Below are 72,089 nucleotides of genomic sequence, written 5' to 3'. Positions count from 1 at the left end.
GAGTTCCATGATGATACGTTCCATGGCCTTGCAGACCAGGCTTGTCAGGCTAATAGGGGGATAGTTCCCGGGATCAGTGATGGCTCCCCCTTTGTGGAGTGGGATAACTGATGTTGTGCGCCATTCAGTGGGCATAAAGCCTGATGTGAGGCTATTATTGAACATGAGGCTTAAGTGGGGGGCCAGTTCATTCTGAAGTTCATATAAAACGCAGCCTGGGATGTTGTCCAGTCCTATGGATGCTGTGTTTTTGGCTTTAGAGAGTGCAGCTTTTACCTGCATAGTTGTGAGCACAGGGACTCTGCATTCTTCCTGTATAGATATAGGCCCTTTAGGGGGTGAGAGGAGGGTAAAGTTAACTTTGAACCTATCTGCCAGGATGTTGGCAATATCAGTTGGTTCTGTAATTTTCGTGCCTTTGTGCTGTAACTCAGAGCAGATCTGGGTGTTGCCATCTAGATTCTTGACATAGCTATAGAATGCTTTGTGGTTGTCCTTGGATTTAGTGGCAATTTTGTTTTTGTAGCTAGCTTTGGAGGATCTTATAAGGGATCTGAGCTTCTTACTGAGGCTGACCAGTGAGCTGCTCCACTCATGGGATTTTACTCTCTTTTGCAACAGTTTCTTCCTTCTGTTGTACAGTTTGTTAATGGTAGGGGACCACCAGATTGGCTTCCTTTTTTTGGAGGACAGCGTCTTGGTTCTGTTTGAGATAGCACGATCCATGCACTCGTGTAAGTGCTTACAGAGTGCATTTGTGTAGGATTCAGCAATTGTAACTGTATTGTCCATCTGCATGGGTGTCATGAAGTTCACCACTTCTGTCTTAAAAAGCATAAAGTTGGCTTTGGAGAATTTTTTTACTGTGGTTTCCTTAATGAGGGGTACAGAGAAAGATTCTCAGTATGCGAGGCAGAGGTCACCCTTCAGTGGCCTCTAAAACACCTAGAATAGAGGCATGGTTTTGAGATGTTCTACATAGTTTTTATGATTTAGGCCCTTGACTTTCTTAGTAAGAAAGCACTGATAGCATTTTATTGTGTGAATTGTTTGGACAGGTACATACCAAGGAGGGTATTATACTCAATCAGCTTCCTGATTAGTGCAGAATACAAGGGAATGATCACATCCTTGGACCCGGGTACCATACCCTTATTAATAAGCTGTGCAATGAAAAATGACTCTCTTACAGTAGTGGATATACAGTGATGAAAGGGCACTTAGTTGTTTACACAAGTTCCTAGGTCTCTAACTGCTGAATCACTTTTCAGGGGTATGTTGTCAGCATGATAGCCACAAGGGACTTCTTACTTGCTGAAGGATATTATTATACACTTCTTGCCATTTAGTTTAAGTCCATGGTTTTGACACCAGATATTGCTTTGGGAAAGACCCTATTGAGGGTCTTGGTTTCTCCTGTATAGTTTATTATGGCACCAAGTTTACAGTCATATGCAAACTTGTTCAGCCATAAATATTTAACACTAGATTTGACAGGTATATATTATATGTTTGAAGTTTGAAAACTTTGAACGTTAAATAATCGAATTTTAATGTTCGAAATTTCAAACATCGAACATATAATAAAAAAACAAAAAAAAACAAATGGAACTTACCTGACAACCCCCGCTCTTTAAATATACCAACTCCGAGACCGCACTATAGTGCGGTAAAGGGAAGATTTCCATTACTGCACTTTGGTGCGGTCTCGGAGTTGGTTTTGGGTTTTTTTTTTTTTTTTACATATGTTCGAAGTTTTATAACTTTGAACATTTAAATTCGATATTTTAATGTTCGAAGTTATAAAACTTTGAACATATGATATAGACCTGATTTGATCTCTGACAAGTAAATGAGAGAGAGGAGGGTCCCAAGGACTGAACACTGAGGTACACCACTAATGACAGGTCTTTTTGAGGCGGTAGAGTAGTGCACCCTAATTCTCTGGGTTTTATTTGTGAGTCAGTTTGCTATTCAAAGAGTTTCACAGGGATTAACATCTAGCTGGAATAGCTTATTTATGATACCTGAGAGCAGGATGGTGTTGAATGCTTTTGTGAGGTCTAAATATGTGTTGCATACTGATTTCCTTATCCATTATTTCAATAAGCTTCTCAAAGATGTCAGCCAGGTTAAGTAGGCAATATCTTGCCCTTGACAAATCCAAACTGGCTTGGTTAAGAGTCTCTAGGTCACCTATGTCTTTATTGATTAATTCCATAATGATCTTTTCCATAGTCTTACCAATGGGAGTGATCAGACATACGGGTCTATAATTACCCAGGTCTGTTGATGCCCCACCCTTGTGCAAAAAATATCAGTTGCTGTCCTCTATTCATCCTATTCAAAGCCTTTTTAAAGGCTTACACTGAATGGCCTTAGGGGAGGGGGGGTTTGACAGGACTTGTTACAAGCTGGCCAGCAGCAAGGTATATATTATAGCTTTTTAAGCTTACACTGAATATAGGGGGGGGGAGGGGTGACACAGGACTAAACAAGCCAAGCTGGCAAGCAGGTATATATTCAGCCCATAGAAGCAGTGTTCTTGGTCTTGGATAGTGACTTGATGACTTGTTCATGGGAGATTTGATTGAGAGGGGTAGCTGTAGGTATGAGATCTAGGACTATAGGAGGGGAGAGGGAATGAAGTCAGAGCTAAATTTATCTACTACTAATTGGCTATGTCCTCTGGGTATGAGTATGTGATATAGTTTACTATTAGCTCTGTGTAGTGCTGGGAATTGTTTCTAAGATTTTAACATAGTTAAACAAGGTTTTGTGGTTGTTCTTTCCCTAGCTGGTTAATTTTACATCATATATGTATTTCAGTGATTTGATCAGGGTCTGGAGTTCCATGGTAAGTTTAGCAGAGCTTTTCCAGCATCTTGAGAGTTATATTTATTTTTTTGCGCAATGAGTTTTTTTTTATTTTATTTTACATTTGGTTCCACCACAAAGGTCTATTACTAATTCTAGTGGATTTTTTTGTTTTTTACTTCAGAGAGGGACAGATGCATCTATGCAGCCATTGTGGCCAGCACATAGTTCAGCAACAGAGAGTCACAAGATTGCATACATGAGTGGCCAATATGAAACTCAGGAGGACTTCCTCCTTGTAAGGAAACGGTATCAAGGTAGAATCAGAAACTGCAAAATCACCCCTAATGAAACAGCTGGCCCACAGCATAAATTACTGGTGGCCATAATCAGCTGCAAGCAATGGTCAGAGAAAGCACTAAAATCAAAACAGACTAGGCTGAAGACCTGGAAGTTTACTGGATTGAAAATATAAGAGTTCAAGGAAATACTCAGGGCCCTAACACCTCACAAAGAGGAGGAAATAGGTGGTGTTGAAGACGAATTGCATAATCTCAAAACAGTATGTGTGAAGACTATGCTCACAAGTCCACAGGACATCAAAGGCAGACAGCAGGAGTACTTCCAGCAGCTTCTGAATGAAGAAAACCCCACAGAAGCTTTACTGACTCAGAGACATTATATAATAAAAGAGAAGGATGAGCCAATCCTCAAGAAGTAAGAATAACACAAATGAAAATGACGTCAGGGAAAGCAGAAGGCTCAGCTTCAATTGCTGAGAAGGTCAAACAGAGCAAATTATGGTGGTATGGGCATATGTGCAGAAGGCAGGAGACAATCTGCTGAAGATGATTTGGGATGGACAGGAAGAAGGCAAGAAGAAATGATGGCATCCAACAAAGAGATGAATGGATTGCATCAGAGAAGATCTGTGAAAGTCAGGCATGACTATCAAAGAAGATAAGAGAGTAGCACTGAACAGAATGAGAGATGGCAACAGTTGATGAGACACCCCAACCACATGTAGAAAATGGGGAAAGAGGGGGTTGATGAAGATGATAATGACTATAGAACAGATATGCGGTTGAGTGAGGATAAAGAAAGATGGTGGTGGAATGTAGAAATCTAGGAAGTTATCAAAAGAAAGGCATGCAGAAAAAAGTATGATACAGAAAAGATGGATTAAACTAGCAAACGATGCTGGTAGGCTAACAAAGAGACTAAGACAGCAGTTACAGTCACAAAGAGCATGTCATCAGAGGCACTATACCAACTTTTGGAAAGTGAGTCAAGAGATGGCACAAAGGAACTCAGTTGGGTTGCAAGGCAAAAATAGAAAGATAAAGACAATACTCATTAGGCACCCTTCATAAGGAATGCCAGCAACAACCTGCTTACCAGTCCACAAGACATCAAAGGCAGATAGGAGGAATACTTTCAACAACTTCTGAATGAAGAAAATCCCACAGAATCCATATTGCCGCTGACACGTCCTGCAATGAAGAATGAAGAAGAGCCCACCATTAAAGAAGAACTGTACTAAGGAAAACGGCATCAGGGAAAGCAGCAGGCTCAGATGAGGTCACAGCAGACATGACAAACATGCTGGGTGAGACAGGAGAGAAATGGCTCCTGATGGTATACATAGCATTATGGAGACAAAGGCATATCCCAGATGACTGGAGAATAAGCATACTAGTGCCAGTGTACAAAAACAAAGGGGGCATCCACAACTGTGGGCAGTACAGAGGCATCAAATTCCTGTCATGTTGTATGAAAGTGCTGGATAGGGTGAGTCATAAGTGACTATGCAGAGTAGTAGAAAGTAAAATAGGAGATGAGCAGTTTATATATTCAGATCACAATGCAGCACAACCAACCCACTGTTTTCAGTGAAACAGATAGTTGAGAAGGTGGTAGCGATAGGAAAGAATCCAACAGGTTATTTCTACAGTTGGCAAAAGCATATGAGAAGGTCTTATGAAAGCTTATTTTGGCAGTCCTGTGATGGTTTGAAGTCCCAGGACCAGTGACAGAGTTAATGCAGGCTATGAAAAAGGAACCAATCACAGAAGTGCAAATAGTATTCAGAGTAACAGAGGAGTTCTGAGTGGGAGTGGGTGTGCATCAAGTTTCAGTCCTGAGCCACTGCTATTCATACTGGTGATGTTCTGAAGGATTTGGTACCTAAACCATTGGTTTTCTTCATCTCTACTTGAGCATTCAATGGTCTGGGCATATGGAATGTGCCCTTAAGCTCTGGAAGCTGGCTGGCTATTATAGCTATGCACGATATAACCCATATAGCTAAGGCTACTGCAGCAGTGATCAAATGATGAACATCAGTGGTACAAAACATCAGCATTAAACTAATAACACATGTTAGAAAATGTGATCAGCATTAAAATAATAACACATATACATCAGAAAGCATGGAAAAGTCAGTATTTAGATGTAAGTGTCTTATGAAAGTCATGAAACATCATGTACTCAGCTATTAACAAGGAAGTGTAATGCTCTCCCTTTCCTATGTACCTACCAAAGTTTTTCCCTTAGCCAGGCCTTTTACTTCTAATAGTCAGACCAGACAGTCCACTGCAGCTCAAGACTAGGGTTACAAGCTTTTCTAATTTCAAGGATGATGACAGTGGGCTGGGTTTTACTTATACAGACTTGAATTACAAATATGTCTTCTTTTTAAGTTTGTGGCTAAAAAAATGCATTCTGGTTGTGCACTACCTTGCAACAGTTGTAAACTGTAATAGTTCTGCACATTGTTATCACTATCATCATCATCATCATCTCATAACTAGTTTGTGTTTGAAAACAGATCTTCATGGGGCAGTCCACCTACCTACTCAAAATAAATAAATGTTTTGACCTGTTTGAATACTTCTTGAGAAAACTGTCTATGGATTCTTTAAATGGCATCATTTGATTTTTATTAGCTGCAGACTGACAGGTATACAGATATAATCCCTTTCTTGCTACAAGGAACATTGGCTAATCTTCTCACTTTTGTGTAAATTACTTCCTCTCTCCTATTCATTCATTTTCTCAGCTACAGGTGTGAAGCTCTTAAAAAAAGAATGGCAGTTAAACACCATTCTTTGACAAGCCAACAATAGTATCACAAAGCTTTGTCTAGAAGCTTACAAGTAACAAAAATCAAAGGGTATCATTGAAAGCAGACACAAATAATTGTCTCAAAAGTATATTTATTTACCTGATTGATTACAATGTGAACCAGGAAACTTAGGAAGAGTCATTTTCAGTGGAGTCCCTGGAAGAAGAAAAACACTCACCAAATATGAAAATTCAGAATAAAAAATGCATGTTGTAGAAACACTGAATATGCTGAGAAAAGACAACAAATAAAGTCTGTATGATCAGAAAATCAAAAGTAAATACAATAAAGAAAATAAGTAGCTTAGCAGTCAAGAGGATGCTTTAGCTGTACAGACAACAAATACAATCTTCAACACAGAAAGGCTTAAACAGTAACACTACATGATGTGAGTAAAATTTTTCAAGTCCACCTGCACAATGCCCACATTACTATTAGTGAAGTATTTTACAAAGCAGCATAACAATTACAAGAAGAAACACAATATAATGACAAAAAATGGAAAAATCGATGTATAATGGTATAATACAAGCTAAACAGTTCTTGTGATGATAAAGGAAAAAGTATCCGTGCGACTGATAAGATTCAGGAATTAGAACATTAAGACAAGAAACACCAGGTAGCACTGAAAAACACTGGGTCTATAGCTATAGGTGAAGACATACAATGTACACTTAAACAAAGTAGCACTGCAGTAGAGATACATAAGTGAAGGAACACAGCAGACTGACTATAAGTACATACAACACCTTCTAGTAAGTGAAACTCTACAAAGTGGAACCTAAGAGGCCATAAAAAAAGTATATATAAAACTAGAGGAGAAGGGTGGTGGATAAGTCAGCCAGTGGTATAACTAGAGAAAAAGTGATGTCACAATAGCATTTTCAACGCATCTGTAAATGTTTTGATGGTATTCTTCAATGTTTTCATTTCAGGAATGTCCATGATGTTAACAGAAAGATTGTTCCAATGCTTTCCAACAAAATCAGTTTGGTATGTATTACAAAATGTAGTTTTTTATAAAGGAAGAGTAACTATCTACTGACAGATGACTTGAGCTCCTTGGGATTGGTTCATCAACTAAGGATGTTAGCATAGCCGGCCTTAGGCATAGGCCAGCTAGACGTCCGCCTAGGGTGCTGCTCTAGTAGGGGCAATTTTCCAGTATTTATTTGGTGTAGGCAGACTAGGATGGGGGCACCGGGTGGTGTGGTAGGGGATACCATGGAGTCCTTTTGTCTAGGGCACCAGTTGACCTAAGGTCGCTCCTGGATGTTAGATAAACAGAGGCAGTCTGAAATGTAAAACAATTTTGTACTAATTTAATGGAATCACTGTCAAATGGTGTTAAAACTGAAGCCAGTAAAGCTCTGTTTATGGTAAGTCTGGCCATTGTGCCAAGCAGTGAATGTCCCTTTACCAGCTCTCTAAATTTTGGGTTGGCTAAAGTTGAAAGACTATGTAAAAAGAAGGTATGCTGGGTAGCTGACTGACAATTAAACAAAGCAGACAGTTAAATGTCATCTTCAAGGGGTGAATGATGAGTGGAAGGAAATAACGCTGAGGTATGATGGAGCCACATTGTAAGCTGGAACAGAGTTATGACTGCAGCCCAAAACACTTTGACAATGCTGATTGATATTATCATTATGGTGCAGGTCCATAGCAATTAGGTATAACTGGATGGACGGAAAGCTGTCAAAGTAATGTCCTGACAATGAGGAGAATGGTGTCATCCAGGACAGTCTTAGACTTGTCTATAGATGTTAAGAGCAATACGCCACCATAATAGGTAGCCATGTCATTTACAAATATTGCTAATAAAAGCAGGTACTCTTAGATCAACATTTGATTCATTTATACATTTGTTAAGAGTAATTGCATTGGTCATTGGTACTGACCCATAAGTCTCACTAGCATCATATACAAGGCTAAGGAAAGGATAATCATGGGCCTGATTAACAATGACATAGGAAATATTCAGACTTTAGACTTAGCTAAGTTCAAGCTTCATCAAGGGCATGTCCTGCTTGCTCAATCTAGTAGATTCCTTTGAGAAGGACAACAAGGCCATGGATGAGGGTAAGGCATTGCATACTACCTACCTTGACCTGGCCAAGATATTTGACACAATATCCACTTGAGTATTATAGATAAACTTATAAAACGTGGCATAAACCTCTAGGTTTTAAGGCCTAGGATCCTCACAAAAAGGGATCTTTAGCCTTAAACACGTGTCCTACATGGACAGACTCAAGAAACTTCAGCTGTTCTCAGTCTCTTATCGTCTACTTAGAGGTGATCTCTGCTTGACTTACAAAGCCATGTCTGACCCAGCCCTACTAGAAATGCTCCACCTAAAGAAATCCCAATCCCCCCATGCCACATGCTCCAGAGATCCCAACCTCATTACCACAATTAACAGAACATGCTGAAGGGACAGGTTAATCTCCCAAAGACCGCCCATACTCTGGAATAAGCTTCCCATTCATGTCAAGCGGAGCACCTCACTGACCCTCTTCAATAGAAATCTTGATGATTGGATGGGTAACAGAAAGCTCACCCCAGGGACCATTCCAGTTGCCCTTCTGGATAGGGACACTGTGAACTAACATCGGATGACACAGTGCCTGGGCAGTTTTTTGGGGGCTAGACTTTTAAAGGCTCCAGGGCCATTAGCCTAGTACACACCTATGAATCTATGAATATCACCAAATGGATAGTCAAATGGGTCACAGATATGACACATTGTTGGAATGGGGGAATCCACACCCAGCAAGAGGCCAGTCACTAGTGGAGTACCACAGGGCTTAGTGTTGGGCCCCCTCCTGTTTAGGATATACTTCTCAGATGTCAAGGCAAATGCAGACGTCCTTTGGTTGACCAAGTTTACTGATGACTGCAATTTGGGACATACATTCAGACCCCAAACTGTGGGTAGTAAAGCCAAAGGAGGTGGAGTTGCACTATACATTAAAAACATACAAGCCTCCAGGCTGGTCAAACAGTATGATGCACAGGAGACACTCCAGGTGCAGTTAACCATTAACAAGTCCCCTATTCAAATCATAGCTAGCTACCGACCCCCAAATCTGACTCAAGATGACCAATCCACCTATTTGGACCTGTTCAAATGTATCAGGATTCAACCATTTGCCCTGATCCTGGGGGACTTTAACTTCCCAAACACAGACTGGAAGAACTACTCATGCAAGAACACAAATGCCCAGAAATTCCTTGCTTTTGTCAATGCAAATGCCTTGGAACAGCTACTCAATATCCCCACAAGGGGTGATAATATCTTGGACTTGGTATTAACCAACATGAGTAACCACTGCAGCATCCCTATAGTATCATCCTCCCTGCTAAGATCCGACCACAAAGCGGTCACTTTTGAAGTCACCATCTCCCGCAACTCCCCTCCAGCTAGGATCAGACATAATAACTTCTCCAAAGCTGATTACAGCCTCCTGAGGGATGGTATAAACAGCTTCACACCCCCCTCCCCCTCTGTAGGAACTGGCACCAATATCCAAAACTACACCAAAGCACTATACGAGGATTTATATAGATCCATGGAATTAGGAATACCCGAAAGGGCTAAGTCATCCTCTGCAAGGAAGAGTAAACCTGTCTGGTGGACATCTGCAATAAATAAACTCTGTAACAAAAGGAAAAAAATTGCTGTCCAAGACCAAGAAGGAGCAGGTGACCAATTGGAAGCAATGTCTCCTTAGCCTGAACAAACAAATAAGAGCACTAGTGAAATCCTCCAAAGCAAACTTCCAGTCCAAATTGGTCACATCTACTAGAGACCATCATAAGCCATTCTTCACATATGTCCGCAACCTCAAATGAAGCACCCAGATCTGTTCAGAACTGGTGGTCATGGACACCGCAAATACAAATGCTGTAGATATAGCAAACTTGCTGGCTGACAGATTCAGCAAAAACTTTACCCCTCTGCCCCCCCCCCCATCAGTAAATCAGGAAATCCCCAGTACCTGCCCCCTTCCCCTTATATCTAGGGAACAGGTCATCACTGCTCTCTCAAAGGCAAAAAATACAGCCTCCATGGGACCCGATAACATCCCAGGCTGCATCCTCGTTAACTCAGGCAGGAACTTGCAGCACCATTAGGCATCCTATTCAACCAAAGCCTGAGTACTGGCTTCATCCCAGCTGAGTGGAGGACAGCCACTGTCATCCCTTTACACAAAGGTGGAGCATCCACCGATCCAGGAAATTATAGACCCATCAGCCTAACTAGCCAGATCTGCAAGGCCATGGAATGGATTATCATGGACCTCATTAACAAGGACTTTGGCAACCTCTAAACACTTGATCCCATGCAGTTTGGCTTTGTCAAGAGGAGGTCTATGTTTGCTAAATTTGGTCGACTTCTTTGAGACAGTCACCAAAGCAATGGATGAGGGGAAGACGGTGCATATCGCCAACCTTGACTTGGCCAAAGCCTTTGACACTATTCCCCACTCAGACATAATAGATAAACTATCTCAACTAGGCATTAATCCATATGTTACCAGATGGGTAGCAAAGTGGCTCACTGATAGAATCCACATAGTCAAAATAGGGGAAGCCACCTCAAGCAGTAATCCCATAACAAGCAGCGCACCCCAGGGTTCGGTCTTGGGGCCTCTGTTATTTGGGATATACTTTTCTGAGGTGCAGGCCAAAACCAGTGGGCTATGGCTGATCAAGTTTGCAGATGACTGCAAACTGGGCACTATCATCAATTCCCCTAGTGATGTGGACATCCTCCAAGAGGGTCTCACTCAGACAAATGACTGGTGCCAGAAACATTGCCTCAAGCTGAATACCAAAAAATGCATCATCATCCCCTTTGGGAAGAGTGACGTCCCCAAAAATTATTACATTAATAACAATGCCCTAAGCACTCAATTAGTCGTGAGGGATTTGGCCACCCAGGTTGATAGCAACCTGACTTTTGACCACCATGTTGCTGCCGTGGTACGGAAAGCCTTCTACATGGTCCACTTCATAAGTAAGGGTATCTCATCCAGGGACAAGGAGGTCATAACATTCCTGTATTCTTCACTTATAAGGCCCATTATTGAGTATAACGCACCTTTCGGCATGTACCTCGCAAAGCACATGCAGCAGCTGGAGAGAACACAGAGGTTCCCCACCAGGAGAATCCAGGGCCTCAAACATCTACCATACACAGATAGGCTAAAAGCCCTATCCGTCTACTCAGTTTCATACAGACTCCCCAGAGGTGACCTCTGTCTGGCATACAAGGCGATCATGGACCCCATCTTGATGGGACAGCTGCATATCTGCAAGTCAAGCTCCACTTGAGTAACCCACATGTGCGGCCTCAACCTGGTCTGTGACATCAACAAGACTTGTTGGAGGGACAGATTTGTGTCCCAGAGACTCCCTCACCTGTGGAATAGACTCCCTCTCCACATCAAGCACAGTACCTCTTTACCCCTTTTAAGCGCAACCTGGATAACTGGATGGGAAACAGAAAATACACCCCCTGTGATTCCACCCATGTCCCTGCTAGACAGGGGCATTGGGTGCTGATTTGTCTAAACATGGACTAAACTCTTGGCTAGGCTTATAAGGGCCTCAGGTGCAATCGCCTAGTAACCTCCTATGATAATAATACCTTTTGGGAAATAAACCTCTGCAAATTGCAACATTTGTAGCACCCTCCTCTTTGTTCACTAATAAGTGAATAAAGAATTTAATGAGAATGGAGGAGTGCATCTAGGTTGACAGCTGCACAGAAATTGGAATATCATGGTGTAAGGTGAGTAAAGATTGTAGTTTGGGGGTTGGACTGTAAGACAAAAGTGCCATAAAACAAGAAGAAGGGAGGGTGATGCACTTGAAATGGTAGTGAGGGGTAGCAGTAGAGGAAATCTTCCTGTTTGTTTGTTGATCAGGGGGATCCAACTGATCAGAACCTTTTCACAGTGGAGGCCCAAGTAGAAATGCTCCATACATACATGATTTTCTAACAAACAAGTCTACAATATAAATAACAATTATGAAGAGAAAGGAGCCATCATATAAGAATATGCATGACGAAGTGTGACAATGAAGAAAGTAGTAAAGTGTGTCATCATTAAAAAAGACAGTTGAAGAAATATGTGTCAATACTACAGATACAATCCCTTTGTTTATACACTGTGCAATATAGAAAGACTTTCTTACAACAACTGGCACATGTCAGTCAAAAGTATTATTATTATGTAACAACCAGGTTCTTTGAAAGACAAAATAATGACATATCTCCTGATGACAGTTAAAGGCATAGCTCCTTCCCACAAATACAGACAGCTTTCTTTGTGTCCCCTTTAAGTTTATCAAGTTTGTTGCTAACAGAACTATGGCACTATGATCAAAAGTGACCATATCCAGGTAAAACCGAGGCCAGATGACCAGCAGATAACGGTGTTATGTGGTGAGAGAGAGAGACAGTGAAATGTGATAACCTGTGCTAAATGAAAATAAGCTGGGTAAACCAAGCAGGTCATCTATGGGATATGTGGCTGGGAGGAGGGTGCAACTTCACTTTAAGTGAACAAACAAAATACACATACACTAAAATTAGGGGACTCAAGACAGTTCTACTTAAGGCACTGTAAGGTAAATATTGATCAAGAGGCCTTCCATAAACAACAAAAAAGAATACAGTTAGTTTGAAAGAATCAAATAGGAGGGGCCAGAGAATAGCTCTTCGTTTTGAAAAGGAGTATTTTATTGACAGGTAAGTACATACCTGGCAACCTTGGGAATTAAAAAAAAATACAGCCTTGCCTTTAAAATGTCATAATACTCAGCCCCAGGCAGATTTTGTTTAAATCAAGGGTCTTTTGATAATATATTCTCTTAATGATAATGAATCGTTGTATTAGTCTATTTCAGTTATTTAATAAATACCTATACCCTAAGCATGTCTGCCTTTACGATAAAAATCAGGAAATCTAGGAGGAGCAAAGTTAAATCAGAGGGCATAAATCACTGTTCTTTACCGAAATCGCAGAAGCATGAGTAGAACTTGTAGTCGCCCTTAGCTGCAGATGTTGCTAAAATGATGGCACTGGAACAAGTATGGGTTTTGGTAATCAGTGTCACATGAGTAACCTTCGCTAATTATTTCTTAGGGTTTCGTTAGCAGTGGGGGCATGGAACAGTTCCCCCAATGCTGGGGAAGGTGAAGGAGAATGCTTGATGGACTGAAGCAATTATTGACCCGAGGAGGTGGTTAGAATCATCGTAACCTTTTAACTAAAAGAACATTAATCCTAGAAAATATTTGGGACGAAGCCTAGTAATGTCCGATATATTCTGGCAGTCATCGAGTATTTATTTTACAAGTACTTAAGAATGTTTCTAAGCTTTACTATTGAACGGGTGATGCATACATCATAGGTTTGGAGCCGAGTTCTGTTTTTGTACCAGAAGATTGGGCAGTATCACTTTTCCAAACACTGTGTATTTAAAAAGATTTAACACCCAAATCCTAGACAATGGGTTCTAGCGAACTGCTTCCATGATCCAGCTATTATTGCTATGACTTGACTATGGTTCCCTCGGCAAAAGTCAAGAGGTTTGACCCCTGGTAGTACCAGATATAATTCGGCAAAACAGCAATATTTCAAACCGAGACACGTCAGTGCAGACTGTATGTTTCTCGGAGAACAGGCAGTGCAGCTGTTTTATAGCTCAGTGGAGACTGCCGGGTAGTGGTCTGGAGGGCAAAGGTTAACATACCGCGAGCTAAGGTCAGGAGTTTGCAAGACAAGAGCTAGAGACTGAGCCAGCACTGACTGGCAATCCTATCTCTCAATCGTCATGTTTTTTTCTCAGTGTCCAAGTTACTGTCTCATATATTTCGTCTGTTCCTCAAACAATGTGTGGTTTTCTGGTAAATCTTTGAGAACCGCAGTCATTATAGGGTTACCACCTGTCCCTCTTTGCGAGGGACAGTCCCACTTTGGACAGTTATGTCCTACGAAAAAAACTAAAAAATGGCAAATGTCCTGAGATTTTATGACAAAATATATTTCTTAAATGTTTTTAATAGCTGCATAAAACAATTATTTTGTATATGAAACACATAAATATTATGTGAAATAGCATAAGCACTCAACTGCTACAAAAATAAGCTTTTATTTTGGCAAAAAAGTAAAGTTCTGTCCTTTGCACTAGCTGGGAGTATGTTTTGTCCTGCAGAAATTCACATTTTTAAATAAAATGTCCCACTTTGGGCATTTGAACCCTAGCAGTCAATAAACAAAACAACGATAGATATTTGAAGTTCAGATTCCATATCATTCATTAAATGCAAAACCTGTTATTGTTGCAACTTCATAAGGATAGTGTCCCTGTTTTTAGGCCTTTGTCTTCGCATTATATAAGGTTTTCTCCAGAATTGTTGTTCCGAGGCTTGAGAGGCATGCTGACAAGCCCCATGATGCAGATGCTACTTGGTGCAGTGCTGTCATGGTGGCGCTGATACACTGCCCATGCCTTGGGTCACCTCCTATGACCTGGCGGTATTATACCTACACCCTGTCACGCAAGGCAGGGGTTGGTGAAGATATCAGCCAGGATCCGGGAGGTGTACTCGAAAGACGGCATTAAAAATGCTGAATAGACAGTGGTGATAGGCAATCTGGGGTCACGGAGAAGGCTACAGTGAGCCTACATGACGTTCAGCTAACACCTCCTCCAACTTCCCGCAAAAGTGAAAAGTAAGAGGCATGCAGACACAAGTTTGGACTGCAAAGGGTTCAGTATACATCCCTTATCATTATGCATCAGGCATGTAACTCTGCCTATTCAGAGGTTGCTTGCCAACTCATTCCCATCAAATCCAGTTTTGCATGTTATACTAATACTGTTCACTTTCATGCCAGTAAAAATGTACTTTCCTGATTACTTAGTAGTAAAAACATTTTCTAAGAACCACAGCGCCGTCAGAAAACGATTAGCTTGTAATTGTGGTAGGATTACATAATAACTCGCTTCTTCGTTAACAAAATGTTTTGCAAATATAATGCAAAACTTCAGAAATAAAACACGATTAGTTACAAATATTTCAATATATATAAACGATGTCGTGTGTGTATACGCATACATTTATATAGAGAAAGTAGTCACAGATGTAGAAAAACTGCAGCATCTAGGACACTAAGGGAAAATGCAGCAAAAGCTGCAGTGATAGGTATTTGTATCGGTTTAAGAAAAAGTCCACCCATTCTTACTAACCCCCGCCCACTGCTATGGAAAAGATCGGCTTCTAAAAATTAGCATTCATAAGGGGGCGGGGTGACAGTGACAATTTTAGCATAAGTACCGTTGCGGCGGTTCTTGCGGTTTGTCATCATCCATCAAGTCCTTCTCTCACCTATCCTAGGCAGGCAGCACATCTGCAGTAGCAGGGGGGCAGAGGAAGAACGCGCTGTGCAGAGAGACTTCACCTGGGGAGACAGCCGCTTGGTTACTGCATCCCTTAAGTGAAAAGGAAACCCACAGCAGGATCTGGGGAAGCAGAACAAGATCACATCAAGCACGATTCATATTCATCTCGAAATTTAGGAAAGCTTCTGTACTGCAAAACAGAATCACCGATAAGGATGGCAGCCATGAAGGAGAAGAAAAGCTGCGGGCAGCTGATGGAGGACTGGAAAGAATTCATGTGGAACCCAAGAACCCGGGAGTTCATGGGAAGGACTGGCACCAGCTGGGGTAAGTACAGAGCCTTGAGTCATTTTTTTTTTTTGCGGGGGGGGGGGGGGGTATTCATACCGTGGCACCATAGCACCTAAGGACTTTTTTGTTTTAAAGGCAGGCTAATTTGAACCCGTAAGATCCAATTTGAATGTTCTTTGACAAACGAACCACATCATTTTCTTAAATTTTTGGTTTCCCTGAATAAGCATGTCTTGTGATTCCAGAAGTTCACTCTAGATGGTAAATTGGTTAAGAAATTGTGGTAGAAATTACATGCATTGCAGCCTATCCCTGCATTATTTTGTATATTGTCTGATCTTCAACAATTTACCCACCTCCCCCATTTTTTTGCAGTATGCAGTTAACAACTATGCTTAGTGCAAAATGTTTTCAAATAAAACTACTGAGGAAAAGAAACACTTGGAAAGGAAAGCATTGACTTAAATCTTGGCTTGCACCTGGCCTGGGATCCTTATATAACTACCCACTTAATACTTGTTATATAATCCTGTTTCTTGTCAAATCTTCCTTTTGACTTATTTTGCAAAACCAGGGCTTAATGCCTTATTACATAATCCTTCTTCTCAATCTTCAGTTTTATTTCTTTTGCATACTTTTCCTTCACAAAAGTCATTGTGGGCATATAGGCCAGACATGAAGTAAATGTAATGTGCATGCACATACAGTTGGTGGGGTCTGGATTATTGCCTGTCAAGGTGATGTAACTATGGCAGTGTAGCTTTTAGCTCATTAGTTTAAGAGATACATTCATTGATTTCCCCCACCCCTCATCCTGCAGAGGAGATGAAGAGTCTGTGTCAGTGACATAGCCAAAAACAATATGTAGACTGCATAGTTAGCAAATCAAGGTTATGTCCCAAAGCAGTTATGAGTCTATAGTAAAATAGCAATTATATCACGGGGGGGGGGGGGGGTTGCTTCAAGAAATGCAGATAATGGCATTTAGCATTGTGCTGACCTTTAGTAAGAAACCTTGTCACTGAGGCAAATGAGGGCTGCACATAGAACGGTTATGCCTAGCGCGTTTTTGTTTTTCCCTTTCATTTGACTGAGACCCCATGCAGATTAGACTGATAGACTGAGGCATTGCTGTAAAACATCATCTGTGATTTTTGTCCTTCCCTTTTTAGTGAGGCTCTTCAACATTAACTATAAGAATGTAATGTGTGGGATACAAAAAATCGAATGAAAATGACTACAAAATGTCAATTTGTTTCTCCTTGCAGTTTGTAAAATATAGCTGTGAATATTGTGCTTATGTAATGCAACATATTCTCTCTTCCTCAGTCATGCTTTCTTACATCCTCCCACCTTACTGCTTTTCCTGGTTTGTGCCATAGCAGACTGAGAAGAGACATTTTTTTCTGTTCCTCTCCAGATGTAGGCTGGCTCAGGGCAAAGGGTCTGGGTTGATTTAATATGTGCAGCCCTTGTCCTTAGTTGTTTATGGACCTCTCTCATTCTCCTTCAGCCTCCCTGCATAACAAGTGCAGGTTCTGGAAGATAGCAAGATGTTAGAAGTGCTTCATTATGTGATCTGCAGTGCAGATTAAACTCTCACGAGCAGTAATGGAAACCTGACTCCATACTGCAGAATCAAAAGTAATTTTGCCATTGTCAGTCTTAAACGTGGCATAGCTAATAATAATAATAATAAAAGTAATAATACAAAGAAAATAAAGTTTTCATCATTATTTGGCCATTCCCCCATTCACTGCAGTAGGTTCTATCCCTGGCACTGTCCTGGGCCTGTTCTAAATTATACCCTCAGCAAGTAGCCCTGTGGTTTATGTAGAAATCTAAATGTATTTCTTACACAAACAATGCAGCATTCCATCCCCCCATACACATTTCTTGCTATCCTCACAGCCTAATTTAAAATTTCAGCTTGTCATAAAAGAGTGCAGTTTATTTGGTTGCTTCTTACTCTGGAAATTTACCAACAGCACCCCATACACAGACACATACGTATGTTTTTATGGTAATCATTTGAGTCATTGTAATGTATGTATAATAAAACATTTCTCACTTTAGTATATGATGTCATTTGTAACAAACTGTGAATTTTTAAGGGAAGGGACTTGGGTGATTAAAGAATTAAGAAAATATCTATTCATTAATCCTGGATTGACTTTGCTGCAGAATGACCCCTCCTCCATTCTTGCAGCAGCTTAAAGGCTCTGCTTTTGCTGCTTGCTGTGTATGTGTGTTGGGGGGGTGATAAGAGATGGACTGACTAATCTTCCTGCAAGGCGGGGGAGGCGGCAAAGATAATTTTTCATACAAATATAAAACTGTGGTAGTTTTGGAAGCTATGAGGTTTCTTATGAATGCTGTCATTTACTTCAGACAACTAAGAATGCAGTAATGCATGTTGAATAAGAGAAGGTGAGCAACTGAAGGTGAATAATCTAATGTGTGAAAGTAAAATGAGAACTCTCAACAAATTAAAACATATACAAAGGTGTTTGAGCAGATAAGTCACTGTTAGCAGACAGATACAGGAAGACTGATGTAAGGTGTAAATGAACAGATGGATGCATCAGAAACATTTCGGCAGATTACTAGGTACATCAGTAGATTAGTGGATTCATTTATCAATAGAATGAAATTACAGAATAGCATTGCAACATGTATATATTGGTAATTAAACTACTTAAAGTAGTTTTTGGATATGTGTAGTTAATGAAAAGCAAGCAGTCAAAGAGAAAGCATGTTGCCGGTCACTTCTTGAGAGAGGTATGTCATTATTTTGTTGCCGGTCACTTCTTGAGAGAGGTATGTCATTGTTTTGTTGCCGGTCACTTCTTGAGAGAGGTATGTCATTATTTTCATGCAAACACACATTATATACCTTGAATCACTGGTGGAGTTGGCCTGGATTTCAGGGGACGTGTTTTTTTGCATTTTATTGTATTTTTAAAAACAACAGTAGTTTGTAACACCGAAAGGTAAAGTGATTTGTTTTATTGATTTGACCACAGTTGTGGTCCTGTCTTATGCTGTTATTTTCTTGCATGTTTGTAAGTAGGACATCTATATGTAGTGTACCTCAAGCAAAAATGAATACACATTTTGTCCCATTCTCTGCTCACCATGCCTTTCTGACCCCTGTTCCTCTGCACAGAATAGTGGAATTTTGCAATAAGTTTATTTTGGTAATCTGTCAGACCCTCTCCCTTATTGTAAATGCACCCTAGTCTGAGAAAGTCTTTCTAACACCGTAATGGGTGATCGGTAAACAAAGGTTCCTGGCCAACCATTTATTTTAGCAGAGTTGTAAATGTTTGTTTCTCATATAGTCTATGTGAGTACAACCTTTCTACATAAGTGGAGGGTGGGGGTTATTTTGCTTGATTAAGGATTAAGCATCAGACACTAGCCCCCACCACCACCACTGGCTCTCCTCTCTACATTTGCTTTTTCTCCGCACTTCCCTGCTCCTATTTTGTCAAACATGGCTAGTTTGAAAGATCTTGTTGCTAAGGTGATTTTGGATGCACTGTTTCCATGTCAGTTGAGTTAAAACAAAGCTCGCCTTGGGGTACCAACAAATAAGTTTAAAGGTGCTTGATTGCCTTTGGGCTTATCTCGGACCACTTGTTTTGTTGCTGTTCTGCTGTCACTACATGAGTGACTAGTTCAAGAGCTTCTTGTAAGTTGTTTGTTACAGCAAACATCATTTTGTAAGGTGTTTGCCATAACTTGAATGTCCCTAAATGACCTGGGTTCCATTTACCTCAAAGACCTTCTAAGAAGCTGCCACCTTTCTAAGAACCTTTCTGATCAGTCCGGGACTGCTAGAGATTCCGACTGTGGATAATCTGTGCTGACAACTTTAAAGAATTCTTTTCCTTGTTCTGCTTTGTTCAGCCTTCAAGAGTAAACTGAAATAGTAACCATTTAAGCAGTTATTTGAAATGTCTTAAAAGCTCTTCTGCAAAACCTATAGATTTTGATTAGCATATATTTTCACTTAAATTTTTTTTTCTGTTTTGAGCTAAATTTACAATTTTTTTAGACAGAACTTATGAGTCTTAATGATCTGTTTTTGTGATACAACTCCCTTTTCCTAGTACGTTTCCAAAACAGCTGCTGGCTGATGGTAAATAGAGGGCACATCCCTCAGCCGGTCCAGATTTTCACAGAATGTTCAGATTTTTTTCCCCATTATATTTTCAATCTGTTCCTCATAAAATATGTGATCTTGTGGCAAATCATTGAGGACAGAAGTTAATGTCAGTTTTAGGCTTCATATATTTCAGAAAATGTATGCTAATGGAAAATCTGTTTGCAACTTTCTACGTTTATAAGAGAAATGTTTAAAAATCTTCCCCTGATATTGGGCCCCCCCCCCCCATTATTGTTGGCTTTGTCTAGGGTTCTTGCTGTAAGAAATTTGAGAGATATGGACAGCCGTACTGCTGTATCATGCCCCACAGCTTCATTCTATAGTTTTTGCTTCAGTAATACTGCACTAAAATGCTATTGGTTGTCCTATCTGACATAAAACATGGCTGCCAAGTTCTGCAGTCACTTAGAGCGCTGCCTTTTTTTTCCTACTGTGAGCCATTTTTCCTTTTCATGTTTTCAGGTTTGGTGCACTGCAGACTTTTTGCTGTGAGTTCTCTTGCCCCATTTGCTATCTGTTGATAAAGGCTTTGATAGCAGTGAATCTTGACACCAACTCTTCAAATTACATTTGTACTGACTCAATCTCCTTCCAGAGATTCCCTCCCCATTTTAGGACTAGATTGCATTGACATGGTTGAAGTACTGGCACTTAAGTTTCCAGTTGTAACATTCCAGCTTTACTGCCAGTACTGGGAAGTTAGGAAAAGTCACTGGCAATTCTACATGAAGATAAGAGAGTCATAAAAAGTCATACATGGACAGATTAATTACAAGCACAGCTTGTATCTGAAAACAGTGAAAACAAAATTTAAAACTGTATTTTCTTTGACTGATAGGTTTGTCATAAAATACTTTTCACTAACATTTGGGTGTATTTGTTTACTCTAATTCTGCTGAGTTCCTGTATCCCAGATCTCAACATTTCATGGTGAGTGTTATTTTACCCCAAACTGTCTGCAACCATCAACTTGCAACATAAGAGGAAGGCCACTGTCATCCCATTGTAGTGAACAGTCTTCATATTCCAGATCTCCATTCAGGTTTGTCTTTGTAGATCTAAACACAGAGTAAGTGAAAGTCAGCTGACTGATACAGGAAACGGCTTAATATCTGCCTTTGATGTCTGCCAAAAGTTTCACAGTAAGCCTTTGCCACCGAGGTTCATTTGCAAGAGAAACTGAATGTACTGAGGATGGTCCTTGCCTAAGAGGAGGAGCATGGATGTGGTCTGCCAAGTGACTACAAAAATCTACCAAATGTAAAATAGTGTCAAGATTGCAAACACAAAGAGGTTGGCTTTAGCAGATTTTACTAAGGAGAAATGTACAAACCTGCTAATGTATTAAAGATGGTGTCAAAAATTGCCGGCGATAAGGGATTGGCTTTGGCAGATTTCACCAATGGCACATATACAAAGTCTGTAGGTCAGAGTAATTATGTCCTTGAAGCTTTAGAAACAGGGATGAATTCTGCTATCTCCCCACCCTGACAGTAAGAATGAACAGACCATAGAGCCTCCTGGTACTCCACCTGTTTACAGCCCACTAAAACCACAGATGCTTTCTGTCACGCTGGACACGAACATCTCCAACCACTGATTTCTTTCTATATTTGCTTTTTCTTTGTACTTTCCTGCTGCTAAAATGTGATTTTTACCAGACTCCATCTTATTACCAGACTCCATCTTACCATTTCTCTAGCTAGCTCTATGTTTCAGTTCTAAAAACATTCTCCTTACTAAAGTTAGTATTCTCTCCAGACTCTTAGGAAAGGGATCATTTTTGTATGGTGCAGTCATTTTGGTGATATGAACTTCTGAAGCAGATATCCTTTTGACTTCAAGTGAAGACTTTGGTAAATACAAAAAAATGTCTTGCCATTTGAGCTTGTTGCTCTGGATACACAAGTGCACCATTGATAAGTCCCCCCCCCCCCCTTTGAAGGAATAACTTGCAGAAGTGGTGTTTAGGAGAGGTTAGAAAGTGTTGCAAAGTGACCACACAAACTTAAGGAATTACATTTCTTAGAAATCAGGAGGAGCTTTATAAATATAAGAAGTTTCCGTGAAACACAAGACTGAAAATGGCATGAGAGAAGAGTAGTTTCCCAGGAAACGGCTGTTGTAATGCACAGTATCATCATCTGAGGCAACAAATACTGTTATGTGGGTGTAGAATGTGGAAAATGCTTCACATTATGGATGGTCTGGTGAACGATCGCTGGTAGATGTGAAGGACAAGTAAAACATTTCGGTTCTAGTGGTGAAAGATATGGGACTATTTCTAAATAAAGAAGGTGATTTAGGACAGCACCACCCTATCCCTGTAGGAATGCAACACCGGAAGTGGTGCAGCGATTACAGCAGACTGAGAGTTAAATGTTTTCCCACTTATAATAACACATATGAATTTACCATTCTCTGTACTAAAAGTGTTCAAGGTTTGATTCCACTACTCTGCAACTTCTGAGCAAGTCACTTAACCAGACAGTGGTCCCAGACTGAGTCTAAAAAAGATGAATGTGTCACTGCTCTACCCCAGTTAATAAATACAAGTAAATAACTATGAATTTGAACAAGTTCTTTAATTATATAGACACCTCTGAAAACAGTTATTAAGGCCTACTAAATATTAAACAATTGATAAGACTAAACATACCTCGTACCCTCTGAGTATTAAAAATCATAGCACTGGCATTTAAGTCATACCAGAGGGTCTGAAATAGAGATCCAGTTTCTTACTTTTCAAACCCGAAAGTTTTTACATAATATGACACAGTTAGTAATTAGGAAACTTTGTACATCTTTGGTTTAGTTATTTAAAATATGTAGTCTTAAACACCCTTAAAAAGGTTTAATTTTAACAAAATCTGTAATTCTAAGAGGAACAGTATGGAAAGTCTGATACAAAAGACCTAGTGTTATGCCTAAATCAAATGTGTATACCAAAGTAACTAACTTTAAATTCATTTTTTAAACCACTGATAGAAACCATATTTAATGACTTGAGCTATTTACATAACTAACCTGAATTTAGAACAGAGGTACATGGGCATGCTCCTTTATAGAAAACAGTTTATGGCTTCTGGTGCCTTTTCTCATCTGTTTTTAATCAGCACTGAAGCAAGTCAGTGACACTGGCCTGGAGAGGTCAAGAGGTGAGCATAAATAAGGTAAGAAACTGAAGTGCATTCATAGTTGTGGGCTGATCCTTGAGGCTAGAGTGGTTGGAGAGTGCCATCCAGAGTGTAGAAGTGGTTACGTAAGCTAATGTTCAATTACAGATATTTGTTTTCTGTAATGAGACAGATTGTAGACTGATACTTTATGCCACAGTGAAGGCTGCTGTGGAGCATACCGTTACAGAGATAGACAAGGTAGACATATGCAGGACAAAGAAAAATGTCACGATCTTCAAAACAAACAACAATTTTTGTAGCAACACCTTTCATGTAATATGAGTATATGCTTATGCATTTTGGAAGGGCTGGATCAGAATATAACTTTTGGTTCAAGCAGGAAACCAAAGAGCCTTCCCTCTCCCAGGGATGTGAAGTATACCTCTCAATGGTCCAGATTTTCACCTCATATTTTTGGTTTTCTCTTCCTAAACGTTGTGGTTTTCTGACAAATCCTGGAGGACTGAATTTACCAAATAATAACGTATCTTTGAGTTTCAGACTTTGTATCCCTCAGAAAATGCATGGTAGTGCAAAATCTGTTCTAGTAAGTTTATAAGAGCAAAATGTAAAATCTGGCAACTGGTAGTTTCAGCTAGGTTCCTCAATGATCCCTTGGACTGCAAGCCTCGTACCTACCTATAAATCTATATGACTACATCACTGAGGTTTTGTTAAACTGCTCGTAATTCAGAGGTGTACAGGAAGGTCAGCCCTGATATGGGGATTTACCATTGTTCTTGTGTCACCTTACCAGCAAGCAATCAGAAATTCACCATTAATGACGAGGAGCAGATGGTACAGAACAGTAAAAGGCAAAATGCAAACTCAAGAAAATCCAGAGGTACTTCCTCAGTAGTAAGAGCATGGCATCTGGTGCTGAGCTGATGGAGGTACTTCCTCAGTAGTAAGAGCATGGCATCTGGTGCTGAGCTGATGGAGGTACTTCCTCAGCAGTAAGAGCATGGCATCTGGTGCTGAGCTGATGGAGGTACTTCCTCAGCAGTAAGAGCATGGCATCTGGTGCTGAGCTGATGGAGGTACTTCCTCAGCAGTAAGAGCATGGCATCTGGTGCTGAGCTGATGGAGGTACTTCCTCAGCAGTAAGAGCATGGCATCTGGTGCTGAGCTGATGGAGGTACTTCCTCAGCAGTAAGAGCATGGCATCTGGTGCTGAGCTGATGAAGGTACTTCCTCAGCAGTAAGAGCATGGCATCTGGTGCTGAGCTGATGGAGGTACTTCCTCAGCAGTAAGAGCATGGCATCCTGTGCTGAGCTGATGGAGGTACTTCCTCAGCAGTAAGAGTATGGCATCTGGTGCTGAGCTGATGCCAATGTCAATGCAGAGGCTTGATCTTTAAAAGTAAAAAAACAGAATTTGCCTCTGCCACCCCAGATGTGAGGGGTTTTCACACCATCAACTGTTACAGTGCTTTTGTAGCTGGTATATACAGGTATGACAGGTGAAAGATAATTTCCCGAGATACTGCACCTTCACATACCATAAGCAAAACCCTGGAGTCACATATTAGTGCTTGGTCCGCAGAATCACACATTACTATTAATGACTGCACAATCATGGTATTTAAAAGCAAAACCTCACGAGTCCCCCTTTAATAATCACAATTTACAGTATGAATCAGTAATGTTTTGGGAATAGCCTGGCTGCCGTAAGTCTGCTAAAGACTAGTGCTCCAGGGCAAGATCTGGATTTGTGATGAGACCATTCTTTGACTAACTACAAAGCATGGTGAGGCTCCCATTTCTAGAACATGCAGAGGAAGAGCTGCCGCTACAGTTTTTATGTTCTGCAGCAGGAAATGTAGCAGCACATTGTTACAATGAAATGAAATGTAGACCACGTGTCACAACAATTCAAAGCTCCATCTGTAAAACAGTACAGTATTAATACAATTCAAAGCTCCATCTGTAAAACAGTACAGTATTGATACAACAATTCAAAGCTCCATCTGTAAAACAGTACAGTATTAATACAACAATTCAAAGCTCCATCTGTAAAACAGTACAGTATTAATACAACAATTCAAAGCTCCATCTGTAAAACAGTGCAGTATTAATACAACAATTCAAAGCTCCATCTGTAAAACAGTGCAGTATTAATACAACAATTCAAAGCTCCATCTGTAAAACAGTGCAGTATTAATACAACAATTCAAAGCTCCATCTGTAAAACAGTACAGTATTAATACAACAATTCAAAGCTCCATCTGTAAAACAGTACAGTATTAATACAACAATTCAAAGCTCCATCTGTAAAACAGTACAGTATTAATGCAATTCAAAGCTCCATCTGTAAAACAGTACAGTATTAATACAACAATTCAAAGCTCCATCTGTAAAACAGTATTAATTCCCAGTGTGTAGCGTTGTCGCCTCACAGTAAGATGTTGTCCTGTTTGATTCTCAGCTTGAGCGTCTTCTGTGTGGAGACATGCGTGAATGGGCGCACCTTCGTTGAAGGTTGTGCGTCAGGGCTGGCAACTCGGCACGTAAAAATCTACTGCCAATCATTAGCGGACTGGAGTTCTGCTGTGGTGACCCCTAACCAGGAAAAGCCGAAAAATACAACAACTTCTTTACTTTGGCTTTGCTCATTGTAGTTCCCTCCCTTCCTGAGAGAGTTTACTGTGAGTCTGGGTCTAAGCTACTCTTAACTGCTTTCTTTCCACCTCCTTTCTGTGTTTCTTCACTATGGTCCCTGTAGCTGTAAAATTATGTCCTTGTTGAGTTGCTATCCCTCTTGAGATATCTTGGTATACAGTACCTCAAAAGGCATTTCTTCTGTCTTAACTCCAGAAAACCATTTCCTCAAGCATATAGTCTAAACATAAATACTTGTACAGGAATGAGTTTTCATGGAATTACAACTGGCAAACAAAAGATGTTTTTGCAGTGGGCCAAATCATCCCTATGAACCACCCATGTAGGATGCCCCCCACACTCTTTCCTAACTTGGAAATGATTCAAACCAGGAGTGATCCATAAAAGTATTAATGCAAGCCCTACTCTCTACAACACTGCAGTCTAGAGCAGATTTTAACTACTAAACAAAAAGACTGCATATACCATTGTTCAAATGTGGGGAGCAGACAAAAATAAGACAACAAAAGCACTAAGCAAGTGCACTTGAACAAACTGCAGCCAGGAAGGTTAAAACTGAGGACCTGAAGGAAAATGTTTGTGAAGGACATTGCCCATTTCCATTTTTGTTTTGTTTGCTTTACAACTTTTGCGTCTGTTCTAATACATAGTACAGCTAATGTTTCAACTTTTATGTGGCTTGACTCTATGAATATAGTATTGTGAACGATACTCTGTGGTCACTTTTTCCCCTTAGCCATCTGTCAATCTACTCCTGGCATTCTGTTATCCCTGTCTTGAAAGTATCAGATTTAATGTTTTTTCCTTCCCACATGGATTTAGCACAAACTGTCCAAGGCCTGCTCCACAATGGATCTAGCTTAGGCCTCTGCTTGTGACTAGAGTTGTGTCACTTGTACCACAGATAAAACCCACTGCATTCAGCTTTCTTTTAGCAATGCTTTTCCCTTCTGCCATGATATGTATTCCTTCTGTCATTGTTGTATGTCTTATTGCCTATAAAAATAAGTGCCTTCAGTCCCTGCACTACTAGTTTGTTATTTTCATTTCCACAACCCTTCTCAACAACCTATTAAGGTAAGGAGATGCAAAAAGAAAATGTTTTTCTGCAAAAGTTTGCAATTGGCAATCTAATCCCTAGTGGTCTTCTGCTCATTTTTCAGTCTTCCTATCCTATTACCATTTTTTTTTTTTTTGGGGGGGGGGGGGGCTGAGCAGCCTTTCTTTAAACTTATGTCTACTGTTCTGAATTTTTGGGAGATGAGTTAAGGAGCTAAGGTTCACATTTTGCTTTGCTGCATCTCCGCCCATGGTTAACATATGTTTGGCAATGAAATGCATTATAGTTTTAGATGTGTGTGTATATATATATATATATATATATATATATATATATATATATATATATATATATATATATATATATATATATACAAACACATACACACACACATATATATAGACTATTCTTGTAAATAAATCCCAGTTACTAATTAAACATCCAGACACATGCACCATTTGTTTCACTACTGAAAAAAGGGTCTGTTAAGATTATTCTTAAATTACACATACCCTACACCCCAAGAAAGATGTCAGACTTCATCTAAGCATTTGAACAGCATTTCTGAACCTTACTACAACACAGCTACACTACCTCCATATTGGGAATTGCAAGTAGACGTAGATTAATTACCATAGGGCAGTTACATACCTGTTCTACACCAAAAGCATTTTTCAAGCCTGTCATAGGTTCCTGATACAACAAAAATTATTTATAGCTCTGCAGCACTAAATTTGTTGTAATGCTGCCTTCCAGTTTATTTCCAAAGCATTATTGCTGTAACATTTACTACAGGATAGCTTCACTCCATCCTCCACCTACAACACACGAACAGTTTACCTCCATGAATTTTGAAAGTGGTTTTAACTTGTGTATTCTGCTATTTCATCTAAAAAGACTTTACTGAATTTACAAAGCAGCAATTAGCAGGGAGCTATGAAACTGTGTTAGTCTCACAATAACCAGTCGAGTTTGTTCCAGGAGGAGGAGGTGAGGTGAAGTGTATTTGGTATGTCATGAATGCAGAAAAAGCTGTGGTCTGCAAAACTGGTTCACAGGACACAGCTGGAAGTCAAATATCAGCTAGGTTAAGCTCCTTTTCAGTTGGAAATAGAAAGAATGTGTACCGTTGTCGAATGGAGGGGGGGGGGTAAGCTGTAAAGGAGTCAAAGAGTTAAAAAACAGCACTTAAAAAACTAAATGGCATTTGAAGAGGGACACTTTCCTAAATGACTCTGAGGCATTATTCCCTATAGTGCATTACAAGACCCCAGTGATATAGTTTAAAATATGTTCTAGTAAGTAATGTAAGAGTGTTATAAATATTTATTGCATATATATATATATATATACCTAGGTCACATATTTAAATGCCAAAACAGGCACTATGTTGCCCTGGACAACCTATCTGACCTATCATTACCTTTTAACAATCCATCTTATGATATAACTGTAGATGTTTTCTGAAGGGGCTGGATTTCAAAATAATAGGGCAGAGCTGCAAAACTTTGATCCTGAAGTATTGTAGAACCATGGTGGTATAGAGAAGGGCAACAAATGTAATGTATACAAAGAAGTTGGGTTTTAGTGCGACATGCCATGATTTCATAAACAGAAGAATTAAAATAATTTTCATGTGTTACACTGCCATAGTCATGAGCAAAGGAATCTCTGCCACAGGCTGAGCCTGACATCCAGCCGAACTTGTCAGAGCTGTGCCTTTATAGCCTCTCACACACTGGGCTGACAGTGTCTTCCCTCAGATGCTGGCATGGCCTGATAGAAAGCGCTTCATGTAGTAGTCTTATCAGGAATTGCAGCAAATGGCTGTAATCTCATAACAGATAACTAGACATCCTGGGACTTAGTCCTCATCCCTCAGCAGGTAGGTATTAAAGTACAGGAAGCCTGGCTACATTCCTTGAAGCAGACAGGCCTGGACAGCAGATGTCTGCTCATTGAAACTATTTCTCTTTCTTTCCTCCAATACCTTGTTTGCCCCTTTCTGACCAGTAGAGCATTTGGTTCTCACTTTTCCTGCAGATAACGGAGAAGCCTCTCGTGTTGCCTCAGCATTTGAGACTCAAAGGGTCATTAATATTGAATTAAATATTTGACTGTTACCCTTTTGGCACCTTTATCTACTTTGTGTGAGCACCCAGAGGAAACCCACGTGAACATAGGGAGGACATGCAGACTCCACACAGAAGGGACCCCAGGCAAGAATTAAGTAGTCAGGGCTCTTCTTGCTGTAAGGCGACAATACTAACCACTGTGCCACTGTGTGTCTGTGTGTGTGTGTATATATATATATATATATATATATATATATATATATATATATATATATATATATATATATATATATATATATATATATATGTATATATATGTATATATATATATATATATATATATATATATATATATATATATATATATATATATATATATATATATATATATATATATATATGTGTATATATATATATATATATATATATATATATATATATATATATATATATATATATATATATGTATATATATATATATATATATATATATATGTATACATATATATATCTGTATATCTATATATATATATATATATATATATATATATATGTATACATATATATATCTGTATATCTATATATATATATATATATATATATATATATATATATATATGTAGGTCTACTCCACATTGTCGAAGGCCGACAGTATCGAAGCTGATATTGTCGGCACCAGATTACCTTAAGCAAAAAAAATCGAAGCTTTAAACGGAAATATTCTTAAGGGGAGATCTCGGGGTTGGTATATTTAAGTAGGGGTGGTGTGGGGTGCAAAGGTAAGTTTTTATTTATTTATTTATTTTAGGCATTTTTTTGTCTTTTGATGTTTCAGAATTCGATGATATGTTGTCAACCATATCAGATTCGATATTCTGAAACTTCAGTAAGATAATATAGACCGGGTATACCACTCCCATTTTTTTCCTGAACCTTGAAAATAAAGGAGAGGATTTATGCTTCCTTGAAAAAGCATAAACTTTTGTGATTTTACCTGGATAGAATCAAGGGAATGCAAAACTCTGAGCAACTTTTTCCTTATTTTTGCTCATGATAAGACAATTACCAGTTTTCAAAATGATTCTAAATGGCTGGCAAACTTGTACTTTTTGCTACAAAAATCATAACAGCATACTCCTGATTGGAGCATTAGAAACACATTCTTGGGCATTCTAGATGGACTGTTGTTCCTGCAGAGTGATGGGATGGAGTCTTGCCTTTACTAATGTCTTCAGACATTTTGCCAAAGAAAAGCTTACTTGAATGGAGTCCTTGAGGCAGTGCACTGACCTTGAAACTGGTCGCATCATGCAATGCAGCTAATGCACAGCCTCTTGTATGTGGATGTGGAAGTCTTGCACCCCACAAAAAAAAAACAATTCACAGAATGTGCTGTCAGCCAGGTCAAGTGCATTCAGCTTGGTGTCCTACCACATGTCCTAGAATTTTTTGAAGTCTTAAATACAAAAAGATGTACTTTATCGTCTTATTCCTCCGTCAGTCTGTAATTACATACTTTGATCAACATCTGTATAAAAAGGTATACTGTAAGGCATAGTTTTATAAACTGGATCACTTGTTTACTGGGATCTGCTTTAACTATGGTTTTATTAATGAACCACACCTAATGAAAAAAACATTGTCTTTTTACACAGACGCAGGACAAGAGCAGCATAATAAATCTATCTACTTTAACATGGGATGTGTATACATTATTTAAAAAACTTTGGGGTTTGGCTCAGGTCAGTGTGACTGAAATAGGGCACAATTCCTCCAAAGACATGCATTTTTCCTCTGTTTCACCTGCTCTTTTCAGGTTTAGAGTGAGACTGGAGGCTAACACACATTTGGTATTTTTAGTTCACGGAAGTTGTTTGACTGGTAAGCCTTTTTTGCCAGAAGTATTCATAGTCTTTATAGAAGATATTAAAGGTAAGAAAGCATTACTGACATATGGAAAACTGACTATAAAAATGCAAAAGTAAACCAATTAAAATAAAACCGTTGGATAAATCAACTTTTTCTAACAGATTGTCTTGCTATGCAGAGCCTTGTGAAAGGAGATGCAAAATTCCAGGAAGGGCAAACTCCCAACTGTTCCCATTATAGAACCTGTCTCACACTATTGTATTACCTGTCTCACACTATTGTATTACCTGTCTCGCACTATTGTATTACCTGTCTCGCACTATTGTATTACCTGTCTCGCACTATTGTATTACCTGTCTCGCACTATTGTATTACCTGTCTCACACTATTGTATTACCTATCCTGCACTATTGTATTATCTGTCTCGCACTATTGTATTATCTGTCTCGCACTATTGTATTACCTGTCTCACACTATTGTATTACCTGTCTCACACTATTGTATTAACAATTTCGCACTTTTGGGTGTGGGCACCTCGAAGATATATTCTTCAGTGCACTAAATGAAATGTTTGAGATTAAACCACTGAAAATGATCACCTCTGATCTTTCTGGATAGCTAGCACTTTCTAAAAGGAAGAATTCTGAATTCACCTGTTACATAACCACTAACGTTTTGAAAAAAAAGCATATCTGGTTTATGATGTCCATCTGCTTGTTTTTGTGACATAGTCTTTTCTCCTTCCTTAGTTTCTGTTTAAACATTCTTTATTTGCCTTGGCTAATTCTTTTACATGTTCTTGATGATACTGTGCTTAGAATCCACCCAGTTTTTCTGCAGCATCCAGCTTGTATAAAGCCCATTTCATTTTGTTTCAGAAATGGGTTTTACCTGGCAAAGTTACGTTATTCTGTTCTTTGAAATGTACAGCAAAAATACGCATTTCCAAGAATCAGTGTCAGGTTTACCCCCACCCTCTTAGTAGAGTGGTCCTGTTTTTTTTTTTTTTTTGTCTGACTGCATTTTTCATATCAGCTTAACATTTTATTCTTTGACACTGTGAGTATGCCTGTTAGGTGCACACTACTGGCAGTATACACTTGGAAGTGGACTGTTATCAAATAAATGTATGTGTTCACTCGGATTCACTTCATAACACTGAAATATCAAAACACTGAAACTCAAAACACTGAAACTTCAAAATCTTGAAAACTCAAAACACTGAAACTCAAAACACTGAAAACACATATCATACATATACTGAGTTTAAACAACATAAATCATAGCACTTTCTACCAAGTGTATGCAGGGGGGCAAGCCCCCTGCACCCCATGTGGGCTGCACCACACCCCCACTACTTAAATATATCAACTCCAAGATTGCACTTAGTGTAGTTAAGTGCAATCTTGGAGTAGATATATATAAGTATCAGGGGGTGTGGGGGGCGCAGCTCCCCACATAGGGGGTGCAGGGGGGCATGCCCCCTGTTTACACTTGGTAGAAAGTGCTATGATTTATGTTTAAAGTCAGTATATGTATGATATGTGTTTTCAATGTTTTGAGTTTCAGTGTTTTGAGTTTTCAGTGTTTTGAAGTTTCAGCGTTTTGGTCTTCTATATTATAAAGTTTTCTCATTTTCAGTGTTTTGATATTTCAGTGTTATGAAGTGAATCCGTTCACTCACACTGAGTCTTAGGATATGGCCATGGGCACACTTTGCCAGGCAGTGCATGATATGTGCATATTGTTAGGTAGTTTGTGCCAATAGGTGCTTACTTCCAGGCAGTTTATTTAAATGGGCACACAGTGCCAGACACCATATGCAGAAAGGAGCACAGAGCTGGTCAACATTTGCTGATGTGCTGCCCTTACCTGGCTTTCAGCTGCCTTACTAGCCCCCCCGCTGTCTGCCTATGGTCTATTGTATGCTGATTTCTCCTGGAAGCTGTGCATATAGTTTCTGTATGTGCCCTTTAAACAGTAACAGAGTGATTTATTTCACACACACCATAATATAAGTCTTCTATTGGCTTGGAAATCTGCTCCTGCAAAACTTTAGGATTCCTTTCTTTATGTTCCAGGGGGCTTCTCCCATCCTCCTTGTTGACCTGTTGTCATACAACTCAATCATCAGCAAAGCAGGTGAATTTCTATCAGTGACTCCAGTGAAACAAGTCTGGAATGGACTCCCAATTGCCCGAGATCCAGTTGTGCTTAGGGACAGCATCCCCCTAAAGTACCCTTCTCATGGGGAAGGTAGAGACATAGGGGCTATAGATCCCACTGATAGAATCATTGACCTATTCACACCCCAGGGAGTGAATAGTCCACTCACTCCTACATTTAATTACTGAATGAGTGAGGCTTTTACTCTTGATCTTTGGATGTGGCGTGTACAAGCTAGGTAAACCAGGTTGTCTCTGATATGGGGATCTGTTAGTACCTTGGCAAGATATTAGTATTCAGTTCCTGTGGCAAACATATGGCTCAAAACACCTAAAAATCCTATACAAAGCACTTTAACTTAAGAGCATAGAATGTGTTACTGGGATTATGTTATACCTGCCAAAACTGAAAAATTGATAACCAGTCCTTCCACATGTTTTTACATACTGGCCAGCCAAACTAACATTTTATTAAACTTTTTTTTTAAGCATTTCCGCTAGATGTGCGAATCTACCTGTGTTTTAACAGGTAAATTCAAAAATGTAGTTTTTAAAGAGCAGCTACATTTTGGACTTTAAAAAAATCTCAGGTTGATACCCAGTGAATGAAGACACATGCCAAATCTACCAAAAAAGGAAAAAGATAATGCTATGAGAAGAGATCCAAAATGTCATGGGGCAGTTTGGTGGCTTATATTGCTGTATGCAGCACTTATTTCCACTAACTTACAGTGAGGATATATGCCAGGTATGTCTAGAAGGAAAAAGCAACCTAATGGCTAGGAATATATGAACTAGGCTTGCATTTCTGAGGACCATTGAAGAGCCTAGCTCAAATTCGCAGCTGCCCCCAAGCACTGTCTAGTTAAATGACTTGTTCAAGCTCATACTACAGATGAATGAGGCTGAGGAACTTGAACCCTGTACATCAGAAGCTACAGCTCACAGCCTTAATCCCTCTGTGCCAACTTCCAGGGGGTTAAATCAGAACCATTCAGAATTTAAAACAAAAAGTGGTGGTAGCTTGGCAGACGCTGAACTTTAGAAGATTCACAATGTCATGGGGCAGTCTGGTGGTTTGGATAGCTGCTTGCAACACTTCACTTTTCTCACAATAGGAAAGGAGTTGTCCATGTAAGTAGATGGTACCTGAGTAAAAGTCAGGCCTTTTCAGTCATATTAGATGATCGTAATGTATGCATTTTGTGCATGCGAATTGTCTGGCTACTTGGTCCTTTTAAATGTTCATATTGGTTTTATTTAAAATAGGTATGAAACCTTGATTATATGAAATGATCTCCCAATAATTGTATTTTTAAATCATGAACTTTGATCTCAATTAGTCAGTTATGACCCCCTGTAGTTTCTGTTTTGTTAGTTTTTACACGACCTGACTCGTCAATATGCATTTCACAAAATATTCTTATTAGTCCGGTTTTAAGGGGCTGGGTGATATGGATTGTATCCTGTCACAATGTGAATGCATTTTTAAGAATATTTATGTGATTTAATTGCTTGATATTTTGCTAAAGAATTTTAGTGGTTGTTTTGTATGAAGTGGATGGCATTGAAATGTATATTTTTATTAATGTGTTTTAAGAGCTGAAGAAGAGTCAGTACGATGTGAAATCGCTTATCTTTGTAGAATAAATCATTTTTGCAATTCTTCCATGCTGTGGTTTCCTGTTTGATATACTGCTGCCTCTTTAAATGACGTTTGTTGATACAAATAGTTTTGTTCCTTAACCATAATATGCAGTGTATATAATCTGGATGCTAAGATTTATGTTCCACTGATGCACCACGATGGGATTGTGCCGTTCTTTTAATGATTAGACTTGGGTCTCAACCACCTGATCTGTTGATAATTCAGGTGGATGTTAAGGTACCATGATACATGTTGCTGTAGTAGTGACCAAGTATAAAAAAACACTCCTCAGTAACATTTGACATAACAGATGTGTAATGGAGGAAATGCACATTTCCACAGTATGCAATCAGACATTCATCTTTGACATTTCTAAGTAGTCAGAACCAAAAACATTTTAATTTCATCACTGTGTATTCTTTATAAGACCATGTTAGTAGCAACCACATTATCTCCGGTATTAACACCTTGTTCGTGTTTACATTCAGTAGTTTTTCCATAGTTTAGCTATCCAGACAAAATGGTGCCATTGTTACCAAGTGCTTTCTTTTTTCTACCCACAGCCCTGATCATCCTTTTCTACATCGTCTTCTATGGTTTCCTCACTGCACTCTTCACCCTCACAATGTGGGTAATGTTGCAGACCATCGACGACTACAAACCAACGTATCAAGACCGGCTCGCTACTCCAGGTAAGAAGCTGTGATTTAACTTCATCTTATTGGATCTGGCAAAAGAACCCCCCACACAACAATTGCTTTTTTTCTGTCATACATGTTTATCGCAATCCTCTCTCAGTTCAGTCACTTGCATTTAATGGCTCTTAACAAGTTAAAGTAAATAGAATATAAAAGGCATGCTGTGACATCCATGAGCAGGGGTAAAAAAATTATTTAAATTCTTGTGAATGAAGTGAGGTTATTCATTTTTTTCTGTTTCTTTTCCATCTAGGAGTGATGATCCGTCCTAAAACAGACTCCCTTATCATTTCATACAATGTGAGCAGAACTGAGTCCTGGGATATACATGTTACTGCGCTCAACAACTTTTTGGGTGGTAAGTCTGAATGTGGGGGTGTAGAAAATGTTTATGGAAATGCATGCTATGCTGTTTTCATTGTCACTGCCTACTTGGCCTGGGACATAAAATGCAAGGAACTGTTGTCCCTAACAATGACATCGATCATTAGCCATACATTGTACAGTAGATAAAAAATATTAGATAAAAAATATGAAATATAACTGTTGTGAATGAAAGTATAGTTAAAAAAAACAGTGAAAATCCCCCATTTATAAATACTTTATGCATGCTGGTTTATTTGTGTACAAATCTCCCCATTTCATTAAAGACCCTTGCAATTATCATGGGTAACATCTGAGATAGAGACATGGGTAATCTATCTGTTTGTAGAAAATGCAATGTTCATTGTAAGTATTGCCATCCCCGTTTCTTTGAAACATAATTACTTCTAAGGTAACATTTTGGCTTTCAGATTTTATGTAGGGTGTAGGAACAAGAAAGGAATAAAGACACCTCAGCTATGTCTACAGATGTTTTGAAAGTAAAACTGCTGTGCTTTAGCAACAAAGGAACACCGTTACAATCGGTGGGCTGTTTTGTTTTTCTTTTAATTATGCTATTTCTTTTACAGCCTACAATGACAGTGTCCAAAATATCACCAATATAAAATGTACTCCTGGGGATTACTTCAGGCAGAGTGACAGTGGTGAAGTGCGCAATAACCCAAAGAGATCATGCCAGTTTCTACGCTCCTCTCTTGGAAACTGCTCTGGCATAAATGATCCAAACTATGGTTATGGAACTGGCCAGCCTTGTGTTTTTATCAAAATGAACAGGGTGAGTGTTAAAAAGTACTTCAGTTGTTTAAAAAATTAGATGCTGTATAGATTAACCAGACAATCATTTACATACATGTCAAATGTAGACCTGGGGAATTAAATTTGTTTGAACAAATCTGTTTTTCCATTGCATACATCATAGAATGATCTAGCTTGATACACATTGTTATTCTGCACATGTAGTCCAGATTCCAAAAGAGTTCCTCTTAAGTGACGTAGTCTGGTGTAAGGCCTGGCTATAAAGCACTCTTTCACCAGAGTAAGTAATTTGCACCAGCAGCAGTAGTAAGCAGGAGCAGTGGTAGTAATAAGTAACAGTAGCAGTAGTAAGCAGGAGCAGTGGTAGTAGTAGTACTCTATATAACAGTAGCAGTAATAAGCAATAGTAGTAAGTAACAGTACCAGTAGTAAGCAGGATAAGTGGTAGTAGTATGTAACAGTAGCAGTAATAAGCAGTAGCAGTAGTAAGCAGTAGCAGTGGTAGTAATAAGTAACAGTAGCAGTAGTAAGCAGGAGCAGTGGTAGTAGTAAGTAACAGTAGCAGTAGTAAGCAGGAGCAGTGGTAGTAGTAGTACTCTATATAACAGTAGCAGTAATAAGCAATAGTAGTAAGTAACAGTACCAGTAGTAAGCAGGATAAGTGGTAGTAGTATGTAACAGTAGCAGTAATAAGCAGTAGCAGTAAGCAGCAGTAGCAGTAGTAAGCAGTAGCAGTGGTAGTAGTAAGTTACAGTAGCAGTAGTAAGCAGTAGCAGTGGTAGTAGTAAGTTACAGTAGCAGTAGTAAGCAGGAGCAGTGGTAGTAGTAGTAGTACTCTATATAACAGTAGCAATAATAAGCAATAGCAGTAAGTAACAGTGCCTTTGCAACTGTGTAATCCTCATGAGAAGAGTTAATTCTCCGAATTCTCAAATATTGAGATTTGGGAATGTTGCGGATGGTGTGACGTGGATGCATACTCTTTGCATGTAACAAAGTATTGAACTGGGGATATTTCCGATGGATTTTGGTGTTAAGTGTGTGGTCACTGTTACGATATACAGTGACATCCAAAAAATCTATCATATCCCTATTTGATGTAATAGAAAATTCAATACCCCAAATGTGGTTATTGAGATATTCCAAAAATTCTTGGAGATAATCTGCATCTGCACGCCACACCATCCAGCAATCATCTAAATATATCCTCCATATGTCCATTTCTACCAGATATATGTTGTGTAGGGGATTGTAGATAAGGCATTCTTCCAGGTAGGCCAAGCTTTGGAATATTGGCTTGCCAAGGCAGAACTTTATCCTCCAGGCTTTAACACTCTGCTTATTTGTTTGACCGAACATGTCCTCACTAAAAATGTGTTCTATTTCCAAGGGGATTGTTACTGGCAACTGCAAGGTACGGCCATGGGGGCTTCTTTTGCCCCAATTTATGCAGATCTTTTTATTCGGAGAATTAACTCTTCTCATGAGGATTATACAGTTGCAAAGGCTGATTTACAATCCAGATTTTTGGATAGGGGTTATTGTATCTCTGATATTGAATCTGCCAGAATTTGGTCAGATAGGCAGGAAAGGAACACATTGTTGGAATATAGGGACAAAAGTAAACATCCCAATGGCCAAAACATCAGACTCATCACCACTTTGGGTAAAAATCACAAAACAGTTAGGCAAGCGGTGAATAACAATTGGAATATTTTGTTAGCCAATGAATTTTTGAGGGGTATCCTGGATAACCAGTGCTCATTTTCATTTAGACGAGGAAAAACGTTGGGAACTTTGTTTTCCCATTATAAGCAGAGAGAAAGTGGTGGAGCAAAATATAAACAACTTACAATTATGGGGGATGAGTTATTAGGAACATTTCGATGTGGATATTGTATATCATGTGCCCAAGTTAACCAGTTAAAACAGTTTACAAGCTCTAACACAAGTAAAGTATATGACGTCAGAGTCTTTGGTAATTGTTCCACCAGTTGGGTTATTTATTTGGCAACATGCCAATGCAAATCATTCTATGTTGGCAAAACATCACGTTCATTAAGAATCAGAATTGGGGAACATCGGAGTGACATTCGTAATCATAAAATATCCAATGCCCTTTATTTACATACTATCAAACATCCGAGTACAAAGTTTATGTTCACCATTATAGATAAAATTACGGGTAACAGAAACAACCAAACAGGTTGGCAAGGAATATTAAGCCACAAAGAAAGGTACTGGATCACACACCTTGGTGCCCTATTTCCATCTGGTCTTAATGACCATTTATAATTCATAAAACTATGATAGTTATTAAGTCATAATTTGAATACACAGTATTAAACATTGGATTGATTTTGTTACCAATAATACCTTCAATATTTATGTTATTAGGAATATTCATTCCAGACTATTATAATAGGCAAACACTACTTATATTGTTATATATATTTTTATATATGTTTGCCCTTGTCATTTTCTTACTACTGTAATTAGGTATTATTATTTTGTTGAAATGTACATACACTTATGTGTTTTGGTATATACCTTTTATTCTACTGTGTTAATTTACCTCTGTATTAGGAGCCTTAAAAAGAATGTCTCTTTTTCTATTGGTTAACAGTATTATATATACTGACGTCTGGTTGAGGTTCACATGTTTGTTTTTTCTTACTCACTGAAGAAGGCGGGTGCCGAAACTAGTATGAGTATTAAAAGTTATTTGTGAGGGACTTTTTTGTCCGTTTTTTACCTCATATTAAACGGTGGAACTACCATGCTGGCCTTTTTGTGTTTGTATTAAATTTTTTTAACCTTAGAAAATGTCTTGCTGGTTTACCTTTTTTAAAATATTCATGGAAGCTGAAGACAAAATGAAATCCTTTTTGACATTTATACTTATGCATATTTCCTTTCATATTGCTAGATTCCCTTGATGCTCCCTGAGAAAGGCTTAAATCATGGGGTTTAACTTTTTATGTACATTATATTAAGGATGTAGCATTTCTGAAATGGGGATGCCTGGTACAGCTCCCCTAAAAGTTAATGCCCCAGAGCAAACACTGCAGTTTTCATACTGGTGGTACCAACTTCCTTTTAGAATTCATTTTGATTTAACCAGCAATATTCAGAAATTGTCTTGGGGCGTGTATTTGGATGCCTGTTGTGGTCTGTAGTGTTCCTGTGGCTAACACCTGTAATGTAGAACAGTTATTACCTAACCCTTCATAAAACTACCTGCTCTTACATGACAGCAGTATCCCTGCTTTTAAATATCAAGCTAGTGTATCGTTTCATAGGAGACAAAATGGTTTCCAGCACAACTGAAAATGCAGTGGATTTGTAGCTGTGAATATTTTGGAAGTTCCTTAAGTGCTCCCACTCTCTCTTTTTTACTGCAGATAAGAAATGTGCAAGAAAATATCTACTTCTTTTGTGGGGGGGGGGGGCAAAGAGGTAAACAAAATGCATTTACATCTGCTGCCATCATAAATGATACATTTATCTTTTGTTTTGTTGTACCAAAATTAGTGTTGATATTCAAATACAATTTTTCCCCTTTTTTGCAGGTTATTGGGATGTTACCTGGAGGTAGAGGTGTAGCACCTTTCGTCAACTGTACAGGAAAGGTCAGATGATCTGTCTGCACATAAGACTGCAGAAGATTTTTATTGTCTCTCCTTTTAATTTTATTTGTCAGTGTTTCTGGGTCTCTCTTAACCTGCTGTTTTTCTTCCCCTTTCTCATTTTTATGTTTCCTTTGTCTTGTATTTCATTTTTTTTCTTTCCTTCAGCAACCTAAAAGCAAGAAATCTGAGTTGGTAAGGGTTGTACTTGAAAATGCATAGTGCATTGTTAAGCTGACAGTAAGGATATACAGCTCAGGAGCTGGTTAGTCCGTTTGTAATGAAGCAGTTGCAACTCCAGCCTCTCCTGCGCAGTATACCTTGTTTGCACTTCTCTTGGAACAGTACAGAATCCCCAAACATAGTTTATACTGTTGTATCCCACTTTTGGCTTTTTTAAGGAGACCATGTCCCCTATTTTAAATTGAGTGGCGTAGATGAGTAATGTAAGTTCCTGCAGACATTTCCCCTGCTCTGTGCATGTAGGTTAATACGGTTCTGCTTCTAGCTGCTGTTTTTTTCCCTACTTAAAATAGCGCATTGTTTGGACTACACTCTTTACTCTTTTACAGGTAGAGAACTCTAACCTCTAGTCATAAAGTAAATGGGACTCTTGATGCATGTCACAGTAAGGGATTGAGTATTTTGCATGCTGCTGGCTTCCTTATAATTCTTAGACTGTACTAGAAATTTAAGGTCTCTCCTTCTCCTCTGATGCCATCTGGGAGTTGTGCACAAGCCATGTCAACTTTTGAGAATTCCTTTTTTCATTTGTTTTTCATTCGCATGAAAACATTTACCAATACAGCTACATTAAATATGGGGTTGCATGAAAACGTTTACCAATACAGCTACATTAAATATGGTGTCGCATGAAAACATTTACCAGTGCAGCTACATTAAATATGGGGTGCAGCTCCACATGCAGCATGCAGATATTTCTATAAATATAATTAAAAAGACCCTAGTGATTTAAGCATACATTGCAGATCAGTATTGGGTGTGAATGGGGTAACATTGCTGCTTTATCAGTTCAGTAGCTTTGCAATGTGATTTGGCACAGCACACTTTCAAATGTGTCCATGCAACATTTACTGGTTTGCTAAAGAACTGGCATTTAATGAAAAATTTGTTGTCAGCATAAAAGCTTTTTCTTTCACAAATAGTAATGGGGAGTTTAAAATGCAAGTTGATAAAATACGATCACTTCACCACAAATTGCTTTTAAACAAGCTTATCTATGTATTTCTAAAATAGCCATTTTAAGGTTTCTCAAGCATTAGACAAGGTTTGAAATGCTGATATGAAAAAAAAAGCATCTCTACTATAACATGCATCTGGACATTTCATATTTGTATTTTATGTTAAAATGTTATGAGTGCTAATGCTTGTGTTATGGGTATTTACATTTTAACTCCTGTGGTAGTACATGTTAATCACTATGATACCATGTTTGATTAAAAATTATGTTTACTGTTAGAGGGTGTAAAACTTTAAACAGTGGAACAAAATGAACTGGCATATATGTTAGAAGTTTTAACTCCTAAAAACCCAATGGTATAAATAGTGGGATTAATTAGTAAAGCTTATTGTAATTGCTGGTTTATTTCCTAGCCCAAGCAGCCCAGCCTCTCCCTTTCACTCTTTTTTGAGTATTTCATTTAACTTTTGCAATGAATCTATTGTTTTTTAATAAAATGTTTTCTTTTGATTCCAGCAGCTCTATATAAACAAACAACAAACATTAACTAAAAACTAACTATTTTCATTTTCAAAAAGCATTCATTACATTTTTCAAACAACATTTTATATACAGTGTGCTCACCACTTGTTGGGCCCCAGTGGCCTACAGGGGGGGGTTCCATTGGCTTCCAGGGTTGATTCCCAGGTTTGGTCCAGATATAATCGTATATAAGTCTGTATAAAGTCTTGTAAATGTTAACATTTGTCTTATAACATTCTTAAGAATTATTTTTGATCTTAGACTTTTTGCAATTTTTTCCCACAAAGGGAACCTTATGTCTTAATATGTTTAGGAAGTAATTTTTGTAATCACAATGGACTAAATAATTTTACTGGGAAAAATGTAAGCTGTTTTTAGTACACGTCCAGCATTTTATTTTTTTCTTGTTGTACTTGTCTGTATTGCCATCTTGTAATATACTTTCTTTCTCTCTTTTTTTTTGCCTCTTTCTGGTTTCCCCTCTTTCCCCATCTAATATTTTTTCCCATTAAGAAAAATAAAGGCATGGATTTGGAGTTGGTAAGGGATGTAAATGAAGCTTCCTAGTGTCTTGTTAATTTAATAAAGATGTATCCTCTGTGTTGCTGTTTTGGTCCTGAGTCCTCCACCCGTAATGGGGGTACTGTAAAACCTGTGCCTCTTCTGCAGTTTTACCCTTGTTTATACCATCCCTGGGGCAGCACAGTCACCACTTGTCTGACTCTTGGGACAGATGGTGTCACCTGTGACATTTTGTAGTGTTCCTTAATGGCTGCCAGTGAGTTCTGGAACATGCATACAAATACCCAGCACCTTGATATGCCAAGGCTGAACTTATGTATGCTGCCTCATCTTGAGGGAGGTGTGGTATAAACAGAATACCTGAAGTTTAAGTAACTGCTTTAGAAATGTTTCTAGCTTTGTGCACATAGGTTAGTAGAGCTGTGCCTCCTTTAGCTGCTGCATAGAGTAAAGCTTTTTTTAACTATAAAAGGTAGCAAAACCACTTAATGAACCCACTTGAAATTTCATACTTTGCGAGTGTGTGTGTAATCATAATTATATAAACAAATGCTAACAAAACTCTCATTTCACTTATTTCAAAAATCTAACTAACGGTAAAAATTATTTAAAACAATTAGACTATCCTCAAAAGAAAACCGCCTACAAAGCATTATGTTCATAATAAAGAAGCTATTCAAAGCCCTTCCTATTCAATAAGCAACTTAAGGCAGTTACTGTAGACCATTTACATTTATGTGAAACTACTCTGAAGTCTAAAAATAGCAGAAAATGGATAAGTGGGATGCACAGGGTTCTGGATAAAATTAAATCTTAGATTTAGATAGTGAGTGAAAAAGACAGGGGCCCTGAATAAAGGTGTCCTATTCATATAGATTTCATTTATTAAACAGATTAGACATCTGCATTTTTTAGGTTATTTTTGCCCTCATGCCTACTATCAGGCTTCTTGATCAAATAGTATCCATTTCATTCCTGTGCTCTGGGAATTTAATCTGCATTAATACCAAAGCTATCCAAGGAATTGTGGGGGGGCATAATTCAGGCAGCCATGAAAGTGCTTTAGCATACATCTCAGTGATGAGAACATTATGAATGTATTACCACCACCCCCCTGGCCGGGGAAGTTAGAGAATTATGTCACCATGGTAACCCACACTGTCTTTTCCTTGTGCTTATGTGCTTCCACACACTTATTATTAAGGCTGCTACACACTGTTGGATTGGCTGTGTGTGTATGCTGGCTCCACCCATCCATTCCCCTAGCACCCCCCCCCATGGGCCTGATGTCCTTCCTGACAGCACCATAAAATGCCTGAGACACTAGTAAATCACAGATAGTGTGGTCATCAGTTGGGGCTTTCAGTACTGGCTACCCTCATATATTCATTTTACCCTTATTCCCTTTTTTTTTTTTTTTTGAGGGGGGAAGGTGCCTACAGTAATGGAGACACAATTAACAGAATCCCCAACTGGATGGGAAGCAGAAATTTACCTCAGGACTGCCCCCATACTACTTAATGGACAGAGGCAGCCTCTAAATGCTTTATCCCATGCATTTATTTGTTGTTTCATCCCAGTTATTCTCATTTGGGGTAATATATAATTATCGACCTTGGGATGGGTAAGTCCAATCTATAACCAAATGGGATGGGTTATTCCGAGCACAAAAATGGAAAATAGCTTAGCTTAACTAGCTACCGTAGTACTTACCTATGGACTTATGAGTATGTTGTCTACTCAGTAGGTCTTTGGGTATTTTCTGTAAGTTTTGTTTGTAACAGCATACTAAGTGGTATGCAAGAATTTGATAGTTTTGTTGTTTAGGTATGTTTTAGTTGAACCTTTGTTTAATTAAAAATTTGTTCCTTTTAGCCATTAGTGCCCCTTTCTGATTGGCTATTTGCAGTCCATGTTATTTTTAGGTGGGCAATGTTTTGAGGGGGTTGTCTGGTTATTTTATAGAGTGAATGGGAGATTTGGTATGCTATAGAGTGAATGGGAGATTTGGTATGCATTTCACTTTTTTATTAAGATATGGATTTCAGAAGTTTTAGCTGGACTAGGATGCTTAGTGGGTATATGTTCTGTTTTTTGCAGTATGCAGACTTTTAAGACTAAGTGAGTTAAGATGAATTGTAGAGTAAATATTGGCAAGTTTAAACTCCACACTGAGGTGATCAGGGATGATAATAAATACTTAGTGATAAACAATGGTAGTAAAAATGTATTCATTCAGTGGACCACATAAACATTTTATTATACTTCTTAATCTGTCTCTTTAACGTCTGTCTTTCTTTTTGCATTGAGTTTTTTATTTATGGTTTACCTTCTGTCACTTAGTTACAGCTGAAAGGTGTTGCATCCTAACAGTGTTTGGAGTAGCCTGGCTTTTCAAGTATGTGTTTGGTTCCACAGTACCCATTCTGTTTCTCTCTCTTTTGCAGAAAGATGCAGATTCTAATAATATCTATGATGTGCAGTACTTCCCGACCAATGGAACACTCGACCTAATGTACTTTCCATACTATGGGAAGGAGGCTCAGGTAATGGATCATTCCAAGACTGTCAAAATAGTGGAGAGTCGTGCAGGGTTTAGTGAAAACTGTTGGCTGATAATTTATATGACAGAAGTTGGTGTCCACTTAAGGGGAAATGTCAATAGGTTATTTTCTAGAAAGAAAACATGTACAGCATGAATTTACTGCATTAGTTCAAGCTGGAGTTGAGTAGGGAACTCTGAAAGTTACATGGCACTGACTATTTCAGCTTGGTGTACATCTGTAAAAGCAATGCTCTGTATATGACTTGTTTGCATGCACATATTCATGCATATGCACACAGATTCTAGCTTTTGTATGAACAGACTAGTTTTCTGATACTAAAACAGGGTATTATGAATGTCATTTAAAAGTTGTTATAGTTACCCAGTAAATAGGTTTACTTCTGAAAGTGACAGAAATCCTAAAGTGCAAGTCCCAATATAGAACTCAGCTTATCACCCATGTAGTCTTTCACACATATACAAATGATTTGCATATGTTTTATCTCTTAATTTTTTTCCACTGCTTGGCTAGGTCAGTACTGGTAAAGTGGTTAAACATGTACTCATCATAATAATTTGGTAGCTGTAATGTTTAGTAGAATATGTGGTTATTTTTTATGCTTATCTGGTTGCTTGATCTTCATTCATTTTCTTCCAATATCCAGGTGAACTACAGCCAACCCATTGTGGCAGTCCAGTTCTTAAACTTCACTTACAATACAGCCATTAATGTGGAATGCAAGATTGTGGCCTCCAACATTGCAACCAATGATGACAAGGACAAATTTGCAGGCCGAGTGTCCTTCACACTGCATGTGAACAAAAACTAGCAGGGTTTTATTCCTTCACTTCTTGCACTGGACTTGCATTTTGCTTGGCAAGCAGAAACTTCATGAAGAAATGGGGAGAAGGGAGGGGGAAAGGGGGAAACAAGGTTTATGAGGACTCACTGTGTAGGGGTGTATGGGCAGAAAGGAAAAGAGCACACCAAGTTGAAGGGGAAGGAATAACACCTTGCAATTTACTACAGTGAGGTGTGACTAGTGACAATCAAGTGGTGTGACTGCTTCCTATGCATCCTCTGGAGTGGTTTCGTTTGAAGTCCTCATGAACCAAGAAGTGTTAGACCCACACTGCATTAACTAGAATGTTCAAAACCTTGCTCTGTTTCATCGCGCTCATTCAACAGTTTGGAATGTAACAGTGTACCCCCTCTGCTGCAGTGTGCACACGCACATATGCCACCTTCGTTAAGCATCATATTGGTCAGCTCAAAGTTTCAACAAGGCTTTGTGTCTTGGCCAAACCATCAAAAACACCCACTAGGCAGCCGAATTTTAATTTATATTTTATGCATTGTATAGTCTTTCTAGTTTTGAGAACTGTTTATTTATGTAGAATTTTAGATTTTCGAAGTCGGAATATATGTATATCAGTTCATCAACTGAGCTGAGGAAGTAATGTATAAAATCCTTTTTTTATAACAGCATGGCATTAAAGTCAAATCTGTCTTTTCTCTAGCTCTTTCATTTTATGATCCTGGTCTTTCCTTTTGTTTACAATTCTGGAACCTTCAACTGGTGCTTTCTTTTACTTTCTTGTGCATCCTCTTAAGTGGTGAATGTCGACATACATTTTGAAGAAGATGCCACTAGAACCTTTGAGTAGTTATTGCTTTCATACTTGGAGAGCACACGTTCTTTTTAACCTGGTATATAATTCATAATACTTGTTATATATCATGTGATACTTTATAACGAATATTTTGTTTTCACTGAAATCAGACACAGCAGATCAGATAAAATAAGTAGCTTTAAAAAGTTAAGTATTACCAAAAGAACACATTTCTTAAATGCAATAATGAGGTCCTCAAGTGGTGCGATATGGTGGCATAAATGCCATTAAACGGTACAGACCACTTGTACCTTATGCCGTGTCATGCCTTATTGATTAAACATCCCTGCCGATATGGCAGGTCACTAAATTTGTAATCGTGGAATACAGCTGCTATTAATGACTTAGTTTTTGTTCATGAAAATATTTTTTATTCAGCATATGTCAGGAAAAAATGTCCAATGTACAATACAATACAGTTTAGATTTAACAATATAGCCAGTATTTTCTTATCCAAAAGACAATTGACATATTTAATCACTACGAAATGTTCTTAGTGAAACTGAATGTTAGATTGGGAATGGTTGTCACATGAACAGAAATAAATGTTTATCAAGTGAATCAACTGAACAATGTATTCCCAGCAGTAAATTATGATAAAATAAGTTGCCAAAAAACAACAACTTGTAAGCCAAAAGGTGAATGAGATAACCAGAACTATATATGATCAGACATCTTAGTACCATATGCATGCTATGAGTAGTTATAGGATATGCCAAAAAGCTAGGCTAAATAATTGCATAGCATGTTTAGAATTGTAGCCTGTAAATGTCAGATGAAATTTGTCATAATTCCCACTGATTTACACATATTAAATACTTGCCCTTTAAAATGTATGAGCTTTGTTTCACCACATGCTGGAGTTCAGTGTAGTAAAGGTACAGAAAAGAAAATCTTTAACCATGTTTACTTGAATGAAACAGACCAATCAAAAGTTATGGTATTCCTTCTTACAAAGTGTCTGAGCTCTGTTTGTTAAACAGTGCATCATTCAGAAGCATCTCTGTTAGAAATAACATGTGTTGGATATTAAAAAGTCCTTATCAGGAAAAGTTTTATGTCATAAAGTGCCTGTCAGAAAGTGGCAAAGAGCGTGCTTGACTGAATGTGTCTGATTGGGAATATTTGTCAAAGTGTACCTGACAAGTGTTTGCCAGCCAGGAAATCTCTCAGGAGCTGAACAGCAGCAAAATGTGCCTCACAGCAAACAAGTCATATAAATTAGGGCCTCTCACTGCTGGAATATACTTGTAAAAGAGTCTGAGAGAAAATGTGATTGTGCATGTATGTTAAAAATAATCTGTATCGGAAAACATCTAAGAAAGAGTGTGTATGTGGAACTATCACATCAAAAATATATTTTAAGAAGTGTTATTATCCAAGAAGTTTTTTAAGAATAAATTATCTTTCTAGAAGGTCATTATAATAATAAACCATAACATTTCAGTGTATTTATAAAGTATGTATGTTCTTCAGTAACCATTTTTGTCCATGAGAAGATTAACTTTGATCTTGTGCCATTCAAGATAATGATGGCAAAAGCACGTTTTATGCATATTTGTCCTTCACAGCAACAGCACCCTTTGAGAATATCAGGTGTACAAAATAGATTTAACAGAATTGACTCTTATAGGAATTATGACTAAGCAGAAACAACTACAGTAGACTGTGCCTGTAAAATGTTCTGCTCTTTAGATCAGAACAGCTTTGTTCTAGTAAGTGTTTTCATCACGAACAGCTCCAGGAAGCAAGTTCTGATAAAAGTCTGTGTAAGAAAATGTAATACTTTTTTATTGTTTTATTTAATTGCTCTTCAAGTCATTGTTTCTCCTGGAATTTAAAACGGATAAACCTGTACCCAAATTCTTTCACGAGAAAGAATGACAATGCCCTCAAAGTACAGCAGTGTTTAGGGATTTTTACACCTGCACCCTTGTTAGCTCAGCTGTATCCCATGATTTCATTACTATATCTTGTGCAGCAAAGTGCAGACACCCCTCATTTCATGAAATAGCGGTGTATTGAATGATTAAATGCTGCATGGCATTACCCCAAATTTAAATAATTTCACATTACAAGGAACGGTTATACTTTTTAAAATGGAAGCGTAAAAGAGCATTTGTTATTTGCCGTGTTGGTTTCCCCAAAGTAAGAGAATTAAAAAGAGTTCACACTTCATCTTGAAGTTTCTACAGCAACACATACACTGAAACAGTATGTGTCTATCTATATGTAGACACGCACATTCATTCACTCAGCAGTAACACACTGAGGCAGGAGTTGCACAGACATCCATGTATTTCAAGGCTGTTACGTGACACATGCGTAATGGGGTTGTACTTTATAAGCATGGATGTGTGATGACATCTATTTAATGTATGTCTCAGCATTCTTGTTGTACTTAGCAAAAAGGGCATGATTTTTTTCATATGCATTCATTTTGGGGAAGGAATTCATTTAGGCATACACTGAATATAGTTTACACACCTCTGCTAGCCAATCAGATTGCTTGATTCTCAGAGCCCATTTCTTCAATATGTATGTAAAAGTGCGTGGGTGAGTGTGCGTGTGTATGTGTGTGCATGTATTTGTTGCATAGATGATTACAAGTAGCAATTAAACTTTATCTTCTAGCCAAATTCTACATTATGTGCATTTGTACCTGTTACTTGTTGCTTCTTAGTTGCAGGAGCTACAAATCTGGTTCATTCTGGAATATTTCACATTATCTAGAAGACTGTATTGCTGAACATTGTGCAGCAGTTTGTATCAGTACTGTGATCTGCATTTATCAGAAACCACAACTACTCTGCACTAAAATGGGAACAAGCTTATGCATACAGTTCCACTCTGATTCATTCCTTAGGCTTTTCACATTAGCTTTGACTGTAAAATTTTGTGATGCATTATTGTATTTCTTTTCTCAATTTAGAAGGTATTTAAAGCATCTTTCTTGAGAATCTTTGTACAAAAATGCTCTTTACCATCTTATTTTTAAGTCAGCCTCAAAGTTTCTTTTTTTCTGCTTTATTTTTGTTGAACATGTCCATGCCTGTATTAAATCTACTGTAAATCCTGAAGGTAAATAAAATAGTTTTGTGCTTAATCTTTATAAAGTTGTTTTTGTTTCCTAAGCTTTAAACCGGTAGCACTGTGGTTTGAAATATTGTTTGTGTAAGCAAAGTACTACTATGGGACAGGGCACCAAAACCTGAGCCTTAGTTTGTATTTTCTAAGTTGGTATTACTTCAAAGGTAGCATGTTTAGAGGTAGGGGCTTAAAGAAAAGATGTAATGAGTCACTTTTATTTCATTAAACATCTATCAGAGGTACACTACGTAGCAAGTAAGGTTACCAAACTTACGTCGGGTCCGATATGTTTATGAATGAGAAGTAAATTCTATCTTATTGCCCTAATCCACTTAGCCTAAAAAAATCTTAGATGTGAGTATGTGAAAGTTTTGCATTTTATTTGCAACATGCTTTTCACACATTTTATGCACACCATTTTTTTAATGGCATTTAATGTTAAAGATAGTGGCGTGATGAGAAATGTTCACTGTAGTGATTACTATAGCAATAACCCACGCCTGGGTGTGGGTAATGCTAAATTTACCCACGGTTGGCGTGGTTCGCCCTCGGGACCAAACAAAGCCAACCGTGGGTAAAGTTAGCATTACCCACACCCAGAAGTGGTTATTGCTATTATATGACATTATTTAAGAAAAGAAACTATTACTTTTCTTAAATAATGGCATAGTATAATCTGTTTACTGCCTTCCGCAGATGTCTGGCATCCGGCAGTTCTGATGTACTGCGCCTGCGCAGTACATCAGAGTTGTGCAAAAGCAACGGAGAAAGCAAGATCTCCGTTGCTTTTTAGTGTTTGCTATGTTAAATGAGTTTAACATAGCGAGACAGTTTAAAATAAGCAACGGACATCTCCGTTGCTTATTTTAACTGTCTCGCTATGTTAAACTCATTTAACATAGCTGAACACTAAAAAGCAACGGAGATCTTGCTTTCTCCGTTGCTTTTTAACTGTCTCGCTATGTTAAATGGGTTTAACATAGCGAGACAGCTTTAAAATAAGCAACGGAGATCTCCGTTGCTTATTTTAAAGCTGTCTCGCTATGTTAAACCCATTTAACATAGCGAGACAGTGTTTTAAAAAAACGAGTTATACTAATGGAAAAAAGTCCGGGCGAACGGACCTTTTTCCATTAGTATAACTCGATTTACAACGGGCACACTGGCCAATCAGTGTGCACGTTTTGGGGGGATCATGGTATAATATTATATAATGCCTCATCCATGGGAAGTTGCTGGAAGCAGGTATCCACCTTTCTGTTCCATCTCCCAAAGTTTTTTGTATACATCTCCCATTCACCTTAGCTCCTCCTTCATCCCAGGTGTTAAGCCAACGTGCAAATTGAAAGGAGGATCTGCTCACACTTATTCAGATCCCTTCAATTGATTTTCATAAAAAAATGCCAAGTTTGGGAACTTTTATTTGGCTTTATATTGTTGCCTGGTCATTATGACTGCCATCTGACTTGACTTATAACTTTTAGCAAGGGTAATTTACAAACTTTCCAAAGTCCATGACAGCCCTAGAAACATATTCTTACAACTATGTGTGTACAGAAGATTTTTATTCAGTGTCTATTTTGCTTAGGTGTGTGAGCACTGTGCCATTTTCAGAAAAAAGACTTCGGCACTCAAGGACAGAAATCTTAAACGTATGTGAACCAAAAGAAACTAGCGGCATTAAATTAGGCCCACTGTCTCCTCAATTAATTGTATACCAGTGGCCATCAACCTAGAAAGAGTTGTAAAATGGATGAACAAAAAAATCCTATTAAAGAATCTACGAAAAGAGAGCACAACGCCTTAGAAACATTGCCAGTCCTGCAAGAACTTTAATTGTTAGTGCTAGTGAGGATTTTCCTCATGCATCCCAGGCCAGCATCAATATTACAGCGGAATCCCTACTTTTTTTCTGACCCTTCTGACAGCACATCATTAAAGTTGTCTGCTTTTAGAAAAGTATGATAGTTCCTAACATACCTGGCCTGGATACCTAGTTCCAAGCAGCTGCAAAGGACATTCACAAGTTATCAGATATTCCAGTCTCTCTCTCAGACACTGTCCAAGAGGCTTCTTTAAAAAAATACTAGACCTCATGTGATGGGGAGTTTGCTTTCTATTGGCAAAGTTGGCCTGACACTTGAGGCCCAGGCATCTATCCTAAAAATTTGTTGAGGAGCATATAACTGACTGGCAGAGGATTAACCCATAGTTTGCACAACCCTATTTTCCAGGGATATTTTCTCCTCCAAAAATAAAGTTTAATGTAAAAGTTTACCCACTCTGTCATCAAAAGGATGGATTTCCAAGGACTGTCTCCTCTATAAGCCAAATATCCTTTCTGACTATTGGTGATACACTGAGGAATATGTGACTGCAAATCAGCGAATTAGCTCATCAGTGTCTCTTACCTGAACATCCCAACACATCTCTATCATACAAATAGAAAAGGGATCGATATTCATGATATTTCTGATTCAGCAGTCTATGATGAGGGTATAGGCTACAGCCTATTCGGTTCAGCTTTTATTCCTTCTGGAATAAAAGAGAGAGAATGACAACATTTTACATATTTCCTTTGAAATCCTGAAGATCATAACGAAGCACTTCAGATAAGAGACCAAAGAGATATTAGATGCACACACAAGTTCTCTGCAGTACTTTTGAGTTCATGTTTCTCAAACATTTATTTATTTATTATTTATCTGTCATCTGTTAACCGGGTTAGTCCAACTGAGCCAGTGGCCCATTTTCAGTGGAGACCCGACGAGAAAAGCTCGAGACAATTATTACAAAGTTACAAAAAAGAAAAACATCTGACTATGAAGCTTTTTATGCAAACATTAAAATAACGTGCTTTACATAAGAACGTTAGAAATTTTACAAACGGCCTGAGAATGAAGTGTACATAAACATTAGAATAATGTGCATAACATGCAGTACAAAAGTTAGAATTTTTTTTTCAAACATGACTCCAGTCCACCTGCAGTAAAGAAACCAGACAAGGTCCTGAGTCTAAAAACATTTGGAAATATCTGTATAAAAACTCAGTAAAGTAGCAGTGAAACAAGTACATTTAGACAAAGCTAGTGGCTCTCAGCTGGCTCAGGGACTCTTACTTTCTCTCCGGTATTAAGACACTAAATCAGTCTGGAAAAAAATGTATATCTCTTCCATTATACCATTAAAGTCATCAGGTGCCAGGCAGTGTGATTAAATACTAGGAAAACATATTCAAACAAAAGATAAGGTTTAGATGCCAGAGAAACAGAATATGTAGGATGACTTGTACCAAGTTTGAAAGCATGTAATTAAATATGAATGATGCTATCACTGACAAATTTTGGAGGGACAGCCACAGTCACAGTAGTATACAAACATGTATGTACGGTTGAGAATGCAGCCTTTACCACAGAATATGAAAGGGTAGTTACTAAATAACCATGTAAATAAAGTCATACTTTGGGGCTCCTTATCAGCAAATATTTTAAAAAGTAGAGTAAGGAGTATAATCATAATGGTAGAAGTGAGTGGCATCAATGGGGCAATATAATTGCTTATTTATAGGAATTATCTGTGGATATGTGTTTGCCTTCTGATCTGACATCCAGAGCACTGAAACATCCAAGCATGAAGCTGGTCTCCTCCTCTTACTTAAGAAATTGGGTGGTACATTGCTAAAAAGGAAAAGTAGCACATGCCACCTTTAGTTCTTTTTGTAGCTGGATGACCACGAAGTACCCATGCCTAGTCCTGAGGCCAGAACAACATACCCCTGCTTCCCAGTCCATCAGTCTCCTGGGGATGTAAAATGTCTTTATTCCCTAGCACCAATATTTCTATTGTTAAGGAACAATGTATTTAGGAGGATTCAGTTTGGAATCTCTCTCGGAAGTACAGTAGTATATTCACTTTGGGATTATAATACATGCTTTGCCCCAAGTAGCACTGACCCTACTCAAACATTTACGGTAATGCATGTAGACTCTCTCAAGTGTGCCATAGCTGTCATTGAGGGAGTCTACATGCATTACCGTAAATGTTTGAGTAGGGTCAGTGCTACTTGGGGCAAAGCATGTAGCTTTCATCCTTCTAAGTTGGGAACTGCTGATTAAGAGCTCAGTGTCTGTTATTCTTAAAGTGTATTAGCTCTGGCTTAAGCACTTGGGCTTCAGGCCAGTTATTTTACATTAAGAAGGTTCATGGTCTGCACTCTTGTGGGAGGAGAGGCTGGACTCTGCCCTTCTGAGCTGGGAATTTCTGGTTAAAGGTTTATAGTGCCCGAATATTTGAACTGTATCTTACTGAAACTGGTACACCTTGTTTGCTGTAGCATAGACTAGATCCAGGCCTGTTGAATCTAGCTTTGTTTGTATGCTTGTTATTTCCCTGGAACGCTAATTCCACCTAAAACATGGCTTCTCAGTGCTTCTGTTGATCCCAAGTGGTATCTGCATTGCTTACTGTACTTATTTCCTTGCTTCGCTTGAAAGAAAGTTACTGTTTGTCGTTTTTGCATTTAAGTTACCTGTAACACATTGCACTTGTTACCTGGCACTTGCTCACTAAAGCAATTATAAGTCAGCACTAAAAATTAAAAGCACTACACCCTCGCTCCCCATTGGCCCTTGTTTTCAATTATAAAGGAATTCCCAATATTATTCTAGCATGTCCAAAGGTCAGTTGTCAATCTCCTCTCCGGTCCAGCTGATGAATATGGGAATCTTGAGGCAATGTTACAACTGCCTCATGTACACAGACAACCCTCTCCTCCTCCCAACAAATTCCAACACATGTGAGAGATGCAACCATATAGCCAAACTGGAGGCTAAGCTCTCTCAACTCAGTACTGGCATAACCAGTCAGGAGGAGAAGGAAACAACACTCACTACAATTCCAGTCTCACATAGACCTACCACGACAGCAAACCAAACACATAATCACACAAAAACATACTCGGAGGCTCTAAATAAAAATCTGCCTAAGCAGCAGAGACCTCCAAAGCAGACACCAAAGCAACCGCTACCCCAAAACAAAACACATATCTCACAAAGCCAGTGTGCCGAACAGTCACAGCCCTTAAGGCTAAAAAACACACCTGATACACTTGTAATAGGTGACTCTATCATCAGGCACACTGACGTCCCGCTCACTAGGCTGAACAAGGAGAAGGTCGCGGTGAGCAGCCTGTCTGGCGCTAGGATCCACCACATAACAAAAGCACTCAGGTCACTCCAAGGCAAGTACAAATATGACTCAGTCATTGTCCATGCTGGTGTGAATGACCTGAAATGTACCTCCCTGGACTACATGAAAAGAGACATAGAGGAGCTCTCTGAGCATGTAGCCCAGGCTGGTATGACCCTGACCTTGAGTAGCATCTTACCCTCACCAAGAATGATGCCACAATATGAAGACAAGATGATCAATTTCAACAATTGGCTTAAGTATTGGTGTCATTCAAAGGGGATCCAATGCCTGTCAGCTTGGGATGATATGCACAACAAGCCACGATGCTTTGCTAGGCACCTGTCACCCCTGGACTTTCGGATATTGGCAAAGGCTCTTGCTACCCCCATAGTGCCTTTTTTAGGCAAGGCTCAAAAGACAAACTCACCTCCATAGGTATCACAAGGGATAAGAAACTAAGAGTAATGCTACTCAACGCTAGAAGTCTAAACCTCAAGATGCACGCACTCAAAACTCTCCTTAGCATGGAGAACATCGATATCTGTGCAGTAACAGAAACCTGGTTCAGGACTCCCGAGAGCACCCCAGCACTACCAGGTTATACACCTCATACCATGCTTTTCGGCCCCAAAACTTGGACCGAACCACAAAAGGAGGGGGAGTATCGATATTCATCAAAGATACCCACACCTCCAGGTTGGTGGCAAAGCACGAAGCATCAGAGACTATCCATGTGCAACTAACAGTGGGTAAAACTGCCTTCCAGTTTATAGCCTGCTACAGACCACCCTCCCAAACCCAAGAACCCCATTCGGCCCTCCTGAGAACACTGGAAAATATGAAGGTCTCTCCGAATACCATTATATTGGGTGACTTCAACTACCCAACCATAGATTGGGAGCATTACTCTAGCTCCAACACCCTTGCCCAAAGGTTCCTAGAATTCATAAACTCAAATGCTATGGAACAACTTGTTACCACTCCCACAAGAGGGGAAAACATACTGGACCTGATCATCACCAACTTGGGGACTCTATGCTCCAGACCAGAAGTGTATCCCTCACTGGTAAGATCAGGCTATAAACTGATCTCACTGGATATTCACATCCCGACCCCACCCACCCCCTGCCCAGAAAACCACACTGAAAAACTTCTCTAAAGCAAATTTCACACTCCTCAAAACCGAGGTGGAATCCTTCAAAGCCCCTGGGCCTGTGGAAAATACGGCCCAGACCACAGAATCCTTTATAAATGCATTCTATGAACACCTTCAGGAATGCATGGATCATGCAATCCCAAATAAAACCAAGACCCAATCCTCCAAAGGCAGACTACCTGTCTGGTGGACCCCAGCCATAAACAAACTATACAATAGAAGGAGGAAGCTACTACATGATAGAGCAAAATCCCAAAAGGGAAGGCATCTCTGATCAGTATTAGCAAATAAACTAAGGGCAATCATAAAATCGTCAAAGGCCAGCTTCGAGAGAAAAATTGCACAGGACACTAAGGATAATCACAAGGCTTTCTTTAGTTATGTTAGGAACCTGGGTGGGAATTCCCAGATATGCTCAGAATTAGTCCAAAATGACAAAAATACACGGATCCCACAGACATTGCCAACATCCTAGCTGACAGGTTCAGCGCAAACTTCACCCCCCCCACCAAAAGGGCAAATATCTATCCCAGCAGAGTGCTGCCCCTGACATCTCAGATGCTCAGGTGGGAGCCGCCCTCTCCAAAGCAAAAAACACAGCATCAATGGGACCAGACGGTGTCCCAGGCTGCGTCCTACATGAACTCCAAGAAGAGCTAAACCCAAACATAAAACTACTGTTCAATCTCAGCCTTACTACAGGATATGTACCCAAAGAGTGGCGTACAGCAACAGTGGTCCCTCTCCACAAAGGTGGTGCCTCAACGGACCCTGGAAACTATCGCCCCATAAGCCTGCCTAGCTTGGTCTGCAAAGCTATGGAAAGGATCATCATGGACCTCATAAATAAAGATATTGGGGACCTACAGACACTGGATCCTACCTAGTTTGGCTTTGTTAAGGACAGATCCTGCCTCTTAAACCTGGTTGACTTCTTTGAAACAGTCACCAAGGCCATTGACTAAGGGAAGGTGGTCCACACAGCCTATCTGGACCTCGCAAAAGCCTTCGATACAATTCCCCACTCAGGCATTATAGATAAGCTCACCAGCTTAAATATAAACCCCTATGTCACTAGATGGGTTGCAAACTGGCTCAAGGACAGAACCCACATGGTTAGAATTGCTGGAGCCATGTCAGACTCCAAACCAGTTACAAGTGGCATCCCACAAGGCTCAGTCCTGGGACCTCTCTTGTTTGGTATATATTTCTCGGAGGTACAGGCCAACACGGAAGGACTATGGCTGACCAAGTTCGCAGATGACTGCAAACTGGGCACCATAATCGACTCTTCAGCCGACACAAGCATCCTCCAAAAGGGCCTCATAGAAACAGACAACTGGTGCCAGAGCCATGGCCTCAAGCTAAATGCCAAAAAGTGTATAGTCATCCCCTTTGGCAAAAACAAAGTGCCCACAAATTACCACATAGATGGTAATCCATTAAGTACAGAAGAAGTAATTAGGGACCTGGGGACCCAAGTTGATAGCAATCTCTCATTTGACAACCACGTGGCCAAAGTGGTTAGAAAAACATTTTATATAGCCCACCTAATCATGAAGGGATTCACATCTAGATTAGGGGAGGTCATCATGCCTCTTCACTCATCCCTCATCAGGCCCATAATCGAGTACAATGCCCCTTTTGGGATGTACCTTACCAAACACCTGCAGAAACTGAAAAGACCCCAAAAGTACCTCACCAAGAGGATCAAAGGTCTCAAACAGATGCCATATGCTGCCCGGTTAAAGAAACTCCAGCTCTACACCTGCTCAGAGGTGACCTGTGCCTGACGTATAAGGCCATGTCCAACCCGGAATTAAGGGACATGCTGCACCTCAAAAAATCCAAATCCCATCGAGCTACACGCTCGAGAGACTTGAACCTCAGCACTGAAATAAATAGGACATGCTGGAGGGACAGATTCATAACCCAGAGGCTCCCTTCACTATGGAATAAAATCCCAGTCCAGGTTAGGCAGAGTCCCTCATTGATTCTCTTCAAGAGGAGTCTTGATGAGTGGATGGGAGATCATAGGTTTACCCCGGGTATCACTTCTGTGTCACTGTTAGACAGAGGCACAGTATACTAACCTCGAAAAAGGGCATAGCAAAATTAATTTAAAATGGGTGGCGAAAGCCAAACATACTCTGGCTAGGCTTATAAATGCCCTAGGGCAGATAGCCTAGTATGAACCTATGAACCTTTGGGAGTCATTGCGAAGTATAATTCCTTATCCATAGTAAGGGTGCAGTGAGAAGCACTACTGCTTCACAGCAAGGTGTTCTCTGACTTGATTTTCAGCTGGGTTTGTCTTCTGTGCAGAGTCTGCATGTCCTCCCTGCATTTGTGTGGCCTTTCACTGAGAGTTCTAGTATCCTGTCAACTCCCAAATCATGTAGTAGGTCTTCAAACCCCCTATAGGAGGGTGTGCACATGTGCATGCATGTGTGTTCTGCAATAGACTGGCACCCTCTACAGAACAGATTTCAATGTCTTATGCCCACTGACTTCTGTGGTAGATTGCAGCATTCCTGTGACTCTTAAAAGTATAAAACATGTTTTGGAAAAAGGGGGTGGAAGGACAAATAGATTGATTGGTGGATGGTGAGAGAACTTTAATGAGCCCTCTTTACCCTAGGGCAGTAACTAAGGAGTCTGAATCCTCACCACTATCTCCGGTAAGGGAGTGTCACTAAAAGCAGGGATAGAAATACACAATTTTCCAGGTCCCCAAATGAGTCACCACACTAACCAATGCAGGGCACTGTGTTCCAGTTCTAGGTATCTGATACACTCACTCTTAGATATTCTTGCATATACACACACACTTGGGAAAGATGGATACAGATTTACCTGCTGTGTTTCTTTGCCCAAATTACAAGGTAACAGCTGCCACCAGTCAAATACCACAATACCCTTCAAAGGTGGTGTTCAATTATATCGGGCAAAATAGATATTGAAACAATAACATCCCAGGCTGCATTCTACCTGAACTCAGGCATGAACGTGCAGCACCATTAGGTACCTGATTCAACCAAAGCCTGAGTACTGGCTTTGTCCCAGCCGAGTGGAGGACAGCCACTGTCATCCCTTTACACAAAGGTGAAGAGTCCACTGATCTTAAAAATTGTAGACCCATCAGACTAGCTAGCCTGATCTGCAAGGCCATGGAATGGATTACCACAGACCTCATTGACAGGGACATTGGCAACCTCCAAACACTCGACCCCACACCATTTGGCTTTGTTGAGGGGGGATCATGTCTGCTAAATCTGGTCGACTTCTTTGAGACAGTCACCAAAGCCATGGATGAGGGGAAGACAGTGCACACCACCTACCTTGACCTGACCAAAGCCTTCAACACTATTCCCCACTCAGGCGTAATAGATAAACTCTCTCAACTAGGCATTAATCCATGTTATCAGATGGGTAGCAAACTGGCTCACTGACAGATACCACTTAATCAAAATAGGGGAAGCCACCTCAAGCAGTAGACCAGTAATGAGTGGTTTACCCCAGGAATCTGTCTTGGGGCCTCTGTTATTCAATATATACTTCACTGACGTGCAGGCCAAAACCAGTGGGCTATGGCTCACCAGATTTGCAGATGACTGCAAGCTGGGCACAGTCATCAATTCCCCAAGGACATCGTCTAAGAGGGCCTCACCCAAACAAATGACTGGTGCCAGAAACATGCCCTCAAGCTGAATGCCAAAAAATGCATCATCATCCCCGTTGGGGACAGTGACGTCCCCACATATTATCACATTAATAATGTCCTAAGTACACAATCAGTCAAGAGGAATTTGGGCACCCAGGTTGATAGCAACCTGACTTTTGATCACCATGTTGCTTCCGTTGTACAGAAAGATTTCTACATGGCCCACCTCATAAGTAAGGGTATCTCATCCAGGAACAAAGGAGGTCATAACATCCCTATATTCTTCCCTTATAAGGCCAATTATTGAGTACAACACCCCTTCAGCATGTCCCTCGCAAAGCACTTGCAGCAGCTGGAGAGACCACAGAGGTTCCTCACCAGAGGAATCCAGGGCTTCAAACATCTACCCTACACAGATAGGCTAAAGGCAATCTCAGACCCCGCCTTGATGGGATTGCTACATATCCACAAGTCAAGCTGCACTCAAGTAACCTGCATGCGCGAACTCAACCTGATCTGTGACATCGATAGGACTTGTTGGTGGGACAAATTTGTGCCTCAGAGACTCCCCCATCTGTGGAACAGACTCCTTCTCCACATCAAGCAGAGTACCTCATTATCCCTTTTCAAGCACAACCTAGATAACTGAATGGGAAACAGAAAATACACCCCTGGGATTCCACCTATGTCCCTGCTGGACAGGGGCTTTGGGTGCTTACCTGTCTAAACATGGGCTAAACTCTTGGCTAGGCTTATAAGGGCCTCAGGGCCAATAGACTACCAACTTCCTATGATCCTATGTATGCCAAGCAGTAAGGCTTTTCGGAGTGGCCCTGGTATTGTCACAGTAAGCATAAACATTCACAAGTTATTAAAAATATTAACTAAATAACCAGCCACAATGAGAGGTAGCAAAATATTTATTAATAAATAAAATTATTTAAAACATGTAAATACTGTAACTGATTCCAATAAACATCAGAGTTTCACACACAGGAAATATGAAAATAATACTGCAGGATAGATCTCACGTGGATTTTAGAAAACCTCTAACTAGCTATAATTCCCTGTCTAAAGATTAACTGCCCCTATCTAATCTAAATAACTCAGCAAGGCAAAATTATACTTCTACAATGCAAGATGAGGAATTATGTCCACACTCCAGGCTGTTGTCTGTCCTCAGTGACTGGAACTACTGCTCTGGAAATAAATGGACTACTACTGCTGAACAGCTCTGGAAAACAACTGAATGATAACTGAACAAACTCACTGAGAACCTGCTTTTATAGCAGTTTTTTTAAGTAACAGGAAGCTGCTATGAAAATTCTGTCCTCTCATATCAGACTTTAAAAAGTAAACAAACAGCTGCAGTGAAGATTCTAGTCTTCCAGCTCTGGCACACAATGATATCACATCTAAGTCAATTGACTCTTGCATAACATACATTCAGAATTCTCTTTAAAAATATGTACATTTGGTCAGCCAGAAGAACACTGTTTGACATTCAAACATCTTGCATAAATCAGAGTGATAATCAAAAGACATAAGCTTATTTACAAAATTATAGCTAGTCATGCTGGCATATGTAACACAGGGTAATTTATAATGCAAAACTTCAGCCAGTCATTTTAGCACAGATATCAATATTTAACATCCTCACAAGAACTAAAGCAATAATTGTCTCCATTGGGAGGAGAAAACCGTATCCCCTAGAGGACAGTAGTAGTGAAGCCTACTCTGCTCAACTGCTTGGTGAGGAGATGTAAGTCTGTCCACATAGGCCATCTCTCAATCTGAGTGGATAAAAAATAAGGGCAAAAAACTACCATGGGAATGTAAAGTTAGGCTTCTTAAGATCCTCACAGATCAGTAGTCTAGTAAGTACCTATATAACTATGAACCAATGAAAAAGCAGTGTTGCTTAAGTTACTCTGTTTTAAGGCCTCTTTGCCACAGAAATCCCTTCCAGAGGAGATATGACATGTTTATGTGATGCCCCAACACTGGCGCAGTAATCAAGGTGCCTCAATCCTCATCACTGGCAACAGTGGGGGATGTACATACTGGGAGGATGACAAGTTACACACACAGTATTTCCAGATCCAGCTTCCTGCATCATGTTCAATTGCCCTTAAGAGCACACAGAGACTACAGTCAGTCTGGGGCTGGTTTCTCCCTCTTTCTCCAGATACCCAGTAAGACTCCCCACTGGCACAGCTGTAGAGTTGAGATCTTAGCTGTTAGGCTGGGTACTACTACTCACCTCTGCCCTTGCAGTCACTCTGTCCAAGGGAACATTAGTACCCACAAGCAGCTGTGGCTCACCTTCAGTCTCATTGCTAAAGGATATCTCCCTCTCTGAAGTAACCACCACACCAGTCCTGGCTTCAAGTCTGCCATCTGTCTGGGTCCCCCCAGACTACCAGACACACACATGCTTTTCTCCAAGCCTGACTGCATGTCACTGCATGCACACAAGGTACTGCATTATCAAAATCATTCCCTATCAGGACATCTGCAGGAATACTCTTAAACAAACCTACTTGCTTGCTTCCATTTCCACCCTCCCAGTCAAGGTAAACCCTAGCCAAAGGTATTTGGAATAGGGACCCTGCTAAAGCTCTGACTGGAGAGACTGTCCAAGCAAGTAGTGCTCCTCTTTAACATTTCAGGCTTCACAATGGTTAGGACAGAGGCTGTGTCTCTCTTAGCAGTGGCCTGTTTCCCATTTACTAAGTTAGGATATAACCTCTTGTGGTAGTTTGGTGCCCTTGTTGTCTCCAGACAACTTACTGCTGGCATTCTGGCATTCCCACTTACTAACTCTCCCATCTTTTGTTCCCCACCTTGCCTCTGTGGACATCTATATGCTACATGGCCCCACTAGTTGCATTTAAAACATTTAACCCTTGGTCCTGGATGTGTACCTGGACTAGTGGCTTCCCCTGCTACCGATGGACTCTGTTGAGGTGGTTTAGGCTGCCTGACATGGGTTCCCTTAGACCCATGAGCAACAGTGGGTATACCTTTCCTGTGCAGTGATGCCCTGCTTACTAGGTATAGGTCTCCCTTCTTCCCCAATTCAACTGCAGTATCACATTGCCTATCTGCTAACCAGATTCTCATATCCTCAGGCAAAATTCTAAGGGGTTGTTCCTCACTAAAAGGTCTGCCAGCTATTCTAAAGTGGTGATCTGATACCCACTCACCCATCTATGAAAATAAGTGCTTAACTCAGCAACATATTCACACACACTTTCATGTGCCTTGCATCTATGCTCACAAACCTTTTTCCTATAAGCTTCAGGTGTTAACTTAAAACACTCTAACAGACAATTTTTAACAGTATTATAATTTAAGCAATCAGTATCAGGCAATTTAGAAATAGTAGTTACAGCTTTACCATGGAGTAAGGGGGGGGTCAGGAAATGTACCCAGAGCACTTGGTCAACATTATACTGTTTACGTACCCTTTCACACATATGAATGAAACTATCAAAATTATCCCCCTCTGTAAATTGTGGAAGAACTTTCCTGACCTTTGTTGCTTCTGGGGTTTGGTTACTCCCTTCCACATTACCTCCATGACCCTGGCAAACAGTCATCATCTCCTTTTCATGTTGCCTCTGGCTCTTATTTCCATCAGCTTCCAGACATCTAAGTCTCTCTGCTGCTTCTGTTTCCAAACATTTGGCCTCCAGTTCAAGTCTCTTTAATTCCAGATGGATTTTTAAGTTGTCTGTGGAAAGGATGGACTGTCCATATTCTGATAATCGTACGTCCCCAAGGCCAATTTGATTGTCCTCCTAGTTTCTGGTCTGTGATGCAGCTGTGAGTAAGGCCACAATCATCTCTGCTTTAGTCAGGTTGGCATGCAGCTGCCCTTTGGCCTGGCACATCTCAGCTAATTGGCTCCTTGTCAGCTTGCCATACTCCTCTACTGACATCCATGCCTGCTCTCCCTGACTAACTAAGCTAGCAAAAAAAACTACTGTGATATGAAATGCTGAATGTTCATTGTGCAGCTGATTGAGAGTACAAACACCTTCCTTAGTGACCACTGTTTACAGGCTACAGGAATTCACTATCCACGCCATTGAATCCTAATATGTGGATATCCCACCACTGCCACCAATTAATATGTGATGCCCCAACACTGGCCCAGTAATCAAGGAGCCTCAGTGAGGATGACAAGTTACACACACACTATTTCCAGATGCAGTTCCCTGCATCATGTGGAATTTCCCTTAAGAGCACACAGAGACCACAGTCAGAATGGGGCTGGTTTCTCCCTCTTTGTCTAGATCCCCAATAAGACTCCCCACTGGCACAGCTATAGAGTTGAGATCCCAGCTGAGTGGCCAAGCCAAGACATACAGCACCCTCTCTGTCCAACCAGTGCTTCATGTCCCTTCCCAAGTAGCTGATACATGCACTTTTTGAGATTTGATTTATACACACACACACACACACACACACACACACACACACACACACACACACACACACACTCACTCCTGGGAAAGGCTGGCACAGGTTTGCCCAGACTATAAGGTAGTTATTACTGCCACCAAACAACTCTTTATCAGCTACTTTAAGGCCCTTGACAGAGGGTGTCCAATCTTACTGTGTAATGTTACTATTAATCCAAATGGTAGTTTGACCAAGAGCAAGGCGATTAGGAGTGGCCCACACAGTGTCACCAAATAAATATGCAAGTACTCACAGAACTTAAATATGTCTCACAAATATCGGCCACAATGATATGTTTAAATGTATTTAATAATAAATAATAAAAGAATAAGAAAATTCTCAGTAAATAAATACAGTTACATCAGAGTTCAAAATCACAGGAAATACTTAAAACAACATTGCAGGACAGTCTCAAATAAATAAAGAAAACATCTAAGCTATACTTCACTATATTCTTGTCTGCATCAAAAGAAATTACTGTACCCTAGTTAACTTACTTACAGAACAACAAGCAGGCATATGTGGGTGGATGTTCATGTCAGGTCAAAGACAAAACACAAAATGCCCTGTCTCTCTCAGACAGTTCTTAAATTAATATCTCAAGTTTTACTGCTGGGTTAGCTTGCAGAATGACATCACTTTTTGTCATCTGACTTTATTTCCCAAGCCAAACCCTCATTGCTAGAAACTGCCAGCATTTAGCATTTTCCTGTGAAAATACCTATCCCTCGGATGTTTGCAGCTGCTGGAAGACAAAACAATAAAACACCTACAAAACAATGCAGAAGGCTCCCTAGTTTTAGGTATCCTGTCTCTTTACTGCACTGAAACCATCTTTAATGGTGCATTTATAAAATAATTTAATTTCAACTATTTTATTTCTGAAGTTTTGCAAGTTAACCATCTATGTTCCAGTTTGCAATGATAAAATATATACATTTAAACATTTACAGTAGTTTATGTACATTTCTGTTCTCTTCCATTAGGGTACAATGTGGACACATCTCTAAGCTGAGTACTCTACAACATATCTCTTCAGCACACGTCTTTACAAACCATCTTATATGACATACGGTTCTAATACATTTGTAACACAAGTATATCAATCATGTTGATATTCACAAATGACACATAACCATTTACAAAATTCCAAACAGCTGTGCTGGCAGTATTTCTCTTTTGTTACACTTCTATATAAATCATGTTGATATTCACAAGTGGCATAATTATTTACAAAAGTCTAGATAGCTGGGCTGGCAGTATCTCTTTTTGTCACAATTTAAATAAAATGTTTTAACAGTTTCTGATACATTTAAAATAGTAATGATTGGCATTTGTGTGCATATGTTGACAGTAACCAGCCAAGGCTGGGGGAACACACTCAAAAACCACAAACTGACAGAAAAAGTTGTATGTTAAAGTGCCTCAGATATGAAACGACAAACATGAAAGTAAATACAGAAAAAATCCTTTAATCTATAATTTAAAACATGGTTATGCACTTTTGTTTTATATAGATCTAGAACTTCATCAGAACAAATCAGTCAATCACACATCTCCCTAAAATACATAAGGTTACTCAGTTTTACAGCCCATAGTATTCTAAAAATATTTAAAGGGACACATCATAAAATCATTAAAACTTTTTAACTTGTTATTAATACACAGAGTACATTAATTCCAAATATTAAAGGAATCATGTCAAGCAAACAGCTCAATAACTCACCCACACGTGTGTAAAACTTGTTTACAACCCCTTGTAAGGTTAAATGCATTTAATTAATTTTACCAATTAAATTACAACCTCTACAAATATGAGTAGAAAAAAATACACCCATATATAAATATAAATATATATATATATATATATATATATATATATATATATAAGTTCATAGGTGTGTACTAGGCTAATGACCCTGGAGCCTTTACAAGCCTAGCCCATAGGATTATCCTGGCATCGCGCCACCCAACCTTAGCTCCCAGTGCCTCTGTCAAGTAGAGCCACTGGAGTGATCCCCGAGGTGAATTTCCTATTTCCCATTTACTCATCAAGATTTCTCTTGAAGGAAAGAAGAAAAAAGCAGGTACTGGCCACCATGCTGAACAGCTTCAAAAACTTTTATTTAAAACACAATTACAAACACAGGAATGAGCACTTTTGGGACCAAGCCCTTCTTCAGATACAAAACTCAAATGAAACTGCAGTTTTTATATAGCTCTTCAGTTAACATTCAGTACCGCACCCTCCTTTTCTTTAGTGCAGGTCTTAAAGGTATAACCCCATTTAATCCAGTCGGGTTTTGTATGCTGCTAGCTCAATGATCCATTTAGTTTCATTCATCTCTGTCTCATTAATCAAATCACCTCCACTTTTGTTTTTATTTACAGATTGTATAACCATAAACCTAAACTTATGATTTTCATACTTAGAAATGTGCTGGAAAAGTACATTATGTTCATGTTTTAATCTTACAGAGAACAAATGGTTCAAAATTCTGTTTTTCAGCATGCAGTTAGTTTTTCCTACATAGAATGAGCTGCAGTCCTGATAGACAGTCAGGAAAACAACATATGTTGTTCTACAATCTGCATACAAATCAAAACAATATTGTTTTCCTGATTCAGGGTGTACATAGGATTCTGCCTCTACAACTTACTCACATGCTTTGCAATTTCTGCACTTTCGTGTACCTGCACATTGTGTAAAATTGTTCCTACTTTTTTCTGTCTTCCCTTCATGACATAATAAATCCTTCAGATTTTTATTTCTTCTAAAGCCAAAAACTGTTTTTTCTCCCACTACCTTGGCTATTTTTTCATCTGTCAGCAAAATCAGATCTTTGTGAGTGGTGGAATATCTACAGTTCTTTTTGGTTAAGATTTCTCTTGAAGAGGGACAGCGAGGTGCTCTGTTTGACATGTATGGGAAGTCTATTCCATGTATATATATATGTGTGTGTGTGTGTGTGTGTGTGTGTGTGTGTGTGTGTGTGATATATAAACAAAAATATTTTGCCAATAAAAAATTGATAAATTAATAATTAAATTAATAAATAATACATTTCATCCAAGTAACATCAAAATAAATAATACTGAAAAATGATCAGCAAACATGCAATTAATTATTAAAAATCTCAATCACAATTTAGCAGCTCTCAATTTCAAGACTGATACAATCGAAACAGTTTCATTTAACCCCAGGAGAACAGCATTTAACTTAAAGTTGTCAAAATGGTTCCTGATATTCTAGCCTTGGTTCCCATTTTCCACCTCTAGGACACATATTGATTTTATTCATATTGACTGATTTGTTCTGATGAAGTTTTGGATCTATACAAAACGAAAGTGCTTGACCATGTTTTAAATTATACATTAAAGGATTTTTTTTTATTTATTTTCATGTGTGTCTTTTTGAACCTGAGGTGCCCTGACACACTACTTTTTCCTTTGGTTCATATGTTGACAGTGTTATTGAATTTGTGACACAGGACACATGACTATAAATTTGGGCAACTGTATGACCCCTTAATCAGAGACTGAATAGCCTGTGCAACTTCTAAGAGTGATGGCATTTTAATAACATGGAATGAAACTACATGTTCCCATCATTTCAAAAGCTACCAATTACATGGAAAGTAAAGGAACAGCTTTAACAAGTGTTTTTTTTTTTTTTAAGAGGCTCCTCCATTTTACTCCTCATATCCAAAAGTTATACGTAACTCCATGGCTGTACAATCACGGGAAAAGAGGAAACTTCCCCAAACAACACACAGTCTTTTGCCACCCCCTTTATTTCAAGCAGTTGTGATTAGGCAGTTATATTCTGATCAACTCTTCCTAACCGGGAGAAACATGTAGAATCTGTGATATAAGAAATAATCATATAAGAGTTAAGAGAATCTGACTTAACACTGTAGAAATTGATATATGTACTGTATGTTACGTCATGTCAGCATACTCTCAAATTAATTACTCTGCTTCTTAAAGTACAGTCCCATAAAGCTCAATGATAGAATTATTTTCTAATCTTTACAAATTATCTGCATCTAGAAACAAAGAAGTCCAAATACATAGATGACTGCAAAGCAAATAAAACAAAATTTACATTCCGAAGTATATTCTTTCCTGAGTAATCTGTTATCTTGGCTTCATCAAAGTAAATTATACCAAATCAGAATAATGTTAGCCTATGGCAAATTCGTAAATGCCACCAACATACAATTTTGGACAAAACTACTACCCTTAAATGCAAAACTGGTATAATTTAAATGGTCATACAATGGACATATTCAGGACTCACCATAGACAACAACCTACAAGAACATGTAAATATTAGGGCTATCAAAAAACGGGATGCACTTTACATTATTAAATATGTCTACTGTCAAAAAAAAAAAAAAAAAAAAACCTCTAGGTAGCACTCTTCTAATATCTAAACTTTTCTTTGAATTTTTGTAATTGGAAGCACAAACATGTCCATTTCTTCAAAGGGTTATCAGCATAGAACAGATTATTTAAATACCCTGCTCATTTTGTATCCAGAACAAACTATTTTGCTGCCCTAAACAAGCTAAAATGAATAACTCCAGAGAACAAAATGCGACACAGACATCTTACATTCACCTAATAATTACTACTTAAAGACCACTGTCCTTCAGTAAAAACCTTTCTCTGGCACACTGCCAATAGGAACCACAGATCAACCAGTGCAATTCTATTCCATAACAATAGGGCATCTAGTACGATAGTGACAGAGTGACCAACTGTTATCATACTACTGATTGGAACATACTCCCACTTGAAATTAGATCAGCCACAATGAAAACCAGGGACTGGAGGCCAATTTTGGATTTCAGCTTACTGAACAAGTTTGTAAGAGTACAAAAACTCTGGATGGTCACAATACAGTCTATCCTCCCGCTTTTGGAAAAAGACAATTGGATGTGCTCTATAGATCTTCAAGATGCGTACTACCACATAAAGGTGGACAGGCCATCAAGAAGATTTCTGCTCTTCCGTGCGAGAGCCAGTCACTACCAGTTCAGAGTACTGCCCTTCGAACTCTCTACAGCCCCCAGAGTGTTCACAAAGTGCATGGCAGTTGTCACAGCTCACTTGCGACTTCAAGGATTCCAGGTGTTTCCATACCTAGATAACTGGCTCATTTCCGCCCCCACCAGACATCTACTGGAAAAAGCCCTGGCATACTCTCTCCTCGCTGCTCAAAGGCTAGGCATAACCATAAACTGGCAGAAATCCAATCTCACCCCATCTCAGTCAACAGAATTCATAGGGGTTATTTTGGACACAAAAAAACTGCAGAGCTGCTATTCCAGAGCACAGAATTTTAAGGATAAAGCAACAACTAATTCCAGTCCTTTCAAAGGAAAAATCCACAGCTCACTCGGTTCTACAGTTGTTGGGTTCAATGGCAGCCTCCATCACCATTGTTCCCCTGGCCAGGTTTCACATGAGGCTTCTACAATGGCTACTGCTCACCCAATGGTATACTTTCCAGCATCCTCTTTCAGCCATGATTCGAGTAACCCACAGGTGCAAACAGGATTTAAATTGGTGAATGACACACAATCTCACAATGGTCTTGCCCCCTCTCCCCCCAGCAACCCAAGGCCACAGTGACCACGGACACCTCCCTGATGTGGTGGGGGGGCTATGTCAGGGATAGACAGTCTAAGGCACTTGGTCCCAACTGGAGGCCCATCTGCATATAAATGTTCTAGAGCTGAGGATGGTGCTTCTGGTGTTGCAAGCATTCCATCCCCTGCTGCAGTCTGGGACAATTGCGATTCAATCAGACAACATGGTGGTGGTCTGGTACATCAACAAGCAAGGTGGAACCAAATCTTACCCTCTTTGTCGAGAGGCCATGAGGATATGGCAATGGGCGATGGCTACCAACCATTTTCTTCTAGCAATGCACATTCCCGGGAGTTCCAATGTGATAGCAGGCAGACTCAGCAGGTGCATTTTACAACCTCATGAGTGGCCCCTGAATCCCTTGATAGTGGCGGAGATCTTCCACTGCTGGGACCATCCTTGCTGCAACCTCTTTGCATCCCTGACCAACTACAAATGCAGCAACTACTTTGCCCTGATTCCTCCTCTGGGACAGTCACCCAGGGATGCTCTAGTCCACGATTGGCCCTGAGGTCTTCTCTACGCATTTCCACCCTTTACCCTCATTCCCCAGTTTCTGAAGAAAGCCCAGTGGTTGAAGAGCAAGGTGATCCTCATAGCACCATATTGGCCCCAACAGATTTGGTTCTCCTTCCATTGGCCTTACCTACTAGATCGACCATGGATTATCCATCCAACCCTGGAGTTGATCTCACACCCACAGAACATGATTCATCCCAACCTGAACAGCTTGAAGCTAACGGCTTGGCTACTCCAATTCCCTTGATTGCCAGGTAGAATGATCTTTCTTTACCAGTATGTGATATTCTCATTGCTTCACATAAGAATTACTTATCTGAGCAAGTGGAAAAAATGTACCTGTTGGCTGAAAGATAAATAAGTAGACCCCATTTCAGCACTAGTGTCGATAATACTAGACTATCTGACTGACCTGTTTCAATTGGGTGTATCAACCTCTACCATTAGAGTTAATTTGGCTGCAATTTCTAATTTTCATGAGGGTGTCCAAGATTCCTCTCTTATGCCCCATAAATTGTGCAAGACCTTCATAAAAGGTGTGAATCATCTGAAGCCACCTTTTAGAGAACCTATTCAACCATGGGATTTATCATTAGGTCTATAAGCTCTGACAATGGCACCTTTCGAACCAGCCTCTTCTAGCAACCTCAAGTATTTGTCATGGAAACCCTTGTTTTTGGTCGCCATTACTTCTGCCAGACGTATTTCTGAACTTCAAGCTTTATGTATCGAGTCTATACTTGATTTTTCATAGAGCTAGAGTGTCTCTGAGAACTAATCTGTCATTTCTTACTAAAGTGATCTCTGAAATGTCCATTAATCAAGCCATTAAAATGACAGTTTTCTTTCCCAATCATTCAAACAGAGAAGAGTATTGCCTACATACCCTAGATATACACAGGCAAATCCATTTTTACTTAAACAGGACTAAACCCTTTCGTTAATCTGACCAGTTATTTTTGGCCTTTTCTGGACCTAGATTAGGATCTGCTGTTGCTAAGGTCACATTAGCTAGATGGTTGAAGGACTGTGTGACCTTTATTTACACACAGCGTAATATCTCGTTGCCTACTACCATGAAAGCTCATTCAACAAGGTCGATGGCAACTTCTGCTGCCTTCCATGCCAGAGCTTCTTTACATGACATCTGTGCAGCTGCAACTTGGGTTACACCTCATACCATCATCAGTCATTACAAATTGAATTTGGCCTCCAGGGGAAGAGCATCTTTCAGTTCTATGGTGCTCAGGAAGGGTCTATATTAGATCAAGCGAACTCTGATTGATCGACCTTATGTAAGCGAAAGCTTACAATCTTGAACTGACAGATCAGTGATTTGTTTCCTAGGGAAAAAAATTGCTGATCCAAAACACATAGACACAACACAAGCACACCAAACAAACAGAAATCCACACACATACACCTAAAATCTGACACCTAACCCTACACTAAACTATGCATACACCACTAACTATCCACTTACCTTAACCCAAACCCTAACCCTAAGGTCCTTCACTATCTCACGCTCACCTCACCCGCTCCCTAACCCTAACTCACCTAAACCCGCCCTAACCCTCACGTCCACACAATCACACACATACCTAACCTGAACCCTAACTCTAACTCACCTAACCCACCCTAACACTCACATCCACACAATCGCATACTTACCTGAATTCGACCCGTAACTTTCCACCACAGCACTGAAAATACCACAGCAACAGAAATGGACAACTGAATTCTTTCCCTAGGAAAAAATTTGAGTTTCTGTTGCTTTGAAATTTTTAACTTACACTAAAATAAGGTCGATCAATCAACGTTCGCTTGTTTAAGTGTTCGCTGATCTAATATAGACCCGCTCAGGAATGTCCTTCCATGAGAGCCTCCCAGAAACAGAGGTAGCTGGGGACTCTGTCCCATGTGTAAGGAATGAACGAGGATTAACAATATCA

The 72,089-nt window shown here is 39.4% G+C and overlaps 1 protein-coding gene across 2 annotated transcripts; it reads left to right on the top strand.

Moving 5' to 3' along the window:
* Positions 1–15,318: 15,318 nt before the first annotated feature.
* On the top strand, positions 15,319–49,496 carry LOC122806352 (sodium/potassium-transporting ATPase subunit beta-2-like). Of its 2 annotated transcripts, XM_044076695.1 has the most exons (8): positions 15,319–15,697; positions 35,017–35,145; positions 35,405–35,509; positions 36,105–36,310; positions 39,864–39,923; positions 40,089–40,115; positions 44,613–44,711; positions 45,376–49,496. In XM_044076695.1, the coding sequence occupies exons 1-8, from the start codon at positions 15,586–15,588 to the stop codon at positions 45,538–45,540; spliced, it is 903 nt and encodes a 300-aa protein (XP_043932630.1). In that variant the 5' UTR covers positions 15,319–15,585; the 3' UTR covers positions 45,541–49,496. The 2 variants fall into 2 exon arrangements, with proteins under 2 accessions (XP_043932630.1, XP_043932631.1); XM_044076696.1 differs by lacking the exon at positions 40,089–40,115.
* Positions 49,497–72,089: the final 22,593 nt, after the last annotated feature.

The sequence above is a fragment of the Protopterus annectens genome, chromosome 7.part0 (assembly GCF_019279795.1).
Source record: "Protopterus annectens isolate FY-2018-M chromosome 7.part0, PAN1.0, whole genome shotgun sequence".
Lineage (NCBI taxonomy): Eukaryota > Metazoa > Chordata > Ceratodontiformes > Protopteridae > Protopterus > Protopterus annectens.
The sequence above is the reverse complement of the archived record's forward strand: the minus strand, read 5'-3'. Positions and strand labels throughout refer to the sequence as shown.

Bases quoted from the DNA above. Each gene is read 5' to 3' on its own strand.
- LOC122806352 (XM_044076695.1), top strand. From the start codon at position 15,586: ATGGCAGCCATGAAGGAGAAGAAAAGCTGCGGGCAGCTGATGGAGGAC. The intron at 35,146-35,404 runs GTAAGAAGCTGT...TTTTCCATCTAG, and splicing joins AGACCGGCTCGCTACTCCAG to GAGTGATGATCCGTCCTAAA. The intron at 35,510-36,104 runs GTAAGTCTGAAT...TTTCTTTTACAG, and splicing joins GCTCAACAACTTTTTGGGTG to CCTACAATGACAGTGTCCAA.